The 60,948-nt window shown below is 47.4% G+C and overlaps 1 protein-coding gene across 1 annotated transcript; it reads left to right on the top strand.

Annotated features, from left to right (window-relative positions):
- Positions 1 to 11,316: 11,316 nt before the first annotated feature.
- MTURN (maturin, neural progenitor differentiation regulator homolog) lies at positions 11,317 to 46,362 on the top strand. The gene is made up of 3 exons (XM_047763157.1): positions 11,317 to 11,709; positions 22,182 to 22,304; positions 40,863 to 46,362. Exons 1-3 carry the CDS (start codon positions 11,548 to 11,550, stop codon positions 40,971 to 40,973), a joined length of 396 nt encoding a protein of 131 aa, XP_047619113.1. The 5' UTR covers positions 11,317 to 11,547; the 3' UTR covers positions 40,974 to 46,362.
- Positions 46,363 to 60,948: the final 14,586 nt, after the last annotated feature.

Here is a 60,948-nt window from a genome sequence, read left to right as displayed (position 1 = left end):
AATGCATTAAAATCTTGGCAAACTTTGCTGAATTTTGGTAGACTTGTTGCCTTAGTTTACTGAGTAATGCCTTTGCCTACAATGTAAAAGTTTATCACTACCTGCTGTGTCACCTGCCTGGATAGCAAAGCTTCTGAGTTTTACCAGAATAATTTCACATGAATTATGTTGATTTTACAATATCCTTAATTATTTAAGGAAGGAAGAGAACCAAGGTTTTTCGCTTGTGAAAGAGCAAAGTTTTTTATTTATTATTATTATTTTCTTTTTAGGGCCGTACCTGCAGTATATCGAAGTTTGCAGGCTAGGGGTCAAATTGGAGCTACACCACAGCTCACAGCAACACCAGATCTCCGAACAACTGAGTGAAGCGAGGGATCAAACCCACATCCTCGTGGATACAAGTCAGATTCATTTCCACTGTGCCACAACAGGACCACAAAGCTTTTTTTAAATCCTGTCTTTATCTACGTTTATTTTTAAATGCTTTATTATGCGTCTAAGTAGGTAATCAATTATTGTTTCCAAGCCATCTATAATCTGATTTTAATTAAGTATCAAAATATTTTCCGATAAATTTTTTATTTTCATCATCCCCAAAATTAGATTTTTAGAAAAAGTAAAATAAAATCAAGTTGTTTGAGGGGACGTTCTTGAATCGTAATTTGAAATTTTTGAAATCTTGTTATTATTGTAAAATATACGTAACAGAAAATTTACCATTTAGCCATTCCTAAGTGTGCAGAAAATCAAGATATCTTTTACATCTGAAACAATCTTGAGATTCCCTAGAGGGCCCCTAGAAAGTGCAAAGCCCTCTTCTTTCACCTTATAAAAAGAGGGGCCCTAGCGAGGTGCTAGTAGGAATACATTGTTAAATGTAGAATTCCCACTTCAGAAGTTACATGAGAGGAGCTGTCAAATCAGAAGAGAAGCTCAGCTTTCCCTAGGTTAAATTTGTGTAAATAAACTGTTGTTAATTTAAGTATTTCAAAAATGGTATGCTTTCTAGAAAATCCCTGGAGTTTGTCAATGCCCTCTCTGTCCACGATCTATTTGTACCCTCAAGGAAAATACTGATCAAAACTCTCATGAGGAGCTCCTGTCGTGGCTCAGCGGAAACGAATCCAACTAGGAACCATGAAGTTGCAGGTTCCATCCCTGGCCTGTAGGTCGCAGACACAGCTCGGATCCTGCGTTGCCATGGCTGAGGCGTAGGCCAGCAGCTGTAGCTCTAATTCAGCTCCTAGCCTGGGAACCTCCATAAGCCGCGGGTGCCTCCCTAAAAAACAAAACAAAAACAAAAACAAAACAAAACAAACCTCATAAAATAATTGTGTCGTGTTTTCCTATATTTATCAGAATCCTGGCAACACTTTGCCTGATGACATTAGACACCAACAGTATAGTGAGTATTCCCAAACATAAGTTCAGTTTATTTAACATTTTGCCTTGGCCTGGACGTGATCTTATTTCTGTATTTTTAAATTTTATTTTTAATTTAAAAAAATTATTTTTTTGCCTTTAGGGCCGCACTTGCGGCATATGGAAGTTCCCAGGCTAGGGGTCGAATTGGAGCCGCAGCTGCCACCCTATGCCACAGCCACAGCAACACAGGATCCAAGATGCATCTGTGACCTACACCGTAGCTCATGGCAAAGTTGGATCCTTAACCCACTGATCGAGGCCGGGGATGGGACCCAAAACCTCCTGGATACTAGTCGGGTTCATAACCCACTGAGCTATGGTGGGAACTCCCGCTAATCTTATTTCCTTAATTTGCATCTAGTGTCTACTAGGCCAGTGGTCATCAAATAGGATGCACATCAAACTTTCCTTCGGAGTTTTATAAAAATACAGATGTCTGGGCCCTACTCCAGAATCTCTTGACTTGCTATTCTTAGGAGTCTTGCTATATTATGTTTTATGATCATTATGTTATATATCAAGATTTCCCCTCTATGAAATTATGTTTTGCCACTTTAATGAGTCAGATTTCTTTGGCTATAAGCTTAATCGTTATCCTTAGGGACAGGTTTTTGTTTTGTTTTGTTTTGCAGGGGGTATGGGGTGGCTTTACTACTTTTCTTTGGCATGCTATAGAAACAACCAAATTTCCTTGCTGGTTGCATTTTTATGAGGGACTCCTCATTGGACCATTCACATTTGAAGGTTACTAGTTATAAATTAAATGTAGCCTTTTTTTGGGGGGGGGTCTTTTTAGGGCTACACCCAGGGCATATGGAAGTTCCCAGTCTAGGGATCGAATCAGAGCTACAGCTGCCAGCCTGTACCACAGCAATGCTGGATCCAAGCTGAGACTGTGACCTACACCACAGCTCATGGCAACGCCAGATCCTTTACCCACTGATCGAGGGCAGGGACTGAACCTTTGTCTTCTTACATACTAGCTGGGGTCGTCAACTGCTGAGCCACGACAGAATACCATACCATCTTAACTTCTGGGTCAGTTTTACTTTATTGGGCTCAGCCAGAAATTTCTCCCACCTCCAAATTCGAGGAACCTCTATAAAGGCATTTTATCTTATAATTATTGTAGGTCTTTCTTCCACACACAGTCTTGCCACCTACACCACAGCTTGCAGCAATGCTGGATCCTTAACCCACTGAGCAAGGCCAGGGATCAAACCTGCGTCCTCTTGGATGCTAGTCAGATTTGTTTCACTGAGCCACAATGGGAATTCTTAAACATAGCCATTTCAAGTCTCTGCCATCTACAGATAGTTTTTGTGTTACTCCCATGCTTGCCTGAAAGCTCTGCTATAAGCTAAAGGTCGATGTTGTCTTCTAAGAAGGATGGCCTTGGAGCCTTTTCTCAGCCCAGAAAAGGACTGTACCAGGTACTTTAAATTGTCACTGCTTTAAAACTTAACCTCTAGGGTACAGGCTTCTGAGCTGGCATCTTAGATCATTTTCCTACCATACTGGCAAAGGAAATTAGGCTCTCCAGGACTGCTTTTGGTCGAGGACTGCTAACCCAAGGACCAGGAAACAAGAACTAATTACATAAGACTGAGTGAACTGATGAGGGAAATTTCACCGTGGTTATTTTTTCAGAATGTTGATTTTATTTTAATGTTCTATATTCTGGTTGTATGAATAAACCCCTTTCTTTCTTCCTAAGCTGTTTGTAACCTATAAAATTTAGTAGATTGTGCTTTTGCAAACTGAAATGGAACATATACACATTTGATCCCCACTGATCCCACAAAATTCAGAAGCTCTTCCTGAGTCTCCCCACTTTTCATGGTAATATAATTATTCACAAAGGTTTGGCAAGGATCTGTTCTCCTTAGCAGGATACAATTGGATGAATTGATTGTTCAGTGAGGGCCTTACCTGGAGGGCCATATTTGAGAATGATGCTTATTTCATCAGATGTGACCAGCCACTTTTAGGGAGCTAAAGTTGACTTTGCTTATGAAGCCGATGCTTACAAAGCCCTTCTAGGAAAACTGGTTCGTATCTGGCTTATAGCATCCCAGCCTTACAGGAGGTGAGGAAGATTACTTCCTGCCAGACCTGGAACCCTAAGAAATTTGGAGGATTTTGAGAAGAAAGAAGTTCACCCAAATGTATAGAGATTGCAGGTGAAATTTGATGGTAAGAATTTCCTAGCCACAGGAGAGCGAATCTTTGAAGAAATCATTCTGGGATTCCTTATGAAAACATCTAAACAGAAATTAATTTTGTAGTTGGTCAAATTACTATGGACTTGGATCTTGCCGAACAACCTTAAGAATAATCTTTCTTTGAGGTCATCATGGTCATAGAAGGAGAGGGTACACTGGGGAAAATTGTGAAAGATTTGAACACAGACCGAAAGTTTACTTGATGTCTTCAATGGGAAATTAAGCATTGTTTGAGAGTAACCCTGCTGAGTTTTCTGATTCTGTAGTTTGTGCCTTTCCTTGTCCTCGAGCTGTTTTACAGAAAACTGGTAGCAGGGCAAATGATTCTTCTCCGTAGATACAAAGAATCGTGTTCAGTGAAACATTACTGATCATCACCCTGTGGATATTAACCAATTTTGCCTCTATTTGTGCATTTGTTCCTGATTCAACTATAAAAGTGTAATCCTTTGAGTTCTCTATTATGGCATCTTACTGGTTCCCTTATTAATTAGAGTTAATAAAATCTTTGATGTTCTCTTTTCTATTTATGTAAGCATCACAATATTATCTTTCTAGAAAATTACTCTTTAGGGTATTTGCCTGTTATATATTTTCCCTCTCCTATGCTTTCATACTTCCTCCGTTATGACTTAAGTGTGTCTCCTATAAACAGCACAGAGATGAGTTTTGTTGATTTAGACTATCGGACAATCTATGTTCTCATCTGTGAGTTAAATCCATTCACATTGATGATGATTACACTTAGGCTGGAATTATCTCCTCTATCTTATTTTGCCTAAATGATTCTTTATAATGATTTTTCTTGACTTTGGTTTATTCTATCCCTGATATCTACTAGATTGATGGACTTTTCTTTCGTCTCCATTTTCCTTTCTATTTGTCTGGAAGTTTCTTTTTATGTTATTTAGTGGCTACCCTTATGGCAGAACCTGCTAGACATCTCTGCAAATAGCCATTCTCCCTTTCTTCCTTGGCAGTAACCCTGGGAGATATACCTTGCTGAAAAACTACCGTTTCGAGTTTCCCTCACAGATAGAAGTGAAACGCTATGTGAGAAGTTGGTTGAAACGTCTGGGAAAGCTGATCAAAAGAGTAACAAGAGTTGGCCCATGTTCCTTTGTTCTTCCCTCCTTCGTCCTGCTTAGAGTGTGAGTGTGATGGCTGGAACTCCAGAAACCATTGTGCACCCTGAGGTAACTTTGAGGATGGAAGCCCCGCCCTGAGGCTAGTAGGACAGAAAGAAGAGCCTGAGCCCTAATGACCAAGGAGTGGCCAAATTCCTTGGCCACAGAACTGCCCCCCTCCAGATTTCATTCATGTGAAACAAAGACCAACTCCGATCTTGCTCTAGTCATTGTAGTTAAGAGTTTTACTCTTAGCTGAATGCAATTTCTAACTGATACACTTTACATTTTTAAAGGGTATACTTAAACAGAATCTAAACTTAAGCAGTACCTCAACACACATTATAGACCAAGGACTGCTACCATCAGAACGAATGTCTCACTTTTTAAACAAAACTCCATATTGATTTTTGTACCATCTTCCCTGGCGACACACACACCTGCATGATATTTTCTCACATTCTTACAAGTTCGCCAGGTATACACCCTTATCCTGTTTTTACAGATGAGAAAATTGGAGGTCACAGGTGTTGGGTAACCTATCCAAAGTCACACACACAATTAAGTGGCAAAGCCAGGACCTGAAGACTTTTTCACACCCAAACTTTTCCATGGCGTCAAAACCTTGGCACTCTTTCTACCAGCTCCTTCCTTGGCACTGTAGCAGGAGACAAGCACACGTTCTGTCTGGGGCAAGGCTAGAGTAGAGCATACAGCGCTGTCATCAGATCATGGTATCTTAGGAAATGGATGTATCATAAGAGGTCAGTCTGCAAATTACCTGGATACCCCCCCTTTATGCCGAGGGGAAATTGCCTTCCTCTAAGGAGTTCTGGAGTCAGGCGCTTGGAACGCCTCGCTCGAGAATGAGCCAACAAACTGGGTCCCAGTAAGCCTCAGCAGACAAATAAAATAGAGGCAGAACCATAATCATGATCAGAAAAGGTAAAGACAAATGTTAAAACAACCATTCTGTGACCATAAAGTCTGTGTTTCTCTTTCAGCACCACCAAAGAGACATCGCTGAGAAGGAAGTTTTGTGAGTTGGACGAAAGGAAGGCAATGAAAATGTTTGGAAATAGAAACTATTTTAGTTGCAAGTGAGGGCAAGGAAGGCATTGATCAAACAGAATACTGAAGTGTTTAAATGAATAAAAAAAGAAATAAAATTAAAATGCTCTCTGATTCTTTCACATATATAAAAGGAAAATGTTGGAGTTCCCGTCGTGGCTCAGTGGCTAACAAATCCAACGAGGAACCATGAGGTTTTGGCTTTGATCCCTGGCCTTGCTCAGTGGGTTAAGGTTCCACTGTTGCCATGAGCTGTGGTGTAGGTCACAGACACGGCTCGGATCTGGTGTTGCTGTGGCTCTGGTGCAGACCAGTGGCTGTAGCGCCGATTAGACCCCTAGCCTGGGAATCTCCATATGCTGCTAGTGCGGCCCTAAAAAGACCAAAAGAAAAAAAAAAAGAGAGAGACAATAAAATAAAATAAAAATAAAGGAAAATGTTTACCAGGTGATTTTAATCAGCTGGACATGCTTTGAAGGCAAATATGTCCAAATTATGTAATCTGGAGCCTCCTCAAATTCTAGATGCAAAGCTCTTAGAGGGATAACAAAAAAAAAAAAAAAGAAACAATTTTGTAAAAACAAAGATTGATAGATTCAGAAACAAAATTCCGAATGAACTTTTCAGGCCAAAGTAAATCCTTCTCCCGCGGTTTATGGAGCATTTGTGTCACAATGACCCATTTATGTAGATTTTTAATTTTTGCTGATCTTCCAACTGAATTTTTTTTCAAACTCCAGTTGCCCCAAAACATAAACTCCAGCATAGGCTTAACTCACACGACTACCCTCTGCTTATCCCCCCCACCCACCGCCCAGGTGTCACCTCTTCCGAATGTCTTGGGAAGGGGATGATGGCTTTCATCCCTCTGATGCTGACCTCTTGGGTGTTTTTCTCCGAACCTCAGGTCCTTTCACCTCTTCCATCACTGCTGTGACAAATCACACCCCACTCTACTGACCATCACCTCCCAAAACTTGGCCTTCAAAGTCCCTGTGACACAGTGCAACCACCTGGGGCTCAGAGGGTCAATGTGGAACCAGCTTCATTTCCCCTTCTGCCTAGTTCCTTGTACCACAGGACCACAAGGCTGTGTGGATGAAGCAGATTTACCAGAGGGTAGGGCTAATTAAATGGACTTACAACATGAGAGTTAATAAAAGGTAAAATTATATATTCAAGTCAGCCTTACTTATACTAGAATAGTAGTCACAGAGCACTTGGTAACAAGGGTAGGTGGAAGAGTCAGCTTGAGCAGGAGAAGAATCTAGGGTGGGCTTTGCAGTTCTAAATGGGGCTCCTGAGACCTCCCAGCCCATGTGGGATCTGAAGATGTCTTCTCTTCTGACCAACACACATTTCCCAAAGATAGTGGTTCAAGGAGACCAAAGTCTAGATTCATCTAGAGGGAGAAAAACATTTCTCTAAATGCAATGAAGACTGCACAACCCTCTGCCCACCCATGGGGATATGTTTTAATTTCCCTCCTACTTCTGAACAATGGCCAAAGGCAAAACAGAGAAGGGGGCTCAGGAATCCCTTCATCCTTGGACTACATAAAAAACCTGGCTAAGTTCTGGAATGACCACTGCCTGGTACCTGGAACCTGTATACATCTCTACACAGGATCTTTCACAGGACTCCGTCCAAGTGGAAGCAACATGGTTTATTGTCTTCTTGTCTAAGCAACTGACTTTTCCAGTTGCATTAAGAAAACCAAGGTTCAAGCAACTCCTGGACTAATATCCACTGTTTCATGAAAGCACCCTTTTCGTTAGTTAATAAAATGACTGAAGCGGAACTGGTGCCAGACTTTTCTCTCTAAATCTGTGGTTCTCAAGTGAAGGCGATTTTACCCTCCAGGGAACATTGAATAATGTCTGGCGACATTTTTGATTGTCACAATGGCAGAGAGGGTGGGGGGAAATACAACTGGCATCTGGGGTACAGGCTAGGGATGCTATCAAACATCCTACAAATGCAAAAGACAACTCCCCACAAGAGAAAATTCTCCAGCTCCAAATATCAGTAGTGCTGCTATTGAGAAACCCTGCTCTAAATGCTTGGAAAAAATGAGATTTCACTTCATCTATGACCAGTACTCAGCATGCTGTCACTCTCATGGCACTCAGAATTTTACTTTTAAAATTCATCAGCTGATCTTCCTAGAAATCATTCCCAAGAAGTCAGACTAAGAGTAATCATGGCATTTACTGGGTTCTTACTGTGTGCCAGATTCTGGGAAAAGGACTTTACATGTTTATCTTACTTATTGTTACCATTTTCAGAAGCTCTAACAGGAGGCTCAGGGAAAGTAAGTTGCAGATGGATGTGAAACTCGCTGAGGTGGGAATCAACTCAGAACTCAAGCTTCTGCTCTTTAACTCAGTGCCTTTCGAAGGAAACCACTGGTGTCTATTCAGTTTATTAAACAATTGCTTTATACTCATTATGAGAATTTTTCTTCTTCTAACAAAAAGCATGTGTTAAATAAAACTTTGTAATATGGTCATCCATCACTTGGAGTAAACTTGATAGCTGGATTTAAAAACACATGTATTAGAGTTCTCATTGCGGCTCAGAGGTTAACGAACCCGATTAGCATCCATGAGGATGAGAGTTCAATCCCTGGCCTCACTCAGTGGGTTAAGGATCCGGCGTTGCTGTGACCTGTGGTGTAGGTTGCAGACGTAGCTTGGATCCCCTGCTGCTGTGCCTCTGGCGTAGGCCGGTGGCTACAGCTCCGATTTGACCCCTAACCTAGGGACCTCCATGTGCCACAGGTGTGGCCCTAAAAAGACCCCCCAAAAAAAAATCATAGTAAAAAACCCCCTCCTTGGAGTTCCCTGATGGATCGGCGGGTTAAGGATCTGGCATTGTCACTGCTGTTGTTCTGGTAGCTGCTGTGGCTTGGGTGCAGCCAAAAAAAAAAAAAGAAGAACAAAGAAAAGAAAAACCAAATGAAAACTCTCTCTTTTCTAAAAAGAAGAAAAGCTATGTCTTTTATATACTTTCATCTCAAATTAAAAAAAAAAAAACTCTTCATTTTTGAAACTTCCAGACTAATGCACGTCATACTTTAAGTGGCAGAACCAGGTAAAACTGCAGGGACTATTGCTCTATCTTGAGGTGCCCATGTTTCAAAGAAAAAAAAAAAAAAGAAAGAAAGCAACCTTTTGTGACATTTACAACAGAATATCGAATTTTTTTATTCACATGCTTGTCTCCTCCATTGTCCTGTGTATTAGTTTTCTACTGCTGCATAAAAAATTAAAATAAACATAGCAACTTAAGACTACACTCATTAGTTAGCGTCTGTAAGTCACAAGTTCTAGAAAGCCACAGATAACTGAGTTCTCTGCTCAGAGTCTCCCAAGGCTGAGACCATGGCATCGGTCAGGCTGAGTTCTCTTCTGGAAACTCTGCAGAAAATCCACTTACAAGCTCATTACTGTTGTTGTAGCTGTAAGAATAAAGTCTCATTTCCTCCTTGCTGGCTGGTCTTCGGGGGCTACTCTGTGCTCCCAGACTTCTCTCTAGGAGAGGAGCCCCCTCCATCATCAAAGCCACTAGTGAAGAATCTCACTGATGATGAATCTACTTCATGCTTTGAATCTCCAAGAAAAGCCCAGTCAGTCCCTTTTAAGGGCTCGCCTGATTAAGTCATGCCCACAAAGGACAAATCTCCCTATCTTGAGGTCAATGGAGACCTTAATTACATTGGCAGATACCTCTAGCAGTCTAGATCAGTGTTTGTTTGAATAATTGGGGTAAGGTCTGTGTACATCAAGTTGGCAGGAATCTTGAAGGTTATCTCCCCCCCCGCCCCCTGGCCGTGCCTGCGATGTGTGAAAGTTCCTGGGCCAGGGAGCAAACCTGTGCCACAGCTGTGACGCAGGCCTCTGCAGTGACAATGCCAGATCCCGCTGTGCCACAAGACAACTCCTTGAAGGTCATCTTAGAATAGTCCCTAGTTCAAAGTCTGTAAATTCCTTGATAGAAAAAACTGGGCCTTGTGTATCTCTGTCTGATACTCAATGGCTATTCTATGAAATTTCACTGAATTAAATTGTTTTAAAGGAATTGGGAAATTATGAGGTCACGAAATTGTTACACAAGAGCATTAACTTCCAGGTAAGGACATTTCCATCAGGAAAAAGATCAGATAAAACACAATGCTTAGGATGCCTTCGGGCTAATCACTGTCCTGACCTCTTCCTCTACCAAAAGATTAAGTGGATTTTCTACTTTCACTATGGGAATGCAGCTTTGATTTTATGAAGAGAATTCAAGGAAAAAAGAACTCCTATCTCAGTTATTTGCTAGAGAAACAAGCTTCCAGAATCACATCTGTTCTAAGGATGGGTGTCATGAGCTTCCCTTAGCAAGCCTGCCAGCTCTTGGAGGGTGGAACTACATATTAGTCATATTTATATCCTAGGGCTAGCATGGCGCCTGGTTCAGAAGACACACTTTAAAGATAAAGTCTGATTGAATGTTTATAGAATGAATACTATTTAGCCTGTCTCTGCTAGTAGTTATGCAATTCCTGTGGGCCAGGACTCTGTCCAGTGCATTTTCTGCAATCCAGCAGTGCCTGTCTGGTGGTTCCTGGCAGCCAATGAGCGTTCAACAGGTGCAATCCTTGGGCCATATACTTTTGTACTTTTGTGAAATGTACTTTTTTCCTTCCCAAACTAGCAGTTGATGATTTTAGGTTATACAGGATGAATTGAAGGTGACTAATATTCAAGCTAGTCTTAGGAAGCTTATTTCTAAGAAATATTCAGCTTTATGTTAACACCCCCCATCCCCAATCCAAAAACTTTCATCTTCCTTTCCAAATGGACATTCATTTCGGTGTCTAGTAAACGTATTTATGGGAAACATTTATTTACATCAATCAGAGGACAGAGCTGTGATTTCTGAAAAAGAGAAGCTCCATTTTCCTTAGGTTTTCTCAGTTCCTTCATTGCTAGTCTGAGGGTGTAAGTTGTCTGCAGTTTTTTGAGCTTCCCCTGCATTTAAGTCGCATTAGGGAAAACCTTTCCCGGCCTTGTATGCCCAGAGAAACACGATCCAGATAACTCTGCTTCACTGTTACCTGGGAGCTGGGGATTTCGGGGCCGCGCTGTGACGTCACCGGGCTCGCAGGCCGCGGCGCGGGTCTCAGGCTCCGGTGATTGGCTGGGGCCCATGACGTCACGGGCCGGGGCGGCCCCGGGTTCGCGAGGGCCCAAGGATGCTCCGGGTTCCCTTTTAAAAAGGAGGGTTGGGACCGGGGGAGCCCGCGGAGCGCGGGGCCCCTCCCGCCGCGCCGGGTCCCGCCCCGCCCCGTCCCGCCCCGCCGCGCCCGCAGTCCACCTTTCCGGGCCTGGCCGCGCCAGCCTCGGGGGCGGCCCTAAAAGGGGGCGGGCGGGGAGGTGGAGCGAGGAGTCGTCGGGCGCGGCGCCGAGCCGTCCCTGGTCGCCGCCCACCCAGTTACACACAGCATGTAAACAGTCCCCGCCGGGAGGAGCCCCGGGACCGGAGGGAACCCGCGCCGCCCGTCCCCGCCGCCTGCCCCAGAGCCCGAGGAGCCGCGCGCTGCCCGCCCGGGAGGAGGGCGCCCGAGAAGAGGAGGGCGGGCGGCGGAGGGAGCGGGAGGCGGGTGGCGCGCGAGGAGGCTGAGGGAGCGGCGGGCGCGGCGGGCCAGGATGGATTTCCAGCAGCTGGCTGACGTTGCGGAGAAATGGTGCTCCAACACGCCCTTCGAGCTCATCGCCACCGAAGAGACCGAGCGCAGGATGGATTTCTACGCCGACCCCGGCGTCTCCTTCTACGTGCTGTGTCCGGATAACGGCTGCGGGGACAATTTTGTGAGTGCCTGGGGGAGGGACCGCCGCAGCGCGCGGGAGTGTGGACGCGCGGCCGCTTCCCTGCACCCGAGCTCGGGCTGGCGGGGGAGGTGGTGGGGCGCGAGGGGGCGGGGGGGGGCGTAACCAGCTGGCAGCCGCTCACACCGCAGCTCCGCGCTCCTCCCGGGGAGTCCCTGGGCTCTGCGCTTTGGGGTCAGCGTTCCGGGTGGGGCCGGTAGGCGGCCAGCAGGGGCGTCCTTAGGGTCGGGAGAGCCGAGCTAGGACGGGCTGTTTCGGGGACGCGACCTCGGGGCTCGATCGCGGTCCTCGCTTTGGAGCATCTCCGGAGGGGTCTCCGCCTCGCACCAGTCCGGGCCCGGGCGCACGGGCCCTCCCCTCTCGCAGGATCTGGGATCTGGAGCTTCCTCCACCCGGGCGTCCCGTTTGGGTGAGGAATCCTGTTACCCTTCCAAGGAGCAGGCACAACTCCTTGAGTTGTCCCCGCCCGGGAGAATCCCCCTCGCCGTCCCTGCCCCCCGCCCTGCATTTTATTTCCTGCGCTGTTTGGACACAAAGCCTCTGTCCACACTAGCGATGCCCCATCTCCTGGACCTTCTTTGCGGAATTACACCCGGATCTTAAAAACGCACGCGCGCGTGCGCGCGCGCGCGCGCGCACACACACACACACACACACACACACACACACACACACAGGCACGCCTATCCCCCATTCCTTCTGTGCTTCCATTGCTCCTCTGTGAGCATCATACGAGGTGTGTGGGCCCCAGCGGTTCTGTCCGGCCGAGGCGGCGGCCGAGGCTCTGCTAAAGCCCTTTGGTTTTTCCTGATGAGGGAGAATTCCCCCTCCCCTCCTCAGCTCCCCCCCCACCCCCACCCCGCGCCCGCCCGGGGCTCGCGGGGCCCCGGACCTGGAAGTGAGGTGTCCACATCTTCAACTTTGCATCCTGCGCCCACTTGGGATCTTGGCCCTGGCCGTTTAGGAAGGGGATGTAGAGGCCGGGGAGTTGGGCTGGGAGGTGCGGAGACTGGGCCAGGATGGTGCTGCATGAAGTGTTTGTGAGCACAGGGGAAAAATAATGTAAGATGGAGGCGGGCGGCTATGGGCTCAGGTTACTGGCCTGAGTCGCCAGCCTGAGCCTGGAGCTGGCACGGAGGCCGCCCCTGAGGCCGGAGGTGGGACAGCTCCAGGCGCGGCCTGGCGCTGGCTCCTCAGGTGGGGTGAGACAAATCTGGGCCGAGGTCCAGGCTGTCGTGCACCCTGCCACCCATGGAAGTTCGCAAAGGAGTTAGCAAGATTGTCTTAGCCCCAGAGAGATGAAGGCTTATTGTAAAGCATGCCCCTCCCATCACCTCCAGTACCCAGCAAAGGTAAAGAATCCCCCCACCCCCAGCCCTGTGTCACTCTCCAAGAGAGATGGCCTTGAGTGACAGCCGAATTTGAGTTCTGGCCGACAAATGCCTTTTTCATGTCTTCAAAGGCCACATATACACATCCCCCAAATGGGTATAATATCAACTCCCAGGTGATCAAATAGATAAAACACCTAACTGTCCCTACACACAACAAGGGCCCTACAAATTTGGATTAGAGGTCTGGGGTTCCCCAGAGTTTAGAACTTGTTTTTTTCTTAAGAGCCTCCATTTCTCACCTATAAAATGAGGTTAATCAGAATATTTCCATCACAGGTACTTGTGAAGACCAAGTAAGCTATAAATATATGTAAGAACACTGTTAACTATAGTTAAGATAGTAAATAAGGGTTGTTTTGTCGGGAGTTCCCGCTGTGGCACAGCAGAAAGGAATCTGACTAGTAATCCATGAGGATGCAGTTCAGTTCCCCGCCTGGCTCAGTGGGTTAAGGATCCGGCATTGCTGTGAGCTGTGGTGTAGGTCGCAGACGCGGCTTGGATCTGGGGCCACTGTGGCTGTGGTGTAGGCCAGCAGTTACAGCTCCGATTAGAACCCTAGCCTGGGAACTTCCATTTGCTGCAAAAAGAGTTGTTGGTCATTGGGAAGGCTGGGAGATCATTAAAAAGGGATTTACTCCACTGTGAAAGTGTAAGTAAGTGCCAGGGGTATAGTGGGAAGGGCACCAGGGTCCAAGGAATTGCCGTGTCAGGGCTTGATTAGGAGTCTGTCCTGGCCCTGGGCTCCCTTGGTCCCAGTGGCCTTTCTGCCCCCTTATTGTGCGAGATGGAGCAAGAATCACTCACAGTTCTGGATTTTATAGGGAAGAGTTCCACACAGCCTTTCCTGCTGGCACTTTAGGCGACATATCCGAAGGGAATAAGTGGGGACAGAAAAGCAAGACTATTCTTTTGCCTTGAACAGGTTTATCAACCCATCATTCAGGAATATGAAGTCTGTCAGGACCTTTTCAAGGCTGCCTATATTATATTTTAAAAGTTTTCCCACCTAGGATTTCCTATCATGATGCAGTGGAAATGAGTCCGACTAGGAACCATGAGGTTGAGGGTTCGATCCCTGGCCTCGCTCAGTGGGTTAAGGATCTGGCATTGCCGTGAGCTGTGGTGTAGGTCTCAAATGCGGCTTGGATCTGGCGTTGCTGTGGCTGTGGTGTAGGCCCGCAGCTGTAGCTCCGATTCGACCCCTAGCCTGGGAACCTCCATATACCATGGGTGTGGTCCTAAAAAGAAAAAAAATAATAATAAAAGTTTTCCCACCTGTATGAGTGAAATGCTTGGAAGTGTTTCTTTTGAAAGTATTCATTCACCGACAAGTGAAATAGGAAGAAAGAAAGTGGATGGTGGTGGTGATTAACTGCGTAGACGGGAATTTTTCATCTTCTGGAGGCCAACCACCGGAGTTGTCTTAGACGGAAACCGCCCCTCCAGTGTGTCTCAGGCTGGATTTGTCAAACTGCTATTTGCCTCTCGGTAAAGGAACTCAGCCGTGAAGTCAATGTCCTACCTCTGTTCTTTTCCTTTTCCTAGGAAAATCTGTTAAGCATTAGAGGAAGTTTGAAATGAACGGAATTCCTGTAATCTGAAGAATTTGTTAACCATAAGAATATTTACGTAGCACTTCTCAATTTACAGAAATTTTTTATGTCATTCATTATTCAACAAACATTTACTGGGGGCTCACTCTGCACCAAGCCAGGGCTACCGAGAATGGGGCCATTCTATTCATCTAAGAGGCAGTGTGGTATAATGGTGAGGGGCACAGGCTCTGGGGTCTGGCTACTTGAGTTGCCCCCCGAGTCCCCAAATCTTACTTGGTGCCTTGTGGGGGGTTATTTAACCCCTCTGTGTCCTGATTTCCACATCTGTAAAACAGGCATGATATTAGCACCCCCTCCCCAGCAGACTTGTTTGAGAACAGTGTCTAAAGTGGGGGCGATGACAGTGACTCTGCCAGAGGTCTCCCCAAGCAGTCCCTCTGGATCTATTTAAAATATAATCCAGGACATGTTCTCACCAGCTCCCCCCCCCCCCCCCCCCCCCCCGCTCCTAAACTGACTTCTCATCCCTTTTGCAACATAACCTAAGCTCTCCTGGCTGCAAGCGCCCACCTGATCTATCTCCTGCCGCCTCTCTGACCTCCTCCTGCATCATTCTTCCCCTTTGCTTTCCATGTTCCTGCCCCGCTGGCCTTTCTGATCTTCACACAAGCCATGCTCATTCCTGCCTTAGGGTCTCTACATTGGCTGTTCCCTCTGTCTAGGACTCTCTTCCCTCACATCTGCGCATGGCTAGCTCCTCTGTGCCGTGAGGCCTGGAAGAAACCTCCTCCTCTTTCATTCTTACCAGAGCCTTCATGAATACGGGATAGTCCATTGTTTATTTTCAGCCTCCCCCCTTAGCCTGTAATTTTCAGGAGAGTTTGTCTTATTTGTCACCGTGTCGCAGCACTTGGAACAGTGTCAGTCATGTAATAGGTGCTCCATCCATGTTCGTAAGACTGAAGGAATGACAGTCTAGTGTAGAAGGCAGATGTTACATGTCACGCGTGACAGCTTTGAAGACACTACCACTTAAGTGCAATTTACCATGTATCAGACTCTGCATGTATGATCTCATCGCATCTTGGTAATCTCCCAGGCTCCTCTCTGTCATGACCTCCACTTTACAGAAGAGAAAACTGGAGCCCAGCAAGGTTAACTGGCTTTCCCACAGCTAATTAATGATAGGGGAACTTGAACTGTAGCCTGGACGGAATATCCAGGATCCCGGGAGTGACAGCAGGGGACCCAATTCAGACTGTGGGTTCAAGGGCTACTTCTTATTGAGCCTCACAAACATTCTGGAAGGTGGGTATTCTTATCCCCACTTATAGGTGAGGAAACCGAGGCGAATGAGTTTTAAGGGACTTACCCAGAAGTAGGCCACTGAGAAATGACAGAGCCAGGACAAGAGCCCAAGCCCAGAGGGCTGGCCCTTCCCCCATGCAGAGTGTCTTCCAGCAGGCTTAGGCCAGGAGCGCCAGAGGATTAGGAACAAGGACTTCTTTTTGTCTGCCCCCCCTCTTTCTAAACTGCCCTAATTCGGGCCTCTCTCAATGGACAGCCCGTGAGGTCAGGACCTGGGATAAAATGCTGCCAGTGGATGGGGCTCCCCTGCTTGGCTTTACAGGTGTGACGGGGAGGGGACCGAGAGCTCACAGACATCTGCCAGCTCCGAAGGTACCAAGGGCTCAGTCAGGCTTGAGGAGTGGGGTGTTGGCAGCCACTGACATGCCAGACGGACTGAGGGGCACGTGCTCCTGGGCATGGCAGCACCAGCTGCTTCTCCTCCTTGCCTAGGCCGGGAGAAAGGCCCTCTAGAAACAAAGCGCATTTCCCACCCCCCCCACCCCCCGCGGGAAGGGGGGCGCTCCCTCAGTGCCCTGCCCACTGTCAGTACCATGTTTGCCTTACAATTTTGTATAGTTTAATCTCTCCTCAATGCCAAAACAAAGATAGCAGTTGTCGTAGTATTAAAGAAAAATGTTTTATTTATAGAAGGACTACGTGTGCCTATGCTTGTGTCCCTCTCTCTCTATATATATATATTTTCCCTTTTGTTCTAAGCATGTCTCTATTCTTAACTATGTGACTAACAACCTCTTTATTTTGGGGAAAGAAAACATAACATTTGAATGAGATTGCATCATGTTTACATGGTAAAAGGGGAAAGAAGGCACTTTCTTGTCCAATTTAAACCCTCAGTTTCCTCTTCTGTCAAATGGGGATAATCATACCTATATCCCAATATTACTGTGAGGATTAAATGAGGAGGAGCGGAGACTGTGAAGCTTTCCATAGGGGCTGTGTGTTATTCATTTAGAGAGATTATCTTGGGGAAAAATTTCTGTTCTCTGTATAGTCATGGAGTGGTAATTCCAACGAGAGTGCAATTTTGCTGCTATGAGTTCAGATAGAAGGGAGGAAGCTGGGCCTCTGCCAAAGGAGAGGCAGCCTGCAGGTTGTCTCCTGGGATCTTTAGATCCACCCAGTGGATATTATTATTTTCTGGGACTTACAGAGGAAGGAGCTGAGGCTCAGGGTGAAGACATGACACCTGTCTTGACATCCTGGCTTTGGCCCTTGCTTCCTGTGTGACCACCGACCAGTTGCTTAACCCCTCTGAGCCTCAGTTTCCTCTTTGGTAAATGGACGGCTGTTTGAAACCAAAAGCAGGGTGTTGGTATGGTCAGCCGAGCTCTTCCCATCCTGCATAGAAATACGTTGGGTGGCATGAGATGGCTTGTAGCTCTTAGCGCCATCCAATGTCTGTGCAGTCAGCCTGGGATTAAGCCGCACCAACTTTAAACGAGCTCATCCCCGTAGTGTGACGGCAGGAAGGCCACGCATTGAGAGTGAGGCCCTTGGCAATGGCCTTTTGACACAGATAACTGCGTCCTGGGAGAACAATGCGTGTGCTCTCAGCTCCCCTGCCACTCACCCCCACCCGAGCACCAGGCAGTCAAGCAGCATCCCCGCAGGTCTAAGAACAGTAGGTGCACAGATTGTGCTCAAAACGATATTTGTGCGGTTGAATTACCTTAATGACCGAATACCATTTGGGGATAAACTGGATATTCTCGTCTTCACCACAGAAAACAGAAAGATGCTCACTTTCCTCTTTGCAGATGACACTGTTATATTGTTTCAAGCCGGGCAAGCTTTATAAGAAACCCTGCTCCAACTTAGTAACAGCAAGCAGGGCTGCAGATGGCGGGATCTGAAATCAGAGTTCTCCCTGGGGATTTTCAACTCAAAGAGGCAGGCATCTATAGCAAAGAGTAGGCTGCTCAGGGTAGGTACGGGGTGGGCCCCTTCACTGCAACCCATGCCATCCTGAAAATTGGAGTTAGTTTTAGTAATGACATTAAGATTTTTTAATGTAATGCCCATCCTCAAATATGTGGGTCATCCGAGTTGCACCCAGGTTCTAGTTTTCAAATTGTGGGTCCCAGAACCAGCAGCATAAGCATCACCTGGGAACTCTTTTGACACGCACCTTCTCAGCCCTACCCCCATGAGAAACTCCAGGGCTGGGGCCCAGCGATTGTTTTAATAAACCTGCAGGTGACTGTGATGCTTGCTAAAGCTCCAGAACCACTGCTTTCCTCTCCCTCGTGAAGCCTTGCCTTGGCAGTTCTGCTGTGATCACAGGCCAGGCCTGTGATCTGGCTTGGCTCTAACCACCTTATTGGAAATTCGATACATTCTGGCATCAGGCCTCTGGTTGCCAGGGAGTTACATTGTTCAAAGCCTCGGGTTCTCTGACCCCTACTATAGTTTTTGCTTTTTTCTTGAAACCTCGGAAGTGGGTGTTTGGTTACACATGCTTAAAATATTTTCCAAGTTGAAGGCCTGGTGGCCACGCCCTGTGGTGCAGGACTTTGGGTCTTCAAGTGCCCATATGTTTTTTGTACAAGACTAGACCCCACGGAGTTCCCGTGGTGGTGCAGTGGAACCGAATCCGACTAGGAACCATGAGGTTGCGGGTTCGATCCCTGGTCTCGCCCAGTGGGTTAAGGATCTGGGGTGGCTGTGGGCTGTGGTGTAGGTCACAGATGCGGCTCGGCTCTCACGTTGCTGTGGCTGTGGTGTAGGCCGGCAGCTGTAGCTCTGATTCGACCCCTAGTCTGGGAACCTCCATATGCTGTGGGTGTGGCCCTAAAAAAACAAAAGACAAAAAAGAAAGACTAGACCCCAGATCCTATTTTCAGGAGTTTCAGCCCAGCCATCATGTGCTGACTCTGCCCTCCCCAATGTGGGTATGGGCCTCTCGCTAGTTTTCCTGAGATAACCCCCCTGTCCCAAGTCCCTCACCTGCTGGTTCTGAAGGTCTGTTTTCTACGCAGGCACTGCCTCGGGGCACTGGTTGCATGTCTGTCTTTGCACAGGCCTCTGGAAGGCGGTGGATGCAAATGTTTGCCCCATCTGTGGCAGGTGCCAGGCATGTTCACCTGGCCTTGTGTGTCCTAATCTCACTTGGGTTTTGTATTACTCTCCTTCTGTTGTTTCCCCTTTGTCCTTATTTTCCCAACTGCAGACTTATTTTTTAGTTTGTCTTATCTTGTATTCTATGGATCTTTGCTGACTGCTTTGATTAATTTTAGAAGGGGGCAGTTTCCATAAAGAAAACCGAATACCTTTTGTTCTGAGATCCAGTGGATATGAAATATGAGCCTTTAGTCAGTGATGTATTTTAAGCATCTGTATACACTAGGCCTGTCTGATTCCAACCCCCCTGCTCCCTCATGTTATCATAGGGGCAGGGATTCTGTTAAAATTGTTTTTTAAAACCACAAAGCTACTGAGAGTTCAGGATGCGTTAGCCACATGAAGGAAATTTAGGCAGACTGGACAGAAGGCCCTTTAGCAGGTGTTAGGTCTTTCCTCTCCAGTATATTCATAAAGCCACAACTCCAAAAGTGAAGTAATGAAAATTGTGGCATGAACAATCTCTTTATGAGGTTATAGGTGCCCTAGAAACACTAAAACTAAAGAATCTGATTCCCGAGCAGAGCTGTGTACACTGTGGTTCTGTTATTGTTTGAGGAATGTTCTCTCCCAGGTTTGCTTGGTAATTTGAAGTACTTAAAAAAAAAAATGTAACTTAGCTTTTCTTCAGCGACTGTGAAGCTGGGAGATATCAGAGGGAGGAGGGCAGATCTCATTGTTCTCCCAGACCTTCGATCCTCCCCCAAAGCCCCTCAATGAAATAGATGGATCAAAAAAAAAAAAAAAAGGTGGCTTAAAAAATAAGCTTACAAGCTTTTCATAGATACACCTGCTTCTGAATTAACCACAAGCCAAGTTGCCTTGGATAATGTTATCAGAGAAGTCACCTGGGGTGTCTGATTTAGCCTTATGGCAGGTGGAAATCACCCCCCCCCCCGCCCATATTCCTACAGATGCAAAAGGGGAAATAGGGGACTTTATGTCCACCATTTACTGAATATCTACTATTTGCCACGTAGGCGCTGTGCCAAGCACTTAAGGAACGTTGTTTTCTTTTTCTCTAATCTTCACAACAAGTCTAGGGAAGGCAGGCTGAAAATTTTCCATTGTGTGATGCTAGATGTTAATCCCATCTCCAACTTGGATAAGAATTTGAAATTTGCTAGAATTTTTAAAACTTTGAGTCTGTAAATGGATGCTTAGCCCAACTTATATTAAAGTGGGACTTCATTGTTCTCGCTGAATCCCCACTGATCAAGAATCAAGTGCTATAATGGATATGAAAAGCACTTTGTAACTATTATGCTTTTGTAGAAGGTAAGAGACTATTACACAAATGGGGCTTTAGTGGCTCAGCAATTTTAAGGGTCTCTAATTAATAGGGAATCGAGTTTGAGCTATTCTCTAAGCTGGAGAATCTCGAAGTTATCTTTATTAGGTCAGGGCAGATGCCTCTCTAGAAGTCTGCTGGAATCAGAGAGGCATGTGTCGGAAGCGGACCTTCACATTTATGAAACACGGGTAATTGGAGTATTATATATGCCATTTTAATAAGATGGCATATTAGCACCTAGTTATTCTCTCTCAAATCTGCGCAGTGTTTTTTAAAAATTTATTTATTTTTATTTTTTTAGGGCTGCACCCAAGGCATATGGATTTTCCCAGGCTAGAGGTCAAATTGGAACTGTAACCGGCAGCCTGCGCCACAGCCACAGCATCCAGCAACATCAGATCCAAACCACGTCTGTGACCTACACCACAGCTCACAGTAACAGTGGATCCTTAACCTACTGAGCGAGGCCAGGGATTGAACCTGCGTCCTCATGGATGCCCGTCAGATTCGTTTCCACTGAGCCACAACGGGAACGTCCTGTGTGGTGTTTTAAGTTCTTTCTAGTTCTTGGAGATCCTGCCATGATTAGAAAGGAGTGAGGTGTTTCTTGAGTGCTGGGCATGTTACTTTCTGGGTTGATGCTCTCATCGTTTGTATTAATAGAAAGGGACAAGTGTGCTTGACATGGACCATTTTTCCAAATTGATCATGTCTCTTGCTGCCTTGTCCCCTCTCCTCACTCCCACCTGCTAGATATCTTCCTTCTCCCTACACTTTTCTCACCAGCGATGAGCTGTCATTGATTGGGCCCTTCTAAACAGCGATTCTTGGTACTTGACAGATGCCCTGATGTTATCCTGGTAGCTCAGTGCCCCCTCTGTTGCTCAGATATGCAGAGCGGGGGGGCCTTCTGCATCTCGATCTCTTAAGCCTCTTTCTTGGGTTTCTTCCATATCCTTGAGCATTTATAGGAGCGACTAGCCTAGTCTTAAAGATGTGCCAAAATGGATATCCTCGTGTGGGAAAAAAAGCTCATCTAGCCCTAAGAAAAAAATAAAGCCGAAAACAGTCTCCTGTTGGTGTGTGTGAACATTGCAAGGTGGTGCTTGGGGATGGTACCCTCTTAAAGCATTTTAAGGAAGCCTTGGTTTCCCCGTGACTTAGTGATGGCTTTTCAGTGTGTTCTCCTAAATTCATTTCATCTTGAAGTAATGATGAATCCCTCCACCCTCAGGCTAATCCGGGTGAAGAATGTCTCCAAGTCAGCACTTACAAAGGACGCCTAATGAATCCTTCTGCCATTGCTGAAGGCAAAGATGTGATTTCCCCAGGCTCTTGGTTTCTCCTCCCTCCTGTTTTCCAACCACCCTTAGCCTGCACCCGAAGCAGGGTGGGCTGGAGGGGGACATTGGAAATCATGGGTGGGGGGAATATCCATCCCACTGCCTTCCTTCCTGCGTGTGAGCAGAGCTGATGGAAGACGGAGCAGGTGAGATTACGGGCCCGAGGCCTGGGGGTTTTCTGCAGGGTCTGAGTCCTCTGCGTTCCTTCAGGGCAGACACATCAGGAAGGACTGTGGATACTACTGTGGAATGGAGGCCTCCTTCAGAGTCACGTAATTAACAACAACGGCACAAATCTTCTTGGCTTTGCGTGTTTCAAACTGAGTGTAATGACTCTGTCTTTGTTTTCTCCTTTCCCTTGCCGGTGGGCGCGTAGCACGTGTGGAGTGAGAGCGAGGACTGCCTGCCTTTTTTGCAGCTAGCACAGGATTACATCTCCTCCTGCGGCAAGAAGACGCTCCATGAAGTCTTGGAAAAAGTCTTCAAGTCTTTCAGACCTGTAGGTGCCTGCTTGGCTTCTAAAGCTCTCTCGTTGTCTCCGGTGATGGTGCTTTGAATAACACGGGTTGTGAGGAAAGTGGGCAAAACCTGGGATGACGAATTGCTTTTCTCTTGTCTGCCCTGTGGCTTAAAGATAGCAGCTCGTGGAGGGAGGCTGAGGGCGGAGAGGGAGGGGGGACACGGGATGTGACACAGCTGTTTGTCGCAGGGATGATGGTTATTTCTGGCATCACTTGAGTTAAGAATCTCTGATTGGGTGGCAAGCAAACAGAGCCTTTGCGAGACAACGGAGTATTCCGGCTCTCATCCAGTAGACGTGAAACCAAAATGCTTGGAAGTGCTGTGCAGGTTCGCTTGTGATAGCAAACGGCCAGAAGCCTCTGTAAAGGATGTGCCTCCATGTCGGGGCCATGGAGAAGGCTGAAACTGGATACTAGTTCTGTTCTTTTCTCTTTTTTGTATTCTCCTAGAGAGCTTGCTTCTCCCGGCTGCCAGCCCCTTTAGGATTTAGGGTAGCGGACAGTTTGTTTCCTTGTAGCTGAAAAACATGTAAAATGATTGCTCCCCTCTGTTTTGAAGACTCCCATTCTCTCTTTATTTTTTTTTCTTTTTATTTTATGATTTTTATTTTTTCTATATTATGGTCGATTTACAGTATTCTTTCAATTTCTGCTATACAGCAAAGTGACCCAGTCACACATATATATGGATTCTTTTTCTCACATTGCCCTCCATCATGTTCCATCACAAGTGACTAGATGTAGTTCCCTGTGCTACACAGCAGGAGCTCATTGCTTATCCACTTCAAATGCAATAGTTTGCATCTGTTAACCCCAGACTCCCAGTCCATCCCATTCCTTCCCCTCCCCATTGGCAACCACAAGTCTTTTCTCCAAGTCCATGAGTTTCTTTTCTGTGAAAAGGTCCATTTGTGTCATATATTAGATTCCAGATATGTGATATCATGTGGTATTTGTCTTTCTCTTTCTGACTTACTTCACTTAGTATGAGAGTCTCTAGTTCCATCCATGTTGCTACGAATGGCATTATTTTGTTCTTTTTGATGGCTGAGTAATATTTCATCATGTATATATACTGCATCTTAATCCATTCATCTGTCATGGACATTTAGTTTGTTTCCATGTCTTGGCTATTGTGAGTAATACTGCAATGAACATATGGGTGCATGTATCTTTTTCAAGGAAAGTTTTGTCTGGATATATGCCCAAGAGTGGGATTGATGGCTCATATGTAGTTCTATATTTAGTTTTCTCAGGTACCTCCATACTGTTTTCCATAGTGGTTGTACCAATGTGCATTCCCACCAACAGTATAGGAAGGTACCCTTTTCTCCACACTCTGTCCAGCATTTGTTATTTGTTGACTTGTTAATGATGGCCATTTGGACAGTATGAGGTGATACCTCATAGTAGTTTTGATTTGCATTTCGCTAATAGTCAGTGATGTTGAGCATTTTTTCATGTGCTCATTGGTCATCCTCTCTTTATATTTATTGGAAGAGTCAGTCAGATTACGTGTCCCTTCCCCCAAGTGCAGTTCCCTGCCTACCATAAATACTCTACATGTTTAATGTTATTTGTTCAAGAACTTCTTTCTTTCTTTCTTTCTTTTCAAATCTTTTAAAAGCATATTCACTTCTTTCCTGGAATTTTCAAGGTTGTCTGTTATTTCTCTGAACATGGTAGACTTGGTGACGTGAGAGACTGTCAGATATTCCAGTATTTCAAGGTTTGAGAGTGTTTTGTCATCTTTTATTTCCACTCGTTCTCACTCCTGGTATTTTATTTTTTCATGTGTTGAATTATCCCTGTCTGCTTGGAAATTTGTATATTCGCACTTGAAAATTTGTAGAGAGGGATGAATGGAGGCCTAAGATGATGGTACTTTCCTCCAGGGAGGAATTTTATTTGCTCTGCGGGGGCTGGAGGGCCCTGTCAGTCAAGACCACCTTCAAACAATTTGAGACTTGTAGTTCTTTGAACTCTCCAGGTGATGGATCACAGGCCTGATTTCATCTAATTCATCCTTGTCTGATTGCTGTCTCAGTCTGTTCAGACAGTTGTAACAAAATACCAAAGATTGGGTGACTTATAAACAACAGAAGTTCCTTTCTCATCATTCTAGAGGCTACAAGTCCAAGATGAGGGTGCAGGCAGATTTGATATCTGGTGAGGGCCCACTTCCTAGACAGATGGCCATCATTTCATGTGAACTTCACATGGTAGAAAGAGAAAGAGACCCATGGGGCCTTTTTTATAAGGGCACTAGGCCATTTAGGAGGGTTCCACCTTCTGACCTCATCACCTCCAAAGGGCCCACATCCTAATCGCCTCTCATATGTTAGGATTTCAACATATGCATTTGGGGAAACACAGATATTCAGACCATGGCATAGGCTTTTGGGGTTCCAGGCTAATATGGGGCTGGTGTATTACAGTGTACTCCTTCAGAAGACCCTGGATTTGACTTTGGTCTCCCCAGCTTTTCGATAGGCCAAGCATGCAGTTTGTTTCAAGTCAGCAAATGTCCTTAGTTTTTCATGATAGGTTTACCTCTGTGGGTTCTAATTCTCAGTATATTTAAAAAGCATTTTTTCAGGCAGTCCCCATTGTGGCTCAGTGAAAATGAACCTGACTAGTATCCATGAGGATGCCAGTTTGATCTCTGGTCCTGCTCAGTGGGTTAAGGTTATGAGCTGTGGTGTAGGTTGCCAACATAGCTCAGATCTGGCATTGCTGTGGCTGTGGTGTAGGCCGGCAGCTACAGTTCTGTTTCAGCTCCTGGCCTGGGAACCTACATATGCCACAGGTATGGCCCTAAAAAAGAAAGAAAGGAAGAGAGGGAGGGAGGAAGGAAAGAAGGAAGGATGGATTTTCTTATTGAATCCGGCCCTGAAAAGCAAAGAAAGAAAGGAAGGAAGGAGGGAGGCAGGCAGGCAGGCAGACAGAATTTTTCATATGGAATCCAGCTTTTTAAAGTTTATTTATTTATTTATTGGCCACACCCATGGCACACAGAACTTCCCAGGCCGGGGATCAAACCCACACCACAGCAGTGACAATGCCAACACTTTAACCACTAGGCCACCAAGGGAACTCCAAGTCCAGCTTTTTGTTCTTGATGGAAGAGGTGGCCCCGTTCACTGTCACTTAATCTACTGCTATAAGCAGTGGGGTTTCCGGTGGCTTTTGCCATTTTGTCTGATTTGTATCATTTGTCCAACCAGTTCATTTTTTGTTTGTTGTTTGCTAATTTTCTAAGCCCGTTTGGCTCATTCAAAATAGATTTTTTTCTTTCTTTTTCTTTTCTTTTTTTTTTTTTGCCTTTTCTAGGGCCACTCCCGCGGCATATGGAGTTTCCCAGGCTAGGGGTCGAATTGGAGCTGTAGCTGCCGGCCTACACCAGAACCACAGCAACGCGGGATCACAGCTCATGGCAACGCCGGATCCTTAACCCACTGAGCGAGGCCAGGGATCGAACCCGCAACCTCATGGTTCCTAGTCGGATTCGTTAACCACTGTGCCACAACGAGAATTCCCAAAATAGCTCTGTGACTTAAAGGCATTGGTCTATCCCTCTTTGACGTGTTCAGTGTGGACGTGCTGCGTCGGGAGGAGGCGTCTGGCCCTCTTGACTGCTCTGTTCCCAGCCCTTGAAGCTGATGAAAATCTTTGGCCACACGGAGCCTTTATTCTAGTGACAAAGAGACAAGATAAATGAGTATGACACATACGGTGTTAGGGACAAGTGCCAAGGAGCAAAACACATGAATCAGAGAAGGGGGGTGAGACGGGTGCGAGGCACTGGCGATTTTGATCAGGGGCTCAGGCTTCAGTGAGGAGGATGTGATTAAGCCGAGGCGGGGCGTGAGCCGTGAGCAGGTCCAGGGGAGAGCCTGCCAGGTGAAGAGCACCGCACATTCGACCGCAGGGTGGAGGAAATCCGTGTGGAGGGAACAAGGGGGGCTGGCGTGGCCCATGTGGAGGAGGAACACGATGAGTTGATGGAGTTTCTGGGGCTTGCAGGGCACAGCAGGACCTGGGCTTTTATTCTGTTTGCCGGGGAGCTGCTGGCGGGGCTTGAGAACAAGAGGGATCTGCCAAGTAGAGAACAGGCTGTAAGGGGAGAGTGGGACCCAGTAGCCCGGCGAGGAGCCGTTGTTGTCATCCAGGCCGGAGACCATCGGGCCTGGACCAGGATGGTGGCAGTGAGGGCGGCACAGGGGTCACATTCGAGATGCCTTGGCGGGAGACCCAACTGAACCTGCTGGTGGCTCAGAAGCGTGGTGTGGGAAGAGAAGACAACGATGCCTCCTCAACAAGGAAGGCCTCATCTGCTCAGTGAGGGGAGTGGTGTTTGTTTACTGCCATGCGGAAGGTGGCCGGAGAAAAGTCTGGGGTGAGACCATCAGAAGTTCAGTTATGCACCTGCCCATGTTTGAGGTGCCTGTCAGACATCCAGCTGGAGATAGCAAGACAGACAACATTTTTAAAAAACAGATTCCTGGAGTTCCCGTCGTGGCTCAGTGGTTAGTGACTCCGACTAGGAACCATGAGGTTGCAAGTTTGATCCCTGGTCTTGCTCAGTGAGTTAAGAACCCAGGCTTGCCGTGAGCTGTGGTGTAGGTTGCAGACTCGGCTCGGATCCTGCGTTGCTGTGGCTCTGGCGTAGGCCAGTGGCTACAGCTCCGATTCGACCCCTAGCCTGGGAACCTCCACATGCTGCGGGTGCAGCCCAAGAAATGGCAAAAAGCCAAAAAAAAAAGAATAAAAAATAAATAAATAAATTTAAAAAATTAAAAAAAATAAAAAACAGATTCCTGAGCATTCCCATGTGGATCTGTGAAAACGAATCTGACTTAGCATTCATGAGGACACAGGTTCAATCCCTGGCCTCGCTCAGTGGGTTCAGGATCTGGCATTGCCATGGGCTGTGGTGTAGGTTGCAGATGCAGCTCAGATCTGGCATTGCTGTGGCTGTGGTGTAGGCCAGAAGCTGTAGCTCCGCGATTAGACCCCTACCCTGGGATCCTCTGTATGCCACGGGTATGGCCCTAAAAATACAAAAAAAAAAAAAAAGGGGGATTCCCAGAGTTCCTACTGTAGTGTAACAGGATTGGCAGCATCTCTGCAGCGTCAGGACGCAGGTTCAATCCCCAGCCCAGCACACTGGGTGAAAGGATCTGACATTGCCCCAGCTCCAGTGTAGGTCACACCTGCGGCTGGGAGCTGATCCCTGGCCCAGGAACTCCGTATGCTGAGGGGAGGCCAAGAAAGAAAAATAAATAAATAAATAAATAAAGTATTCCCTCAAATTTCAATCTCCCCTCAAAAAAAAGGTATTAGCAAATAGTATTCACTTTGCAGCAGGTTTTCTTGCAGGGGTTCCACTCATTAGCCTGCTGCCTGCTTCTCTTTACGTGGCTGTCATTATAGTGGCAAACAACAGGCTACCTGCAGCAGGGGCTTAACTGGAGAAGGTGAGATCCCACCAGAACTCCTTTTGCCATCTTGCTTTGCCAAGTCTATGGCCGTATTTCAGCAACTGGGCAGCCACCTGTAAATGGGGGAAAAAATGCAGTCCAAAAAATTGAGAGGCACATGGACTTGGTTGCGCACAGATTTCCTTGAATGCTGTTGGACCTGCAGGCTTCATTTCTAAAGCAGAGCCTTACACGTGATGGGCGGGGATGGTGCTCCCAAGCTGGGGTTCTCTCCCGGGACAGCGCCCTCTCTTGTAGGGAAGCTTTTTTTGTTTTGTTTTGTAGGGAAACTTTAGCGAGCTGGGGGCTCTGGCCAGGTCTTCCCGCCTTCAAGAGAGGCTGGCGGGAGGCCCTTCTCCGGGCGAGGGAGGGTGGTGTGCACACAGGCTTTGGGTTTCTGCCAGTCCGATGGGCCCCAGATCGGATGAGAGGGAGCGTTACAGACCCAGGTGAAGGCCTGCTAGAGATCGGGGGCGGGGGTGGGGGGGCTTTTACCCTCCATCACCACTGAAAAGTGCCTTTCTTCCCTCTGCTGCTGGTCATCTGTTTTATATAAACGAGCCTTGGGTTCAGAAATAAGACGCAGGAAGGGGTCTCATTGCCACTGAAGCTGCACGTATTTGTTGAGGTCACACCCCCCCAAATGCTGTGAGGGTATCAAGCAGGTAAACTTCAGTACATCGTTTCTCTGAAAATTGTTGGTACCCTAATCAACTCATGCAGCTGCTTTTTGTTTATAGTTGGGGAAACCACAGAAAGTATATTTTCACCTTTATCTTAGGCTAGCCTCATTGGTGGCTTTGAATCCGTGTTTTTCCTTGGCCAGCCTGTCAGCAGCCCCTGACCTGTTCTGTCTGTCCAGAAAGATAAGGACCTTTCTGCGGCCTTGGGGGACATCCATCAAGCAGAGTCAATTAACTTTGCTGAAGCCTGTGCACACCTGCCCGCAGGGGCCGAAAGACTGGAGCCCTCTCCTGGCCCTCTTCAGGCATCTTGCCCACAGGGCTCAGGGAGCTGCTCTGACACGCTCCACCTTTGTAGACTGTGTGCTTTGGTCCCCTTTCTCTTGTTTGCCTTCCCCTTGTTGCTTTGAAATAATCCATATCAATATGTCCACCCCCTACGAAAAAAATCTGTCATTGAATTTGACAAGGAAAAAATGATTATTTTTTTCTTATTGTCCATCTCACTCCTCCTCTTTTCCCTCTGCCTCCTCATCACATGTTCAACAAAATGTACAATCACCTGCTGTTTGCTGAAGCTCCTCGTCGGGGAGTAAGAGGCAGGGCACAGTGCCTGGTCCATGCCCTCAACAAGGTAACTTTCTGGTAGGAGAGGCAGCCACAAAAAGGTATAGATAAGCTCCAGGTCACAAGACAGAACATTTAGGAGTTCCCGTTGTGGCTCAGCAGAAACGAATCTGACTAGTGTCCATGAAGATACAGATTCGATCCCTGGTCTTGCTCAGTGGCTTAAGGATCTGGCATAGCTGTGGCTGTGGCTGGCAGCTGTAGCTCCATTTAGACCCCTAGCCTGGGACCCTCCATATGCCATGGGTGTGGCCCTAAAAAGACAAAAAGAAAAAAAGAACACATATTTTGGTCCAGACATTCTGCTAGATCCTATACAGATTAAGCCAAGGAGTTCCTCTCCCTGCTCCGGTTACTCCGCTCTGCTGGTTCTTTGGGGAGATGTCTTCTGAGATGGTGTCAGTGAGTGTACGCCAGCCGCAGGGCGCTGTCTGTGGTCCCTTTACCTAGTTATGCGGAATCAGGTCACTACAGTGGTGAGGAATCCGAGGTCTGGAGGGAAGCTGCCTGGTTTCAAATCCCAGTGCTGCTACTTACTGGCTGTGTGACCTCAGCCAAGTTACTTGACTTTGCTGTTTCTCGGTTTCTTCATTTGTAGAACTAGGAAACAAATGGCGGTAATTCCCTTAGGGTTGCTGTGCAGATTAAATGACATGTTTCTTTTTTCTTTTCTTTTCTTTTTAAATGACATGTTTCTTTTTGGGGGGACTTGGTGAGGCATATCACACATGATAAACACTGATTAAATGCTGACCTTGACGTGGACACTCAGCAAAATTCTGTTGAGAAGGGAGCTCCATAGCGAAAGCTTTTGTAGGACGCTTGAGCTATTTTTGGTGGAGAGAAAAAATGCTTTGCTAAATGATTTCAACACTCGCTTAAGGGATTTGTCTAAGGTGAGGAATTTAAAGAGGTAGGGTTAGGGTATCACAGCCAAAAGTTTATTGCCACTGGTTTTGGCAAAATAATAATCATCCATTCGGTACCTAATCTGTAGAACTCTCGGGCTGGAGGCGAGTGCTTAGCTCAGAGACCTTAGCGACGTCCGGGTGGGGCACGGTGGCTCCGCCAGCCCTGGCCTGGTGGCCCCATCTTTAAAATGAGGGTCAGGAGTTCCCGTCATGGCTCAGCAATAATGAACCCAACTAGTGTATGTGGGTTCAATCCCTGGCCTTTGCTCTGTGGGTTAAGGTTCCACCGTTGCCATGAGCTGAGGTATAGGTTGCAGACATGGCTCGGACCCCACATTGCTGTGGCTGTGGTGGAGGCCCGTGGCCATGGCTCCCATTTGACCCCTCGCCTGAGAACTCCCACATGCCGCAGGTGCAGCCCTAAAAAGAAAAAAATGAAATAAGATAAAATAAAATGATGGTCATACATGTTTCTCTGTGCGTTGACATTGAGGAGCTTCAGACGGAACACAAAGGGCTGGCAGAGCCCAGCGCCCCCACCGAGGTTTGTCTCCATTTCTGGCTTGTAACTGCTGGTGGGAAATGCTCATTGGGTGGATATGTGACTGTGTCTGCAGCAGGGGCCCTCCCTCCAGACTAACCCACATTCTGTTCTACTCCAGGGGCCTCGTAGCTCTGACCTAGGTTTTTTTCTTCCTACTGGAATGTCATATCCAAGTGGTACATGTATGCAAATAACAGCACCCAGCAGGCGGTCACTGCTGTCCGTGAGCAGAGGGCAGGTGCATCTCTGTCTTGGGACCAGTAATGGCTTTGCAGACACCTGTCACTCACCTTGATAAATGCGATTTGGAGAATTCTTGGGGTCCTATATTTTCCTTGTTTAAGTGGCCCTGGATTGACAGTTGCTGGTCATGATGTGATTGAGCCAGATAGTAAAAGAGTGGCTCTGGGTGTAAATACTGGTGACCATGCCATTTACATTGTCCCTCCATGTTTGTGTGTCTCTGATTAGTGATGACTGACGGTCTTCCTCCTGATTAAAGACAGTTCACGAGAGAAGAGAGGGCTTGCCTTTTCCAGTTCAGCTGCTGAGCCAAGCCTTGTCTTTGCCCTTTTGGTTTCCTCAAAGCTCTTTCTCGGTCCTTCTGCAGCATCACTCCTCCTCTCGGAGTGTAGCACTGTGGACTTTAGGGTCATGAGGCACCTGTTGCTATGACGATTTTGTGTGCTCTTTTGGTTGATGCTGCTGTGATAGCCCTACCTGGAGGGAGAGCCCAGACCTCCCTGTGTTTTCTTGCTCGGATTGACCCTGGTCTGCTCCCTGGGGTTGCTGTGTGAGCAGAGACACTGCCACCAGAAAAGTTCTTTTAATTCTGTCTTACTGGATAAACAGGTTGGTCTTGTGGGGTTTTCGTTGTTGTTGTTGTTGTCTTTTTTTGGCCACTCATGGCTGAAGAGCCAGGGATTCAACCCCATAGGAAAACCTCTGTGAGCCAGAAAAAGTCCAGTTCTTGCTTCTGCTCTTCTACTCTGGTCAAGTGTCTGGAAGAGGAGGAAGACTCCACCTGTGGGAAGTTGCCCTGGTAGGACAGAGAGTCTGATAGAGATTATACACAGCGTGGGGTTTATATTAAAAAACATTAGATGATTTATATTGAAAACCTTTAGATGCTGACAGTTTAAGTCTATTGTGGCTTTTGGTTTTTGCTCCTGTTATGAGCATTCAAACCTTGTCTTTGGTAGAAAGTGTGACAGCTGCTGGAGGAAGTGAGGAGCTGCTGCTCTGGCCCATTCGGGTCTTACGCCCATCTTGCCACCTACGTCTTTTATTTTTTCTAGTATCAGGAAAACAGACCGACCAGAATCCCATTGGAGCTTTCTTGGTACCACCAGCATGATGGATCATTTGTGACAAATTCCACAAATGCTTTAGAGTCTCAGTACTCAGAGTGCGGTTCCTGGACCAGCAGTATCCCCATCACCTGGAAGCTTGTTAGGAATGCAGAATCTGAGGTCCCACCCAGCCCCACGGAATCGGAATCTACATATTAGGTAGACCCCTGGAGGAGTCAGATACATACACAGTCATATACACAGCAAAGTGTGAGAGATGCTGCTTCAAAGAATCCTCTGGGGGGAGTTCCTGTTGTGGCACAGAGGAAACCAATCAGTAGCATCCATGAGGATTTGGGTTCGATCCCTGGCCTTGCTCAGTGGGTTAGGGATCCAGCGTTGCCGTGAGCTGCAGTGTAGGTTGCAGACGTGGCTCAGATCCCTCGTTGCTGTGGTTGTGGTGTAGGCTGGCAGCTGAAGCTCTGATTCAACCCCTAGCCTGGGAACTTCCATATGCTACAGGTGTGGCCCTAAAAAGAAGAATCCAGAATCCTCTGAAGCCACAGGGCACTTCCTGGAAGCGCCAAAGGCCAGGCTGGTTGCCTATGCTGTCCAAGGCTCAGATACCACCTCCCCTTCTTTCATAAAGGCATGCTAGCCCAGGTATTTGAGTGAGTGCCCCCTTCAGAGATAGCAGATGCTAAATGCCAGCTGTATAGAGCCCCAGCTAGTTTATACCACTTTCCAAAAGACCTGGAGTTAGTCCTGCAGATAACTGATACCCTCTTGAGTCTGGAGAGCTTTGTTTGGCGTCTCCACCCCTCAAGTACACCCCTGTTAGGACGGGTGGGCCCCAGTAGTTCTTACGTGATCAGAGGTTATTCCGAGGAAGGTTGGTGGACAGCAAGACCCTGAGAATCTACCACTGTTGTCCAGAGCGATCATAAAGAGTTCTTTCTAGTCAACTGAAAAAAATTTTACCTAAATAAGAATGAATGATTTTAGGAGTTCCCTTTGTGGCTCAGCAGTAATGAACCCGACTAGTATCCATGAGGATACAGGTTCAATCCCTGGCCTCGCTCAGTGGGTTAAGGATCTGGTGTTGCTGTGAGCTGCGGTGCAGGTCGCAGACGTGACTCGGATCTTGCCTTGCTGTGGCTGTGGTGTAGGCTGGCAGCTGCAACTCCGATTTGACCCCTAGCCTGGGAACCTCCATATGCCACAGGTATGGCCCTAAAAAGACCAAAAAAAAAAAAAAGAGAGAGAGAGAATGAATGATTCTCACTATCAGGAGTAATTTAAATATTCTTGACAGGATTTCTTGGCCTGTCTGCTTTTTCTTATAAGAATGTGTGGGTGTAATAAAAGCAGGGACTCCAGGATTCTTCCCAGGCTGTTCATACTCCTGTTTCCGATGTGTCTTCTTGACTGTTAAAAATTTGGATCCAGAAATTTATATTCTTTTCCCAATCTGGCTATTCAATCTATTCTTTTTTCCCCCCTTCCAGTTTTATTGAAATATAATTGATGTGCAGCCCTGTAGAGGTTGAAGATGCATAGCATAATGATTCGACTTCCATACATCATGAAATGAATACCCCAATGAGTTTAGTGAACATCCATCATCTCATGTAAATACAAAATTAAAGAAATAGGGAAAAAACCTTTTTTTCTTGTGATGAGAGTGCTAAGGATTTACTCTCTTAACGACTTGAAGCGTATAGCATACAGCTATGTTAATGAAATTTATCACGAGGCACCTGACGTCCAGAGTACTTATTTCATTTACAAATGAAAGTTTCCTTTTTGACGGCCTTCACTGAATTCTCCGTCTTCCCAACCCCTGCCTCTGGTACCTCAGAAGTTAAATTAAGGCTGACCTACCAGAGATGAGAGTGAAGACAGGCAGAAATGCTGAATTATTACATGTCTGTATCATGGCCTTTGGAATCCCAGGCAAATTCTAGCTCTAGGGATTTTTCTGTTCTCCTTTGCATGCTTCCAAATTGTAGACTCATAAATGAGGACATTAACATCGCCTTTTGACTTTTTTCAAGAAGGGTATTACCCAGTAGAAAACACTAAAGCCTGCAGCTGCAGGAACAGCATGGACTCCTGGAAGCGAATTTCCCGGGTCGCTTGGTGGTTAGGTGTGCAAAGTCAGCAGTCTGCAGGCCTAGGTTTGAATCCTGCTCCGATGCTTACTGGGCACCTCTGGGCGAATTCGCTCAACACCTGTAGGTACTACATCTAAGTAGTACCTACCCCACAGGGTTATTATGAGGACCAAAGGAATTAATATACAGAAAAGCTGCTCAGACAGTGCCTCGCAGATAGTAACTTAACCAATACTATCTATTATTTTTGACTCTGTGGCATGACAAAATTGTTTGGGTTCAGTGGCGTATAAGCCTGAGAATCAAACTTGGAGGCTGGTGGACTTGAGTTTCTTCTCTTCCTACTTCCGGCAGTACTCATTAGCAATGAGATGGTCCAGAAGCAAGCCCAGCAGAGGAGAGAGGGAGAAGCAGGGGCTGGAGACAGTCTACTGGTGCAGCAGTAACTCCCCTCTTCATGAATTGAACTGGCTGTGCTCTAAAATGAGAAGCAAAATGATATAATGTAATTAGATAAGTCACACCAGGCTTTGTGGATAGCAGGCCATGGCCACGTTCACTTTCTCATTTAATCTCCATAGTTTTTCTGAAGTAGAGCAGAAAGACGGGGAGGCAGTGGCTCAGTTCGAGGTCCCCAACTAGAGCTCTGGCTTCTGGACCCCAGATTCAGTGCCTTTTCCACACTCTGTGAATCTGCAGACCCTTTACCAAGGTGCCTAAAACATCCTGAGAGCTGCCTCTCTTCTCTCTCCCTCCTGTTAGGAAGGCCGTGAGCAGCTCTCAGATTAGCCTCTGGATGATTCCTGCCAAAGCCGGGGGGGGGGGGGGGGGGGCGGGGGGCTCCCAGGAGGCCGATGCTCTAGCCCTAGAACTATGTGCTTTAGGTTCACTTGGAAGGGAAGGTAGGGAGCAAGGAAGAGGGGAGAGGGGAGGGAGGTGGGAATGATGCTTGGCTTGCTGGAACCTCTTCTACAAGCCACCCTAAGCTGAGGAGGGGGCGGATGTTAAAGGGTACCTGCAGTTTGGCTCCGTGTGAATTATCTAAATACATTATGAAAAAGAATAATCAATGGCATGTCACTTTAGGACAAGATGGCCATAAAGTGCCTTGCTAACTGACCTGACCCTGATTGATCCCACTGAGCCTCAGAATCCTTCTGAGCCCAGGGCTCCCAGCAGCCAGTCAGGTTTGTTAACTGAGAAGGAACCCACTGACTATTCCTTTTTGCAGGGGTATCCTTTCAGTGCGATGAGTTACATTTTTTTTTTTTTCCTGTTCTTTGGCTTCCCTGCAGCATATGGAGCTCCCAGATCAGATCCAAGCTGCAGTTGCAACCTACACTGCAGGTGCAGCAGTGCCAGGTTCTTAACCCACTTTCTCAGGCCGGGGATTGAACGTGTGTCCCAGCGCTCCAGAGATGCTGCTGATCCCATTGTGCCACAGCGAGAACTCCACGTGTCTTATTAAATCAGTGCATTTAGCATTTAGGTGATTCTGGAGTTCTTGGTAGTGGCAACAATATATTTTATCAGCTATTTAAATGTTACCAGGAGTTCCTGTCGAGGCTCAATGGTAACAAACCCAGCTGGGATCCACGAGAACTCGGGTTCCATCCTTGGTCCTGCTCAGTGGTTAAGAATCCGGTGTTGCCGTGAGCTGTAGTGTAGGTTGCAGCTTCGGCTTGGATCCTGCATTGCTGTGGCTGTGGTGTAGGCTGGGAGCTATAGCACCCATTCAAGCCCTAGCCCGGGAACTTTCACATGCAGCGGTACAGGCCTAAAGGACAAAAAAAAAAAAAAAAATGTTACCACTCATTTGATGCTTTCACCTTGCTGTGTCCTGGAGCAGCTCTTGAAATCTAATTGAACCCCAAAATAGTAGTCATCTGCATTCATGGTAAACAGCCATCTTTTTGCCTTCTTTAGAGGCAAACTTGACCTTTTATTCCCCCCACTAAGATAAGGAAGGGAGACAGTAGTAGGAGAAGGGGGCTTCTGCCTTCTCTCAAGCACACAGCAGATTGCTGCAAACTCTTCCGACAGGCTGAGATGCACCCCTCCTGCCCCCGACCCGGGTCAGCAGTATCCCTGAGACAGCCGCAGCGCTCGGAGCTCAAAGCAGAAGGCGCGTGTCTGCCGTTGGCCATGGAGCCTCGGCAGGCCACGTGCATCACATGACGCATAATGCCTGGCCGATGATTTTGTCCTGACTATTCATAAGGCTCTGTGAGGTCTGGAGGGGTGGTCCAAGAACTTCAGAGTCAAGGTGTTATTTTGATCAGACCTCTGCTTACCCTTTCCTCATGTAAGCTTTTGGGAGGGACTGGGAAGGGGGTGGGTGGCAGGGTGCTGGGAGGCAGTGCAGCATAAATGGAACGGTCTGTCTTATTTGTCCTTAACACCGCTAGTGTTTGGGTCATAGGGCTATTCAGTGAGGTCGCCTGAAAATGATCAACCAAGGAGCCACCAAGAGAGAAAGGTTCACCAAGGAGTTGTGGGATGGCAGCCCCGTGATGGCAGGTGAGGCCAAGATGCCTGTGGCCATGGCTTCCTGCCAGCACCAGAGCTTTCATCCATCAGCAAAGGGCACTCACAGTTTCTAACCCAGGACGGCCAGTGCTTTAAGAAAATGTTTGCTGTATATTTTATTGTGAATTTCCCTGATGGTAATTATGGGGCATTTGAAAATTACAAAAAGATGAAAAGGAAAAAAATTTACCTGTAATCACAAAATACAAAGTCCAAAAAAAATACTCTTAAAATTTGAATATATTTCATTGAAGTCTTTTTTCCATGCATCTGTGCATACTTTTTAAGAAAATTTGTATCATAATGAAGATGCGATTTTCATCACGTTCTTTTTACATACATGAGCATACTTTTATATCATTAAGTTACTCAAAAATATTTAAGTGTATGATATGTAAGCTTCCACTTTCTGAATAAATGGTGTTAAATAATTTATTTAACCATTTTTGTTGAACATTTTAGTAGTTTTTATATTTTTATATGCGTGTGATGAATAATAGCAGCATACGTTTTTAGGGGAGAAATATAGCAGGGAATAGATTTTTAACATCTTCTTTCTTTTTTTTTTTTTGTCTTTTTAGGGCTGCACCCATGGCATATGGAGGTTCCCAGGGTAGGGGTCAAATCAGAGCTGTAGCTGCTGGCCTACACCACAGCCAAAGCAACGCCAAATCCAAGCCCTGTCTGCCACCTACACTTCGGCTCACGGCAACGTCAGATCCTTAACCCACTGAGCGAGACCCAGGGATTGAACCCACGTCCTCATGGATACTAGTCAGGTTCATTACCTCTGAGCCACGACGGGAACTCCAGTTTTTAACAGCTTGATGGGATAGTCAGCACTGTTCATTGTACCAGTGCTAACAGCTCAGATATATATGTGGACATAGATATTATATCTTCATTCATACATGGATGTGGTGCCAGGTTTAATACTTACAGAATCTCTAGGCTCTCCAGTATAACCTAGCCTTTTGGGTACCAGTCCATTGAAGGATTGACATTTCCATCCAATAAATTTCTGAAAATAACTGTAGAGGTAGTTGACTCCCATGAGCAATCCATAGCTGCTGTGTTAAGTCCTGTTAAGCGGTGCTGAATTTTTTTTAATTGAAGTATTATTGATTTACAATATTATGTTAGTTTCAAGTGTACAACATAGTGATTCAGTATGCTTATAGATTATATTCCACTTAAAGCTATTGCAAAGCAATGGCTATATTTCCTTGTGCTGTACAATATATTCTTGTTGCTTATTTATTTTATACATAGTAATTTGTATCTCTTAATCCCATACCCCTGTTTCGTTCCCTCTTCTTCCCTCTCCTCACAGGTCATTAGTCTGTGACTCTTTTTCTGCTTTGTTACACACATTCATTTGTTGTATTTTTTAGAGTCCACACATGCATGACAAAAGAGTATTTGTCTTTGTCTGAATTATTTCACTAAGCATAATACTCTCTAGGTGTATCCATGTTGTTGCAAATAGCAGAATTTCATTCTTTTTTTTATCAATGAGTAATATTCCTGTGTGTGTGTGTGTGTGTGTGTGCGCATGTCTCACATCTTCTTTATCCATTCCTCTGTTGACGGACAGTTAGGTTACTTCCATATCTTTTTTTTAAAAAATTTTTTAATTTTCCCACTGTACAGCAAGGGGGTCAGGTTATCCTTACATGTATACATTACAATTACATTTTTTCCCCCAGCCTTTGTCCTGTTGCAACACGAGTATCTAGACAAAGTTCTCAATGCTATTCAGCAGGATCTCCTTGTAAATCTATTCTAAGTTGTGTCTGATAAGCCCAAGCTCCCCATCCCTCCCACTCCCTCCCCCTCCCATCAGGCAGCCACAAGTCTTTTCTCCAAGTCCATGATTTTCTTTTCTGAGGAGATGTTCATTTGTGCTGGATATTAGATTCCAGTTATAAGTGATATCATATGGTATTTCTCTTTCTGGCTCATTTCACTCAGTATGAGATTCTCTAGTTCCATCCATGTTGCTGCAAATGGCATGATGTCATTCTTTTTTATGGCTGAGTAGTATTCCATTGTGTATATATACCACCTCTTCCGAATCCAATCCTCTGTCGATGGACATTTGGGTTGTTTCCATGTCCTGGCTATTGTGAATAGTGCTGCAATGAACATGCGGGTGCATGTGTCTCTTTTAAGTAGAGTTTTGTCAGGATAGATGCCCAAGAGTGGGATTGCGGGGTCATATGGAAGTTCTATGTATAGATTTCTAAGGTATCTCCAAACTGTTCTCCATAGTGGCTGTACCAGTTGACATTCCCACCAACAGTGCAGGAGGGTTCCCTTTTCTCCACACCCCCTCCAGCACTTGTTATTTGTGGATTTATTAATGATGGCCATTCTGACTGGTGTGAGGTGGTATCTCATGGTAGTTTTGATTTGCATTTCTCTTATAATCAGCGATGTTGAGCATTTTTTCATGTGTTTGTTGGCCATCTGTATATCTTTGGAGAAATGTCTATTCAGGTCTTTTGCCCATTTTTCCATTGATTGATTGGCTTTTTTGCTGTTGGGTTGTATAAGTTGTTTATATATTCTAGAGATTAAGCCCTTGTCGGTTGCATCATTTGAAACTATTTCCTCCCATTCTGTAAGTTGTCTTTTTGTTTTCTTTTGGGTTTCCTTTGCTGTGCAAAAGCTTTTCAGTTTGATGAGGTCCCATGGGTTTATTTTTGCTCTAATTTCTTTTGCTTTGGGAGACTGACCTGAGAAAATATTCATGATGTTGATGTCAGAGAGTGTTTTGCCTATGTTTTCTTCTAGGAGTTTGATGGTGTCCTGTCGTATATTGAAGTCTTTCAGCCATTTGGAGTTTATTTTTGTGCATGGTGTGAGGGTGTGTTCTAGTTTCATTGCTTTGCATGCAGCTGTCCAGGTTTCCCAGCAATGCTTGCTGAATAGACTTTCTTTTTCCCATTTTATGTTCTTGCCTCCCTTGTCAAAGATTAATTGACCATAGATAGGTGTCAGGGTTTATTTCTGGGTTTTCTATTCTGTTCCATTGGTCTGTCTGTTTTGATACTAGTACCACACTGTTTTGATGACTGTGGCTTTGTAGTATTTCTTGAAGTCTGGGAGAGTTATGCCTCCTGCTTGGTTTTTGTTTACTTCCATATCTTGACTGTTGTAAATAATGCTGCTGTGAACGCTGGGGTACATGTATCTTTTTTTTTTTTTTTGTCTTTTCAGGGCCTCACCTGCAGCATACGGAGGTTCCCAGGCTAGGGGTCTAATTAGAGTTACAGCTGCCACCCTACAACACAGCCACAGCAACAGCAGATCCAAGCCACATCTGCAACCTACACCACGGCTCACGGCAATGCCAGATCCTTAACCCACTGAACGAGGCCAGGGATTGAACTGTGGTCCTCATGGATGCTGGTTGTTCTTAACCTGCTGAGCCACGACGGAACTTGACATCTGTCTTTTTGAATTAGTGTTTTCATTTTTTTACATGTGTACCCAGGAGTAGCATTGCTGGGTCATGTGATAGTTCCATGTTTAATTTTCTGAGGAAGCTCCATACTGTTTTCCATAGTGGCTGCACCAGTTTACATGCCCACCAACAGTGTACAAGGGTTCCCTTTTCTCCACATCCTCTTCAACATTTGCTGTCTGTAGACTTTTTGTTAATAGTCATTCTGAAGTTTGAGGTGATAGCTCATTGTGGGTTTGATTTGCATTTCTCTAATAATTAGCCATGCTGAGCATCTTTTCATGTGTCTGTTGGCCATCTGTATTTCTTCTTTGGAATGGTGTCTATTTAGATCTTCTGCCTGGTTTTTGATTGAATTGTAGGAGCTGTTTATGTATTCCAGCTATTAACCCCTTATCAGTCATATCATTTGCAAGTATTTTGTCCTGTTCAGTAGGTTGTCTTTTTGTTTTGTTGATGATTTTCTTTGCTGTGCAAAAGCTTTCAGGTTCCGTTAGGTCCCATTTGTTTATTTTTGCTTTTATTTCTTTTGCCTCAGGAAACAGATCCAAAAAAATATTGCTATGATTTATGTCAAAGAGTGTTCTGCCTGTGTTCTCTCCTAGGAGTTCCATGGTTTCAGGTCTTGCATTTAGGTCTTTAATCCATTTGGAGTTTATTTTTGTATACGGTGTGGGCGGGATGTTGTCATCTCATTCTTTTACATGGAGCTGTCCACTTTTCCCAGCACTGCTTATTGCCATGACTGTCGTTTCTCTGTTGTATGTCCTTGCCTCCTTCGTCATAAGTGCTGTCGAATGTGGGTCAGATGCCCTTGGGGGTCCTCCTGCCTCGGGGCCCTTTGGCACTCACACCTGCCTCTCTTCTCTCCCCCGCAGTTACTGGGGCTTCCAGATGCAGATGACGACGCGTTTGAAGAGTACAGTGCAGATGTGGAAGAGGAGGAGCCAGAGGCCGACCACCCCCAGATGGGGGTCAGTCAGCAGTAGACTTCCAAGGGCTCCCACCTGAGAAGGAGCGTGAGCCCCGTGGTACCCGAGGGGGGTTTCCAAGCTCCTGGGTTAGCATTTTGCATTAGCACTTCGAAACAGGACGGCTGACTCCCAGCATCCAAATTAAAAATGAAATACCTTTTTAATGACCACAAAATATCTGGGATGAGCTTTGCTCAGAAGTGACCTGAATTTTACTCCCGTTTCGGTGGGTCTCTGTGGAGTTGTCTTGTTAGCCTTTGCCGTTTTGAATTTGGAGTCCGTCTTGTGGCTGACTGTTCTCTCTTGGGTTTATGTTGGAGAGCTAACATTTGCTGACTCGACTGTCGAGAACTCTGAATGTATTAAGGATGTGTTTTGAGTCATCGCAGGTGACATTATTGAGGGAAAGCATGGCAGAGAAGAAATGCAGTCTGCACTTTTTATGTACCTTTTAAGTGTATGTAAGTGGAAGGTTTGCTTATAAAGCATGAGTTTTAATACCTAGTCATTAAACTGCACAAGTACAAATACAAGGGCAGAAAAAAAAGAATTACTTAGTTTTGGATTAAGAGGGTAAGAGAGGCAAAGGAGCCTTCGTTTAAGTGTTCTGCCATTACTAAGGTACCTGGATATATAGCAGCTGGTTCATGGTTAGGTATAAACATGACTTGCATGTTCGATTATTTTAAAACATGCTGATTCCAAAGCCACTTTTAAAGGCTAATAGTGGAGAATATAAATGGGGTGACGTAAATCATTGACTTTAAAATGTTTCTAAGCCACCCCACCTATGAAATGAAACATTGACCTTCTCTCTTTATAACAAGATGGCAACTTGTTAAATCATGAAAACATCCCAAATCCAAGTGCCACTTAAACTTTGAAGCCATAGATAAATTTAAAGGGGAAAATAAACCAGGATTTAAAAAATGTTTTTTAGATATGATGGAATCCTTCTTTACTTTCTTAATCTATCTTTTATTCCTTAAAAAAAAAAGTCAAGAAAATGATCCCACTGTGTAATTTATTAAACAATTGTAATCAAGTGCTTTAAGGAACCTAATTGCAGTGAAGTTTTAAAGTGGTGTGAAGGTAGGGGGTCTTTGAATCCTGGGTTAACTTGGTTCAGAAGGGACGTTTTAATGATCAATATCCTCCGACAACTAACTGGAAACACTGCTGGCATCATTTAGCAGCAGAGACGTGGCGGGGGGTGGGGGTGGGGATTCTTTGTAACGCTAACGTGGAATTATTTAAAACATTCATTTTTCTTAGATCCTTCTATATCTCTGGTTCAAATAACATAGGATGCAGATTGCCTCTTTTACAACACTCGACTCAACATAACATCTGGGATGGACCTGTTTTTAACATGCATTCACGTGCCTGCGGGGGCGTCAAAGTTTTGGATGGAAAAAAAAAAAAAAAAAAAAAGCAGCAGCAGCAGCAGAGGCCACGGAGCTGATGGGAGCCTTGTATATCTTCCAGGCATGTCGATGTCAACCTGATTATCTCAACATTTTCTGTTTAATTGATTGGTGCTGTGAGGCACACAGCTGCTCGTGGTAAAACGGGGTCCTGCAGTGTTCAGTCATTGGGTAAAATAATATAGTGGTTTCCATCTGTGCTTCAGTACCACGTTTGTTTTTCTTCTTGGAAAAACCTATTAAAGGTTAACTTCAAGTGAAATGAATTTCCTTCTGAGTAGCCTGTTAACAAAACAAACCTTGGGGGTTTATCCAGTGGGGCAGGCGGCTTGTGCTGCCCGGTCCCTCGCTGGTGTTCTGATTGGCTGCGTACCTGAGCACAGGTGACTGGAAGCTACACCTCCAGGAGGCAGGGCCCTGGTCTCTAAGCGCGCCCAAAACAGGACTTCTGCCACCGACCTCCAGAAGCTTGACTAGCTTGCTCCATTCAAAGGTAAACTGGAGTTTTGTACGCAAAGGCTTAAAATCTGAATTTACGTATGTTTGGAAGTAGGGTGGACATGAGCATAAAATTTATTTGATCAAAAAGGTGTTTAAGTTTTGATCAAATGCATTGCTGTAGTACTATGTTAATGTGCTCGGTTTATAAAAATTGAGCTGAGATGGACTCAGCCCTTCAGGGAGCCAGGGAGAAATCCGGTTTTTGTTCTGCCCCAGGGCGAGGGGAGAACATCGCTGTGTGTTACTTATTTTCGCCGCAAAACCCCAAAAGGCGCTTGCAAATCGGATTGTTTCCTCTGAAGCTTCGTTTCCAATGTGCACCTCCCCGCCAGGGCTGGCACCTCCCCGCCAGTGCCGGCTGCTGACACACGTGCACACGTGCACGCTAACGGCCCTCGCAGCGCGGATTTTCTCTTGGGGTCTCGCGTGGCTTCAGAGCAGAGCTTCCCCTGGCCGGTCAGGGGTGCAGGCAGCCTGTGGTTCTTGTTATCGAAATGGTTCCCTGGCTAGACAGGTACCAGACTCACGAACACGTAAACACACCTACCGAGAGGCAGTGTGGTGCCCCGGGGGGGAGTGTAGACCCAGGCCTGGGAGAGAGACCTGGGTTTAGTCCTGACCCTGCCAGGGACCGCGTGCCCTTGGGCAAGTCACTTCACTAGCGAGAAGCGGGGTTGTTTGCTCTTCCTGCTTTAACCACTGTCCTTCCTTAACCGCCTTACCGTGTGTGTGTGTGTGTGTGCGCGCGCGCGCGCGTGCATGTGTGTGCGCGTGTGTGTAGAGCAACAATCAAGGACACTTTTCGGGCAGTGCAAAGGAAGTACATGTTGAATCTTACTGTCCTTAGGATCCTGGCCCAGGATGACCTTAGAACATGTTTGTGCTGGTCTGTGAGTGTCTGAAGCCTCCAGGAGTGATACTGAGGGGCTGGGGAGATTCGTTCCTTGGGCGAGGGGGCAAAGGAGGGCCCCAGAGATGTGGGAGGCAAGCATGTCCCAGTTGCGCACCCTCCGCTCAGAAGGCCTGGAATCTCTTTGTGTCCTGACCGTCTGGGGCTTTGGAGGTAGAATAAGCTTGACTGGGAGGAGGAAATGGGCATGAAGAATGGCTGGAAGAGAGTGGAAGAGGAGAGCTTTTTGGCCGTGTCATCCAGCAGAGACAAAGAGAGTAGTAGAGAAAGTGTGTGTGTGTGTGTGTGTGGATAGGGGATCGAATGCTTGTTGATCCTGGTAGGTTAGCTGTGAAGTCATGCCTATGATAACATTCCAGAACCTTGATCCCAGGTTTGAGTGCCTCACAGAGACAATTTTTTTTCCCCCCGGCTCCTTTCGGTTACTGTTCGCTGCCTGGTGATCATACTGAGCAGACTCTGGGGAGTCAGAGAGCAAATTCTGTTGGGAGGTGAGATGCCCACACCATGCCTGCCACTGCCCCGGGCACTGCAGGGTCCACTCAAACCTCTGGGCTCCCAGCCGCTCCCAGTGCTCTTCCCCGTGCCTCGCACAGGAATCGTCTCCTGTTTAGAGATTCTCCTTGGGTCCTGTGCCAGACTGAGGCCTTCAGTGTTCTTAAGTGTCTCACCTGTCGTGGTCACTGTCAGTTTCCACACAGGAGCAGAGACCCTTCCCCAGTACAAGTTCACCTCTAAACATTGCTTCTGTTTCCTGAGAGCACAAAGCATGTGGATCTAGGGGAGCTGTGATACTAGAGCATCATGGGCCCTTATATGTTAGGAATCTGCCTTGCATATTAAAAGATCAAATTGGGGAGTTCCCGCTGTGGCAGTGGGTTAAGAACCTGGCATTGTCTCTGAGGCGGCATGGGTTTGATCCCCAGCCCGGGAGTTTCCATATGCTGAAAAATAGGTGTGGCCAAAAAATAAAAATAAAATAAAAACACTTTGGGAAGCTGTGGTATGATGACCAGATCTGATTTTCCGGGTTTGAGAGACATAGGGGAGTAGGCAGAACTTAACCTGGGGCAGGAGGAGATGAGGCAGATAGAATGGGGAGAGTTTAGGGTCTGACTATTTAATAATCAATAAGCCAAGAGGCAGTTATCCTGTCAAGTACAAGAGAACCGGTTTCCTGGCTGTCTTACTAGGAGCCAGCTTTCCTCAAAGAGACTACCTGCCTGTTGAGGGGCAAGGCCTGGGTTGGGGGTGGCTTTGTGGCTTTAAAAATGCCTCCCAGCCCAGGAGACAACAGGTGCCCTGCAAATCTGGGAGTTCTAGTCCTCACCGAACCAGCTGCCAACCAGAGCAGTCCGTGTTTCCAAAGTGCCCACAGATCTGACTGGGGCTCCAACCACCTGGCAGGCAGAATCCGACTCAAACTTGACCTTGGTGTCAGCAAAGCGGGCCTAAGGGCAGAGCCCACCTGCTCCACCGCACTTCCAGGTTGTAGCACGAGCACAATTAAAACTCAAGCAGATCCCAGATCCCTCTTCCCTTTAGTGATATTAACTCCAAAGAGATGCCACTGCCTGACTGCTTAGTCTTCAGATTACCAGAGAAGCCTCAATTTTTTAAAAAATTCAAAACAAATCCTCTCCCATAAAGGCACAGTCCATTAGCTGGGTTTGGTGATAGCAGGTGTGACCCGAAAGGCTGAAGTCGTTTAGATTTTGTACAGAAAGTTTCTCAAACTTGCCACCATGCCAGTAGCCACTGGTATCCGTGGCAACGTGATGTCCACGTTGAGCAAATTGTTGAAAATCATGTGTGGTCTTTGATATTTTTATTTCCATTTGGATGACAAAAACAGAGGAACTCTGAGCGTTTCACGTTGTTAGAAAGTCCCTTTAAAGCACGGTAGGGCTGAACAGGCACAAGTAGTTAAAAGCCGGCACCAGGCCACACAAAAATAAACATTTAATTTGCTGAGAAGTGTATATTCAAGTTATTCAGTACCCCAGAGAAAGCTGACAGTCTGTCCTTTGTAAAACTGCCATTGCCTGTTTTTTTCCTTTGGTTTTGTTTTTGTTCAGATTGGTTTTTTTTTTTTTTTTTTGACTCTAAGTACTTTCTGATAGCTAAGCAGATAAGATACAGAGCAGACCTCTATACCAATGTCAGCTTTTTAGAGGAGAAAGTAAATTGTCAGTTCTCGGGAAAACTTGCAGCTCTCTAGGTACCTGTCTTAATTTGTGTAAGAGAGCAGCGTTTGCCTGTCCACATAGAAGCGAAAGCAAGGAACAGTTTGGGGGTTTTGGTTTTTAGGCAAGAAACGTTTCAGGCAGGGTGTGTATGCTTTCTTTGCCTTTATTTTTCCTTTCAAAGAAATCTCTTGTAAGTGACAAAACTGTGAAATGGGTTTGCCAAAAATTGTTGACCTTCGTTAGATGCTTCGAGCCGTGTAAACCCCACATGGAACCCTGTCCACACCTGCTCCTCGCCCTCTCCCCTGAGAGCAAGGAGCTCATCCAACGATGTAATTACCATTCGCTTGCTATTAAAGAGCCTTCCGAACTCCGAACTCTGGTGATATGTGCCTCTTGTTTACTCTCTCCGGCAAGATTGGTCCTAGAGGGCACCGAACTTGGCAGACAGGAGGAGCTGGGAAAAGGGGCCACCCGCCAGCTTTGGGGTTGCTGTTGTCGGGGCCCGGGAGGGAGGGCGGGGAGAGAGGGAGGAGATTCCTAGAAACACTGATGTGATTCATGTGTTAATAACTGATGTGTTTGGAGACGTGTATCTCTTCGGATGCTGTAGCTGGTGTTTAGTAAGTTTCCACTCTTCGAATTTAGATGGTTTTGGTGCTAATTGGGAATCCTTTGTGGCGTCAGTTAGAAAGCTGTGGTCGTTCTAGATGACAAGACACCATTTCCCACGACTGTCCCCCCAGTTGTTATTCAGAAACAATGGCATTTAAAGTATAAATCTGGCCGTTGGTGCTAAGTCCTGTTATTTGATTAAGAGCAAGTTTCTTTCCCCACATGAATAGGTCTCCATAGATTGTTAAATTAGATTTGAGTTTTTTCTTAATAGGCATGGCCTAGAGGCTCGTGTGTGTGTGTGTGTGTGTGTGTGTGTGTGTGTGTTTCAGATAACAATTCATGCTGCTTTGTTTCCACCCTGGCTGTTGTCAGAGGTTATATGAGTGCTGGTGGTGCTAGGGTAAGCATTCTAGATCTCAGCGTAAGTCTGACCTCAGAGGGGCGGTGACATGGGCTTCCTCAGACAAAGCCTTTCTTTCAAGAGAATTTCTTTGTTCCTGTTTGTTGAGCACTCTCACAGATAGATATTTTTTTTGGCTGTGCCCATAGCATATAGAAGTGCCCAGGCCAGGGATTGAACCTGTGCCACAGTAGTGACCCAAGCCAGAGCAGTGATAATGCCAGATTCTTAACCTGCTAGCCCACCAGGGAACTCCCAGAAAGACTTTTTAAAATTTTATTTTGTTTTTGGCCCACAGAATGTGGAAGTTCGTGAGCTGGGGATCGAACCCCCCCCCCCCCCCCGCCCCCAGAGCAGCAGCACAAGCAGCTGCAGTGGCCACACCAGATCCTCAACCTGTTGCCCCACAGGAGAACTCCCAGGTAGACCTTTTAAACTGAGGACTGGCTCCTGCATCTAAGTGCAGGGACTGGCATTAGAAAGACCCCCATTCCCCTTTGCAGTGAGTCTTTCCAAGTTGGTTGCCTGGGGGGAAGTTTCTAAGCCAGTCTGCTCCCTGACTGGCTAGTCTCCGCTTCCCATCCCCCTGTCTTTGTTTCCTCCTCTGTACAGATAGGAGTGTGGACTCATTTCCATGTTCCCTCCAGGCACTAGCATTGTGGGAATGTACCCAGTCTGGATTAGTGGGATTAGAGCCGGACGGGAAGCAAAGTTTACAGGGAAAATACTCTCCCAGGAAACCAGGGCTGGGTGACCAACAATGGCAAAACAAACTCATCTTCCCTAGGTTCCCTTTTAGAAATAAAGACCCCTTGGGGTTTCCTGCTGTGGTTCAATGGTAACTAACACGACTAGTATCCATGAAGATGCGAGTTCGGTCCCTGGCCTCACTCAGTGGCTTAAAGGATCTGGGTTTGTTTGCCGTGAGCTGTGGTGTAGGTCGCAGACATAGCTCATATCTGGCATTGCTGTGGCAGTGGCGTAGGCTGGCAGCTGCAGTCCACTTCCATATGCCACAGATGCAGCCCTAAAAAGACACACACACACAAACAACACACACACACACGCAAAGCAAAAGTTGAAATAAAGACCCCAGTCGAAACAGTGGATGCATATTAGCCCCAATGATAACATCCCTGGATACTTTTCTCCTCCCTTCCTACACATCCCTTCTTCTTGTAATAAAAAATACAAGATTAAAAAAAAAACAAAAACAGGAGTTCCCGTCATGGCGCAGCGGAAACGAATCCGACTAGGAACTGTGAGGTTGCAGGTTCAATCTCTGGTCTTGCTCAGTGGGTTAAGGATCCAGTGTTGCCATGAGCTCTGGTGTAGGTTGCAGATGCGGCTCGGATCTGGCGTTGCTGTGGCTGTGGCTGGCAGCTGCTGCTCCGATTTGACCCCTAGCCTGGGAACCTCCATATGCTGTGGGTGCGACCCTAAAAACAAACAAACAATAAATAATAAAGGCAAAAACCTACAACAAAACGAGTATTTGGGATGCTTTGCTTGCTTAGGAAGGTAACAGTTTCATTTCTTGTGGAAATGAGTCTCATTTCCATAGTGAAGTAAGGCCAGGAGGGACACCCCATTGTCCCGGTTTCATCGTGGACACGAATGCGTGGAAATAAAGTCAGCAAAGCAGAACCCACTAGCCAGCGTGTGGACCCTGCGCCAGGGCCGGAGCCAGTGGGGCTGCATGTATGTGTGCGGGAGGGGCAGGCAGGGAGTTCCCAGTGCCCTCCTGCTGAATCAGGGTCAGGAGCAAACATTTCTCTCTGCCAGCCTGGCCTCCAGGAAACACATGCTGAAATAGCTGGCCCTCTGCCTTTCCTCTTAGTTCCACTGTGAGCAAATGCGAACTTTGAAATCCTTCCCTGACCTCCCTTTCCCCCTCGTTTGGAGCAGAAAACAATGAAATTTCTAAAACTCGGAGCAAGCCCTAAGTAGGCAGCCCGAGACTAAGGTAGGCCTTTCCTCTTAGGCAACATTCTCCTTGTTTCCAGAAAAACATGGCCACAACGCGAGACATAAAAACGAAGTTTGTCCTTAGGGATGTTTTTTAATTGGAAGCCTCTAGAGGTCAGCACCGCATAAAGAACCGGTTTGCTCTATGTGCGCGTGCTGGGCGGGCTCTCACCCGCTTCCTGGTGGAGCCTTTGGGAGAGGGGGGCTCGCCGTCACCCCCCGAGTGGCATGGAAGGAGCGAACAGCCCGGCTGTGCAGAGGAGAGGAAAAGGGAGAGTCCTTTCCTTACGCATAAACCCTGGCATTTGACCCCAGTGGGTTTTCTTTCCTTCGCATCCATCTTTCTGTGCAGCTTCCACACCCCTGTGTGTACACAGTGTCAGCTCAATAAACACGACTTACTGACCGATCAGTGAAGCGAAGCGTGGCCTTTGGCTCACTCTGGGAAGGGCTGGGGGATGCCAAAGAGGAGATGGATGGCACGTTTCATCTTGCTTTGAGCAAGGTGAAAGGCCGCTCTGTGTTCTGAGGTGGCCGGGGCCTTTCTGATTATCGGCCAGCAGCCTTTGTCAAGCCCTGCAACTTCCAACCAACTTGGGGGTGCTGGGGGGCAGGGCAGGGACCACAGGTGTCTGCTTGCAACTCAAATCAGGCTCCCTGTGGCCTGCACGGGTTGGGGGTGGAGGGGGGGTTTGAGCATCTGTAGGACATCTGGCCAGAAGGGAGGTATTTGGGAGCCCCTGAAAATTGGTAGGCACTCCTGGGGGCTCCAGGACACAAGGTGCAGTAGGAACATGTAGGGATAGCCGTTGGCGTCCCAGGCCACTGGAGGCCAGAGCCCAAACCAGAGGCAGACTTGGGAGTTCCCATTGGCTCCCAGAATTTCGCCAGGGTTTCCTTTTTAGCCCATGAAGGATCAGGAGGGTCTTTCCTCCTCCTCTCTCCCCATTGCCCCTTCTGCTCAGGTTTTTTATTGCTTCTGTCTACTGAGTTAGGCCTAAGCCTCACCACAGTCGTGGGATGGACATTTGTCCTCTGCTGGGTGATTTGGCTGAGCCTGAAACCCACTCAGCGGAGACAGGATGTGGTGAAAAGGACAACAAGCATGTCACAAGCATAACAGAAGCCCTGACTCCCCCATAAACATTTTAACAGTGGCTTGACAGCAGTCTCACTACTACCACTAGGTTTCAGAATGACGGTTTTTGATTCTGTTGAGTGCGGGCAAGGTCCAAGTTTACTCTGCTCCGCAGTGAAACAGCCCAATGAGGTTTCAGTCCTTTTGCCGTGAAGCACACAGTGCTGAGTGACTGTGTCCCAGCTGCATGTGCTGTTCCATGCACTGGTTTGTTTTAACACACTTTTATAAAGCCCTAAGCACCAGGCACTGTTCCAAGCCCCTATGACTCCTGCAATCCTCCCAACATAAGGTAGGTGTTATGACTCTTATCCCCCTTTTACAGATGAGGAAACTGAGGTCCAGAGACATTAAGTGACTTTAAGATCACACAGCTGGTAAATGTGGAGCTGGGATTCAAGCCAAGGCAGTGTGACTTCAGAGCCCCTTAGCCGCTCTGCTGTGAACAGTGTCATGGGGTTGGTCGTCCTTTTAGTGAGACCCCTGGTCCTTTTTGCTCAATATCACAGAGGCCCTCCTCTTAAATGTCCTGCCGTGAACGCTGCTAGTCTGCCTGGTTGCCCATACACAGGATGGAAAGAAGAAATCTCATTTCATTTCATCTTCGCCTTGCCCGTGATCTGGCCGGCCGTGCTGAGTGGTTTCGGATGATAATTGATAAATTCCCTGCTGCACCCTCCCCTCTACCCCCCAAGTATCCTTGTTGTTGCAAAGATTTAAAGTGACTCAGAGAACTGAGACAACAAGTTTGTTGAAACCATCAAGTGATGGATAGAATAAGAGGATCCTGAGCTGGACAAGATTGTGGAGGCAACCAGCGTGCCCTCCTTTCTGGACCCTTCTTCCTAGGTCTTGCCTCCGGAACTGCTCCTTACAAAGCCATCACAGACTCTTCTAAGAACAGAAGAGGCTATTAGGCCCCTGCTGGGAAAGGGGCTTTTACCCAAGCTTACTCTGAAATAACCAGAGCAAACATTTTCTCTGTAGTCAGGCCAGCCTGAGAGCCAGAGAAAGCTGTCATCCACGCAGACCTGGTACCGAGCAGTAGAGCCACCAGCACGTCCCGATGACCTCAGCCTCGTGTATCTCCCTGGACCATGCGAACACCCTTCCAGCCTGCCTTCCAGCCCTTTCCTTTCCCACTTCCTGCTGAGGCAGTGGCGCGGCCCTCTGTGCCCATCCCCCCACTGCCTCCACCCCCGCGTGAGGCTCAGGGTCAACTGAATACAGAATACAGGGTCATGCAGAGGGAGTCCATGAACTTGGAGAACACGCTTCAAAGGCAAATTCAATTCACTCTGTCTCATCTGCTTGTTTGATCTCTGCCCTTGTTTCCTCCACCCACGTGGGAAGAGACAAGCCGGCCATGTCCCATCCCGAGGAAACGTTGGTGCCCCCAAGCTCCTTGCCCTGCTTCTGAGACCCCACGTGTCATCACATAGATTCCTCACGGCTGGGACCCTGTGGGTCCTGCACGCGAGCTTGGGCTTCGGGGAGAGAGTGCTAAATTCGGGAGCAGTGCTTTTCCGTTTTCCAGGGGGTGCTCGGATGGGAGGAAGGAGAGTAGAAGAGGTGAGTCAGCAGCAAACCTTTGCACCTATACATTCTCCGTGGAGCACGAAGCTGCACAGGTTCGGAAAGGGAAGGGGACACTGTCATATAGCGATGAAGACAAGTGGGTTTTTTGAGTGTGAGTCTTGCTCCCCAGATGGCCTTGGTCTTTCAAATCTTGAATTTCTTCTACTTAGAAGTGTTAAGGGGCCACTTTGAGCCTTGGGCAGTGGGGGGCGGGGGGGCTATAAAAAGACGCACTCAGAGTTTTCTTGTGGTGCAGTGGGTCAAGGATCCAGTGTTGTCACTGCACCAGCGTGGGTCTGGCTCTCCAACTACCCCCACCCTCTCTCTACCCCCTCCTCTCCCAGCTCAGCTGCTGTGGCATGGGTTCAGTCCCTGGCCTGGGAACTTCCCCATGCATGGGCAGCGCAGGTGCAGGGGGTGGGGGTGGGGGGGCAGGGGAGACAAACTCTTGTGGAGAATCAGCTTAAAATGGGTCTGGAAAATGTCTGATTTAATAAGTTCTGACTCCAATAGTCCCTGTTACCAGAAATGGAAATCTAATAACCGAAGGGACACAGGCACACAGGCTTCCCCTGATGTCGCCCTGCGGTAGGGTTTCAAGTTGGACATACACTTGGGCAGGTGCCGCCTGTTGCAGGCTGTCCCCAAATCTGGCTTTCCCACCACCCCCATCTCCCACCTCACCTGACATTGAGCCCTTTTATAATTCAAAGGTCACGTAAATTTAACTCATGATGAAATGATGAAATCCTTTACCGGACAGCCCCACTACTTCAGAAGCATGTCCTGGCTTGTCTAGTGTGGTTAAAACTGGTGATTTGGCTGAGGAGTGGGTAGTACTTGGCGATAAAGCTAAACTATCCAGATCCCTCTCTCTCTCTCTCTCTCTCTCTCTCTCTCTCTCTCTGTGTGTGTGTGTGTGTGTGTGTGTGTATATATATATATATATATATATATCTTCTTTTTTTTCTTATATGGCTATACTTGCAGCATATGGAAGGGGTCCCAGGCTAGATGTCACAAAAGCCATGGCAACACCAGATCTGAGCCACATTGTGGCCTACACTGCAGCGTGTGGCAACTCTGGATCCTGAACCCACTGAGTGAGGCCAGGGATCAAACCCATGTCCTCACAGACCCTATGTTGGGTTCTTAACCCGCTGAGCCACAACGGGAACTCCTCTCCAGATCGCTTTTGATCCAGTCCCTTCAAAGACGATTCCTGACTTTGGCCAGCTCCCAACTGAGTCCTGTAACTGGTTACAAGAAGGGCTAAGTGACCTAATAGGAGTGATTTGGTGTAAAGCTCCTGTGCAGGAAATAGAATCCAGTGTCCCTCTTGTGGAGGGCAGAAGGCATCATCTCCCCCTACACCACGCAAGCTTTTGGAAACAATCTGCTGTCTGGAAGCAAGCCACAAAAAGGTCCTCCAGCTCAATGCCAATGAACGCATCCAACCCGAACACATGGTCCAGTCTTTTCAGAACTCTGGCCAAACCTGTGCTAAATTCAGGAACACTGACTCCCCGCGGTGCACTCCAAACCATGCTCTGGCCCTGCACTCTTCAGCTCTGGAAAGATGTGAGCAGAATTGGCCACAGGCTCTCGAAGATTCCATTTGGAAACTCGTGTTGGTTGGCGATTCTGGACAGAACATTGATAAGCGACAACAAACCCTGAGTGGGGTGTGATACTTGCTGCTTTGAGATCCTCTCACTGGGGACAGCCCTGCCTGCTGCTGCTGCTGCAGAGGCTCACAGAGGTGGGGTTGGGCGCAGCAGCTCCTGGGAAGAACAATGACCTTGGAGTGTTCGTTAGTCATCACGACAATGGCCCTTTTGTGACTCCTCTAGAAATAGGACTTTTCATCTGGCAGCGCAGTGTGCCACGCTTGGGAGCAGTGATGTCACAAGGAGGCAGAAACTAGGGAATTCATCCTCTTGAGCAGAATGACTAATCTTGTGTCCCAGCCTTGGGACATTTGCTGATTTCATCCACCTTCCGAAAACCGCCCCAGCCTCGGGGGGAGGGGAGACTCAGAACTGCGCCTACAATTTCCCGTTTCTCTGGCTCCGACACTGGCTGTGGGGACTCTCAGCTCTCCGCAGATTCCTCCCAAATGTTCTGGTGACCCCCCCCCCTCCCCTGGGATGTCTTGTGCGTGTGTTACAAGCTCATCTTTGGCGGCACTTGTGTTCTCCTTCTGGGTTGAACTCAGCCATCTCTGCTAACGCAGAGAATGCCCACGTGGGAGCTGGGTTGCCAGTGTCCACGGACAGGCCTGGTGGCTGTCCACCAAAGGTGCCCACTTTGCTGCCACCCTCTGCCAGCACTGGCCCTGAGGCTGCCGGTGCACAGCAGTGAGGCCCTGGCTGGGTGGTCCAGGGTGCTGGCTCCAGGAAGGGTGCTGCCCAGGTGACAGCTCTTCCAGTTTGTATTTGTCCTTTCTTTCAGCCACTCATCAGAGGGGCTTGAGTCCAAAGAGTTAGACGTTGCTCTGAATGACAGGTTCAGAATCCCCTCTGCAGCCAGCATTTCTCAATGTCATCGTGGCGCCCAGTATGGGAGCCTGATACGTTTCCTGTGAGTTCTGCCCAAGGAGGCTCCTCAGTCCCTCCCTGAACAGGCTGGTAGGCCCCCCCCTGCTGGCCTCCTAATCTGTCCAGAAAGGGCAGAAGCTGGGACTTGCCATCCACCCAAAAGAGGGTAGGAAGCTCCCTTGACTGACCTCTGAGGAGCTGAGTGGGGGCGTTTAGCCAGGGCTGAGGAAGGCTAGAGGTTTCCGGGGATTTAAAGTCTCCCTTCCCATCCAGGAAGGGTTTTAGTGAGAACATGTGTGTCAGGTGACTCCATACCTATAAAAGCTGCTATGCTTAGAGCATTGGAAAGTGATTTCTAGTGTTGTGGCTCAGCGGGTTAAGGTCCTGATGTTATCTCCATGAGCATGTGGGTTCGATCCCTGGCCTCACTCAGTGGGTAAAGGCTCCAGTGTTGCTGCAAGCTGCAGCATAAGTTGCAGATACTGCTCTGATCTGGCGTTGCCATGGCTGTGGTGTAGGCAGGCAGCTGCAGCTCGGATTTGACCCCTAGTCCAGGAACTTCCATATGCCGCAAGTGCAGCCATAAGAAGAGAGAAAGACAGACAGACAGACAGAAAGAAAGTGATTTCTAGTTCCTGCCATAGCACAGTGGGTTAAGAATCTGATTGCAGCGGCTTGGGTGGGGGGTTCAATCCCTGGCCCAGCGCAGTGGGTGAAAGGATCCCACAGCTGCGACTCAGATTCAAATCCTGGCCCCAGAACTTCCATATGCTGCTGGTGTGGCCATAAATTTAAAAAAAAGGAAGGAAAAGAGAGAGAGGGAGGGGGAGCGAGAAAGAGGGAGGGGGGAGAGACGAAGGAAGGAAGGAAGGAAGGAAAAGAAAAAGAAAGAGAAGAAAGTGATGTCTTGACTCTCAGAGTAACCGGAGGCTGTAGATGAGAGGTAGGTTCTCGGACTCCCCACCCCAGGGCCAGATGGACACAGACAGCTGTGTGTTTACAAACACTCCAGGTGGTCTCGTTGCAGGTGGCCTGAGGACCACCCTTTCAGAAACCCTGGGATTGTACTGGCCCCCAGGCTAGGAATCATTCACAGGGCAGAGAGGAGGCCAAGACCCATCACGCAGTTCCTGTGTGCCAGGCGCTGGGCAGAAGGCCTTTCTGGTCCTAGTACATCGCAGTCCACAAGGAGAAAGCCTTGCACAGACGCCAGAATTTTAACTTCATTAAAATCTCATGACTTGGTGTTCCCATTGTGGTACAGTGGAATCGAATCTGACTAGTACCCATGAGGATGCAGGTTTGAGGCCTGGCCTCGATCAGTGGTTCAAGGATCTGGCGTTGCCACGAGCTGGGGTGTGGGTCACAGAGGTGGCTTGGATCCCATGTTGCTGTAGCTGTGGCGTAGGCCGGCAACTGTAGCTCCGATGCGACCCCAAGCCAGCCTGGGAATTTCCATATGTCATGGGTTCAGCCCTAAAATGCAAAAAAAAAAAAAAAAGATCTCATGACTTGGAGAAAAGTTCACTCCTCTGGGCTCACATGAGGACAGAACTGGGAATAGAGCCAGTTGTGCCCAATTGCAAGGCCTGGTCTCTGTTGCAGGATGTCATATTGCTCCCGTGGCATTTGGGGGACAATAATGGGCAGAGGCCAAGTTACAGCTCAAGACATTTCGCCACCCTCAGTACATTTGTCAGCCCCAACAGGAAAGACATGCCAGTATTGCAAAGGGGCCAGGGAGCCTAAGGTTGAATCAGAGGACCCCTGAAATTCACCACACTTCCCAGGACCCATAATGTGCCATCAGGCTGGCCTACTGAAGAGGTCAGAGGGCAGGGAGCCCCCATGTCATAGGAACGTATTCACAAAGACCCAACTGGTATCACTGTTCCAGAGCATCAGTGAGCCTGCAGTGATAAAAGAATCAGGCTCATGACTTGCCAGGCCAATCAAAGCTCTAAGCTGCCTGGACTCACTGAAACTCAGCACAGCCGCCTGCAGCAAGGCTCCGCCTGGTGCTGCTTGGTGACGGCCCCAGACTAGGGGATTTGAACAGCTGCCTATTGATGCTCCTCTCCCAAGGTTATCTTTCCCGCCACACCCTCAGCCGGGTCTGTGCAGAGTGTATAACATGGTACAGATGCTGGTCAGGCTGCCAGGTGGTGGAAACCCTGCAAAGGACTTCTATTTATAGAGGAGGCATTCCTGGGGTGCTCAGGCGCTCTCGGGCTTGCTGGGAAGTAGCCAGATTCCCGACAGACTCTGAAGGGCGGGGCTGCAAGCTTCTGCCAAAGAAAGGCCTGGTGCTGCCACACACAATGGTAGGGTGGCCCTGGCGCAATATCAGATGAGTTGGCAGCAGCTGTTTGCAGCTGAGCTCTGCCAGCTCCAGGAGCTGTGTCGGGTTTGGATTTTGGAGAATGAATTGTACCAAAAGCCAAAGATGGTCTATCTCCAACTGGCTTGAGTAAGGAAAAGGCTGTAACCCAGAGGTTGCCATCTGGTTCTGGCTGCCTGTGTCTTGAGGAGCAATGTAATTGCCCTACAGCTAAATGCTGCAGAGTGGGCAGCCAGGGCCAGCGCAGGGTGGTCTGTCAGGGAGCCTGATGGCCTTCCCTGGGGACTTCTGGGAGGCCCAGCCCCTGGAGGAGCTGTAGCGTACAGCTGGGGTGTTTCAGGTGCAAACAGGAAGGGCCAGGCTCCTGCAAGAGAATGGTACTGGCCTCCTTAGGCTGCCTTCGGGTTTTCATTCTTTAGTTAACCCTGACCACATGTGAGAAAGCCCAACAACCAACCAGCACTTTCGAGAAATGGCCAAGCTCACGTCCCGACTCAGCCACTCACTAGTTGTGAGCCAGTTAGAAATTAATTTCTCCAGGGCTCAGATTTTTCCATTAGTAATTTGGGGTAAATAACCCAACAGAGAAATGAACCAAAGCTACGGAGAGGCAACACACTGAAGAACAAATACAAATGACCAATAAATACTTGAAAATGTGGGCAAGCTCTCTAGTCACCGGGAAATGGCAAATTGAGACAAGACCTTGTTCTTGGAAAAGTTTTAAAAGGTCGAAATAGTCCAGCACTTGCGCTGGGGCACTTTTACACACTGCTTGTGAGAGTGTAAAATTGGCTCATTTTAACATTTCTTGTGTAAACCCTCTGACTTTAGAATTCTACTTCTAAGAATCTGTCCTGAAGAAATAATTGTGCATATGGATGACTACCCATTGTAGTGCTGCTTGTATTTTTTTTTCTTTCTTTTTTTTTTCTTTTTAGAGCCACACGTGTGGCATATGGAAGTTCCCAGGCTGTGGGTCAAATTGATGCTGGAGCTGCCTGCCTACACCACAGCCACAGCAGCACCGGATCCAAGCTGCATCTGCGACCTACGCCGCAGCTCACAGCGACGCCGGATCCTTAACCCACTGAGGGAGGCCAGGGATTGAACTCACATCCTTATAGATACTAGTTAGGTTCTTAACCCACTGCACCACGATGGAAACTCTTAATGTTGCTTGTAATTTAAAAAAAGGGGGGGGAGGGGGAGGAAAAAATCTGTTCATCAATAGCAGAAAGGTAGAGTTCCCTTGTGGTGCAGCGGGTTAAGGATCTGGCATTGTCATTGCAGTGGCTCAGGTTGCTGCTGTGGTGCAGGTTTGATCCCTGGCCCAGGAACGTCCATATGCCGTGGGCGTGGCCAAAAAAGAAGAAAGATAATGTCATGGGCAGGTGAGGGCAGGTAGCTCCATAGGTTCTAATAATGGAAACACTTCTAACCTATGCGGTGGGAGAGAAGCGAGCACAGCAGGATGCAAGAAAGATGCCTTTTAACTCTTTTTACTTAAATCTCTGTTTTTGTTATCTTTTCCAACCTGCATTGGAAGGTTATCTTCTCTCATTGCAGTTTCCTAGAGAGGCATCAGCGAGACCCATGGGAAGGCTGCAGCTGGAGTAGGGTCTAGGGAAGGAGTCAGAAGTCAGGCGCTCACATGGACAGGTTACTTTTCAGGTGCCCATTAAATACAGAGTGGAGATGCAGAACAGGCAGTTGGGCAGAGACACTAGAAACCCAGTTGATGCAGTTGATGCACAATCAAAGAGGAGTCTCCCAGGGTTCCTGGGCGGGGTGGAGAGGAGTTCCATTAATAAGATGGGGGTAGGGGCCCAGAGCCAAGTGCAGTGGGCACCCAAGCCCTGAATTCCAGGGCTCTTGACACAAATCAATTTTTGGTGGTATTTAAACAATCGTAGTGTCCTAATTGATTTTTCTCACCCATCAGCATCATTGGCACCATATAAATGGCTTCCTCCGTTTTAGCACTGTTTCCACTTTTCCTCTGAATATGCAGCCCTGACTGGCTGTACTCCTTTGGCGGTGTCTGCGCCCCTACCTTTGTCTTCGCCTGGCATCCTGTCTTTAGATCCTTATGCTCCAAGCCTCCTGGCTGCAAGGAAGCCCTGCCTGCTCCTGAGTAACTCCAACCACTCTGTTCATCCCTTTCCTCAAACTCTGGCCTGGAAGAAGCCTGGATCTCCCACTCACTCAGTTTTCTTTTGTGTGTGTGCATGTGTGTGTCTTTTTAGGGCCATACCCAGGGCATATGGAGGTTCCCGGGCTAGGGGTCAAATTGGAGCTGCAGCTGCCAGGCTACACCACAGACACAATGCGGGATCTGAGCCACGTCTGCAACCTACACCACAGCTCACGGCAATGCCAGATCCTTAACTCACTGAGCAAGACCAGGGATGGAACCCACGTCCTCGTGGACACCAGTCAGATTTGTTTCCGCTGAGCCATGACAGGAACGCCTCACTCAGGAGTTTTCAAAACCTGCACAACTTCGGGCACCGTTTCTCATTTAATTTCCCAAAGGTAGATATATTATTAGGATCATTTTTATCATTGTCCTTGCCTTTTTGACACATAAGAAAATGGAAGTTTAAAGAGCTGGAATAACCTGCCCCAATTCTCCCATATGGGAAGTGTCTTAGTCTTCCATGGCTGTGTGACAGATGACCACAAACACAGCAATTAAGACAACTCACTATTGCATTTAGAGTGAAAAACAGTCATGTTCTCTTGTATAGCAGGGAACTATATCCAATCTCTTGGGACAGACACCGTGATGGAAGATAATATAAGAAAAAGAACGTAGGAGTTCCCATCATGGCTCAGCGGTTAACGAATCCAACTAGGAACCATGAGGTTGCAGGTTCAATCCCTGGCCTTGCTCAGTGGATTAAGGATCCAGTGTTGCCGTGAGCTGTGGTGTAGGTCGCAGACGCGGCTTGGATCCCGTGTTGCTGCGGCCCTGGTGTAGGCCTGCAGCTATAACTTGGATTAGACCCCTAGCCTGGGAACCTCCACATGCCATGGGTGCGGCCCTAGAAAAGGCAAAAAAGAAAAAAAAAATGTGAAAACGTCTGTATGACCGGGTCATTTTGTTGTCCAGGAGACATTGGCATAACATCGTAACTCAACTAAACTTTAATAATAATAAGAACAACTATTATTGCACCGTTTCTGTGCTTCAGAAACCTGAGCACATCTGGGCTGGGTGCTCTGCTTGAGTCTCCCGGGGGTTGAAATTGGACAGTCAGATAGAGTCAGGATTTCATCTGAAGCTCAGTTGGGCAGGAATCTACTTCCGAGGCACCCAGTTGTTGATAGAATCCAGCTCCTTTTGAGCTGTTGCCCTGAGGGCCTCCCTTCCTTGCTGGCTGTTGGGTAGAGGCCACTGTCAGTTCTCGGCCTTGGGGGCCTGTGCGATGCGGCTGCTTACTGCACAGTGTGTGGGTGGAGGAGGCAACAGAGAGTCTGCTAAGACCATGGAGCTTGCCGTCTCTTAGGACCTCATCTCAGAAGTGGCGTCCCATCCCCTTCGCTGTATGTTGTTGGCTGGAAGGAAGTTGCAAGACCAGCCCACGCTCGAGGGGAGGCACTGCACATGGAGGTGAAGCCTAGGAGAGGAGCCACAGGAAGGACCACCAGGGGTTTTAACTCGGGTCTGTCAACCTCCAGTGTTTGGGTTCTTCTTGCTATGCATGGCTGGCTCCTCCGTGCTTGTTCCCCATACAGGCTGAACAAAAAGGTAGCAATGCTATCACTTTCCTCCATCCTCTAAAAACTCTTTTAGCCAGGGATATTGAGTAACCTGATTTTAACACGCCAGAAAGGGGACTTTGAAATTAACATGCGTTTCAGAAACTGTTATTTAAAGCTGAGGCCCTTTGATGATGAAGGTGGAGCTAACGCGGCCCTGTTAGAAGGGCAGCGGATAACAGCTGTCATCACCTTTTAACCCAGGCCTGCACTCAGAGATGGCTGGTAAATAACCTCTGTGCCCAGCAAATCAGCCATTTATTGAAGGCGGCCACTCTGGAGAAACAGGTGGGGCAGAGGAGCAGGAGAAAAGCGAGCAATACACTGTTGCAGCTGCTTTCTCTGGGAGCCACCTACTTCCCTGCCACTGGGGAGGACAGGGCCTCCAGTGTGTGTGATGGCCCAGGGCCTGACTGTGATGGCAGCCGGGAGAGATGGTTCGGGTCCCTCCTCTCTTTCTACCCCCCCTTCCCCCCCCACCACTATCACTCCCTGAAAACTTCCAACAGGGACCGTTTCCAGTGCTGTGGTCTATCAGCAGCCCAGCGAAGTCTTGGGCATCTGTCTGCTTCCACCTGTTTCTGTTTCCATGGTTGCTGGGTGGGGCTCTCT

This window comes from Phacochoerus africanus, chromosome 16 (genome assembly GCF_016906955.1).
Source record: "Phacochoerus africanus isolate WHEZ1 chromosome 16, ROS_Pafr_v1, whole genome shotgun sequence".
Classification (NCBI taxonomy): domain Eukaryota; kingdom Metazoa; phylum Chordata; class Mammalia; order Artiodactyla; family Suidae; genus Phacochoerus; species Phacochoerus africanus.
The sequence above is the reverse complement of the archived record's forward strand: the minus strand, read 5'-3'. Positions and strand labels throughout refer to the sequence as shown.

Excerpts from the sequence above, each read along its gene's own strand:
- MTURN (XM_047763157.1), top strand. The coding sequence starts at position 11,548 with ATGGATTTCCAGCAGCTGGCTGACGTTGCGGAGAAATGGTGCTCCAAC. Across the intron at positions 11,710-22,181 it reads ACGGCTGCGGGGACAATTTT|CACGTGTGGAGTGAGAGCGA; the intron begins GTGAGTGCCTGG and ends GTGGGCGCGTAG. Across the intron at positions 22,305-40,862 it reads TCTTCAAGTCTTTCAGACCT|TTACTGGGGCTTCCAGATGC; the intron begins GTAGGTGCCTGC and ends TCTCCCCCGCAG.